Below are 72,089 nucleotides of genomic sequence, written 5' to 3'. Positions count from 1 at the left end.
ATGGGCAACCACCATCAATACAAACCAAGATAACACCTATAAAAGCATGATGAAGACCGCTTGTGTTGCAATCGAAACGTCGTGGGTTTTTTTATATTATTAAAAAAAAGTACGTGACTTTACCGAAAGAATCAAGAATATGAATTCCTGCAGTCACGAAAGTTTTATGTCAAACATTTTTTAGGAATTAATTAACCCAAAATCTGGATTAAAATAATAGATTAAGATCGCTTCCCAACCAAAAAGAGGGAGGGGATGGTGATGCATGTAGCAGAGGGGAGCAGATTGTCTAGTAGTCGTAGGTACTTCTACTAGAGGTGGGATGGTGGATCGTAACGTGGTACAGTCCCTAAACAGAGAATGCTCAGTAACCTAGTGCGCATCCACTCTGTACAACCCTCAGTGTGAAAAATAAGTGTATACATACAGTCCTCGACTTAGGAACACCATACTTACGGAGACCCGACTTACGGATACCCGACTTCCGAATCTGTTTCTATGAAATGTATTAATTTTTGGTTACCATTGACTTTAAAACGCGAACTTGCACTTCCAAACTGAACCACAGAACTATTTTGTTCAGTGCTGCGATCCTCCACGAGATGTCATGAGTCAGCCTCGTGCACGCGCACATGTGCGTATATGTGAAAGTGATTGTGTGGGGAGCGGTAGTGTTGCAGTTCACGCGCTGCGCTACAAACCCACCGACCCAAGTTCAATTCCAACTCACGGCCAACACCAGTGACGATTATCTGAACCATTCCTGGGCCTCCCGTAGGTCAACTCGGCCTCAAATGAGCACCTAGCGCGCTGTATAAACATCACCACTCGGGACACAAATGCAGCTGGGTGTGGTGCTGGCACACAACCCCTCGCATGCTGTGCTGGCTTTCATAGGCTATCGTTAACAGCACGTGCCCCAACAGCCTATTAAAGCTACACGGTGGATCTTTGTGCGGATCGGAAGTGTAGCGGTGAGCACGCTTGTGATTTGAAAGCGGTGAGTGAAAATAAAAAATATTTTTACTACATTTTATGTATTACTTACGATACACTATAATTTTAGTGTTAATGCAAATGTACATGATTTCTTATTTACGAGTTTAACAATGCTTGACTCTTTTGTTGAACCTTAACACATTTTATAACACTGACAATATGGGAATTTAAATATCGCACATTATTGTATTCCGACTTACGAACCGTTCCGACTTATGAATGTGCCTCAGGAACTAAATGCATTCGTAAGTCGAGGACTGCCATATTATTGATACATTTGTCTATTATACTATGTGTATTATTAGTTGTTTATCATGTAAAATTAGTTTACACTTGAAAAATATTCACCATAAATCCGGTATGTGGGGAAAAAATATTGATAGAGTATGTGTAGTGGCATAGCGCTGGCTGCTGGTAAAAAAGGGTAACTGCGGTGTATGGTAGTACCCACGTCAGCAGGCCACGATAGACACGAGAGGGGGACATCTAGGGGAAAGGTCACAGAGGGGGGGCCATCGGGAACCCGCTAGTAGGTTCCAGAGAGGGGGCGTGGCCGTGGCGGAGCGAGGCCACGCTGAGAGTATAAGAAGGGCCCCTGTGAGGGACCTTGTGGCTCTTGCTGGAAGTGGGATCCTCGTCGTGCTGTTCGTATATATAAGATAGTCGTCGTCACCATCTCGTCGTTGTCGTCTCGTCGCTGTCGTCTTGTCGCCATCGTCGCTGCCGTCTTCACTCGATATTACGCTGCTAGATAGGGGTTCGCTGTCTCCGTTCAGTGCTGTCAGTGTTAGATGGTTAGTGTTTTGTATAGGCAAGCAACGGTAATAGTGTGTACCCACGTAGGGTGTCTGTATTATCCCAATGGTGCTCGTTAAATAAAAGAAGCGCCTAAAAGTCTTACTGTCTCTGAGTTAGTCACTACACATGTACACATGAAAGTGACTACTGTAGTCAGAGATGCAAACGCTTGGGCGTCATCTGGTGCCTTACTGTCGCCATCCAGCGTAAACTATTTGGGTCTTTATAGTAAAGTTCGTAAATCTCAAGTACGCTATGGCAAGGTACCACAGTACATAACATGCGATTGGCTATCAATGACTTGAGTACATTAATAGTGAAAGTACGTACAACGGGAGGGCGTAAATAATGGTATTACTGTATATATGTGCGTTTGTGCCATGCCGGACTTCATAGGTGCTCGCTAACAGCACTTGCTCACCTTCGCCTCACTCTGCTGGTGCAGCACTTGCAGATCCTGGAGCTGACAGTGAATGCTCTGCAGGTTTTCTTGGCATGGCGCCAGCTCAGCGTGCAGCTCTGCCACCACACGCTGGTAACCCAAAATCCCCACCTGCAGGGATCCCAGGTGCTCATTCTTTTCGATGAGCTGCATTGGCCACGGACAAACGGCAGCAGAAGGACATGGCTAAGCATTTTAACGACTGCGTGCAGTTGTTAAAGAACATACAAATCCAACAAACACATACAGAACCAGTATCTTTATTTTAAATGAACGAATCTGATAAGCTATGAAACTCTTTTTCACAGATGTCCATACACCACACCACCTATGACCAAATGACCCGGAATGCACCCAATATTATAAGATCTTGGAAGAAAAGCAGGGTTGAACTTTGATGGTATTTGGATGGGTGACCACCATCCATACAACCCAAGATAACACCTATAAAAGCCCAGATATATGGATTAATTAACCCAAAAGCTACTTTAAAATGTCCGATTATAATTGCTTCCCAACCAAAAATAGGGAGGGGATGGAGATGCACGTAGCAGAGGGGAGCAGATGTTCTAGTAGTAGTAGGTACTTTTACTAGAGGTGGGATGGTGGATTGTAATGTGGTACAGTCCCTAAACAGAGGATGCTCAGTAACCCAGTGCGCATATACACATCTGTGTGAAAAATAACTGTATATATAGGCAGTCCTCAACTTACAAACACCTGCACTTACGAACCTGCTTCCATCAAATATATATTTTATAACATTGACTTTAAACGCGAACTCGCACTTGAAAATTGAACCGCGTCACTATTTTGTTCAGTGGAGCAATCCTCCGCGACATGTAATAATTCAGGATGGCGCTTGGAGCAAGTGTTTGCCTATAAGTGTGTGTGTGTGCACGCGCACGTGTCTATGTGTATGAAAGTGAATGTGTGGGGAGCGGTAGTGTAGCGATTAGCCTTCGAAAGCGGCGACCCGAGTTCGATTCCCGTTCATGGCCAACACCAGTGACGATTATGTGAACCGGTCCTGGGCGTCCCCTAGATCGACCCAGCCTCAAATGAGTACCTGGTGCGATGTGTAAACACCACCACTGGAGAGACAAAGGCAGCGAGGCATGGTGCTGGCCAATCACCCCCTTGTGTGCCATGCCGGCCTTCATAGGTGCTGCTCACTAACAGTACTTTCCCCAACAGTCTATTAAGGCTATACGGGGAGTCTTTGTCTGCGACGTGCGAATGCAGTGTACTCACCTCCGCCTCGCTCTGCTGGCGCAGCATGTCCAAATGCTGCAGCTGTGAGCGTCCGATCTGTGCGTTTTCGCGGTACTGCTCCAGCTCTGTGTGCAGCTCGGCCAGCATACGCTGATACCAAAGAATCCCCGCATGCAGGGATCCCAGCTCCTGGCTCCTCTCGAACAGCTGCTTGGGCCACAGGCAGAGGGACAGAGAAAAGCATTTTAACGACTGTGTGCGGTTATTGTAGAACATACAGATGCAACAACAGACACATTTAGAACCAGAATCTTTATTCATATTGGAGGAGTCTGATGAGCTGTGAAAATATTTTTCACAGATGTCCATACCCCATGTTTGACCAAATCACCCAGGATGCACCCAATCTTGTCAGACCATCATGCACACAACCCATGATTACGCCTATAAAAGCCCACATATATGGATTAAGTAACCCAAAATCTGCAGTAAAAGGTCAGATTAAAATCGCTTCCCAAACCAGGACAGGGAGGGCATGGACATGCACGTAGCAGAGGGGAGCAGATGGTCAGACCCTACACAGCCTGACGACTCAAGTGCTGTGTCACGGTCAGACCTGGGCTGTTCCGGGGCCAGGAGAGCTTGGGTTCTCAGCGGCCGTGGGAACGAGGCTGGGAGCATTACCTGACGCAGAGTGTCCTCATTCTCAGCTTGGGACGTGGTCAGCTGATCCTGCAGCGCCGACAGTCCCTGTTGGGGGGTGGAGAGCTCCGGCTGGGCACTGGCGCGCTCCGCCTCACTCGCTGCGAGCTCCTCCTTGCTCGCCTTGAGCTCCTCCTTCAGCCGAGTGATTGTGTCCTCGTCCTCCTGAGCCTTAATACAGGCAACGTTCGTTTTACCATCGTAATCATCACCATCATCATCATGAACAGCCATGATCCGTCCACCGCTGAATGTGTTTTTGTGATACTGCTGGATGAAAGTTTCCCTGAGCCATACCGGTCATGGGAATTAATTGATCATACTTCATCACACTGGTCAGCACGAAGTGGTACACCCAAGACTGGGTCAGATTTCACTGGCCACCAATGCTAGCCATGGTTGGTAATCAAACTCGGACAGCTTGGTTCAGAGTGCAGAAGGCTCATCACAGTAAATTAATACGTTGTATATCATCATAAATATTTCGCCGCACAAGGGTCTCCTCCTCTTGTGAACGCTGCCACAAATGTCTTAAAACTCAAACTTTCATTATCTTTATTTTACCAGCTAAGGCCTACTGAACTATATAGCTCTTTTTCAGAAGCGACCTGCCCACAAATGAAAGTTCAACGAAATGGCTTATCATGTGGAAATGTATTGCAGCTATAGAATCTAAACGCACGTTTCTAAATGTGGAGGAAGAACCGGAGGACCCGGAAAAAATCCACGTGACCACAGGGAGAACATGCAAACTCCAAATATACAGGTGTCGGGGTTGGGATCAAACCCACAACCTCCTGCATACAGGCGAGGTAGTTAACATCTCGCCACCGTGGCGCCCCTCTTCAGTGCCAATCGCGGCTTCACCACGCGTGCCCTTGCGAGCCGATACCTTCTTGGAGTTGCGCTCGAACTGCTTAAAAGCATCGGTGAGGGTGAGCCGGACCTCCTCCAGCCCTGTCGCCAGCTCGCAGGCCTCTTTCCGGTGCGCGTCCTGCTGCTGCGCCTTCTCCATCCCAAGTGCCTGGACGTGCCCCTCCGACTCCTTCAGCTACAGGCACGCACACGTTCCACAATGTTGGATTCATGTCTGGGGAAGTATACTGAATATGGTGTGCAGAATGTGGAAATATTTTCTGGGTTGGAAAAGACCCAGCTGTAATTAAGCCTGGCTTGCAAACAGATAAATAATTACCACTTAAGTCATTTAAACTCTGTGGTGTGCATATAGCTGTGTGTCTGCAAGCCTATATTGTTTCTCTAACAAATGCAAGCCAATCACATTTTAGAAAAAGTCCTGTAAACTGCAGCTGACTTTATAATTAAATTGTATTTATTCTAACTGAAAGTATTAAAATGTGAGAAAATACATTCGCAACTCTGAATTATGACAAATTATGAGAGGGAGTGAATTAGTTAAAGGCCTAGTCAGGGATTGCCTTGTCTAGTGTAATTACCTCATCCAACATTCACCTATCTGCAGACAAAATTAAGAGCCATGAGGGGAGGACCGATCCTGTGGTCACAATTATAACAACACAAGCGGCCTTCATCAGGTTGTTGTGGCCGAAACGTCGTGAGAATATTATTGTGTTATTTTATTTTATCAATTTATTATTGTATTCTCATTCTACGTGACTTTACCGAAAGAACCAAAGAAGATGAATCATTGCAGTCACGAAAGCTTTAAATCGAAATGAAACTTGAATTTGGAGCTTTCGTGACTGCAGGAATTATTCTTTGTTTTTTTATTATTAATTTTATTATTTCTTATTTCTACGTGACTTTACCTAAAAAAACATTCTCTAATATGCGATGGTGCACTGCTCAGGCGATGAAGACAGGCCTCATGCACACACATGGAGGTGGGGGGGCTGCCGCATAAGGCTCTGGTTACCTGGTGCTGCAGCCCGGCGATCTGGCCGTGCATGCACTCCATCTCAGCATCCGTGTGCTGAAGTGTGTGCTGCAGCTGCACCACCTCCTGTGCCCTCGCGGCCTCCTCTGCCCTGGAGACTCCCAGCTCGGCCTTGAGAAAGTCCGTCTGTTGCTCCAGAGAATTGCCTGTCGGAAGGGACACAAAACCATGGCGATGAAGACAGTACAGCCACCAGTGGCAGCAGACAGAGAAGGAGCAGTAGCTCAGGAGGAAGAGTACCAGCAGCGGGAGTAGTAGCAGACAGAATAGGTCTGAGGTCCCTCAGACCTATTCACCAGCTTGCATGCAAACACAGGGTCCAGAATAATAATATAAGCACAGGAAGGGCCTAGTGAGAGAGCAGTTAGTAAACCCAGTGCAGTCCTATGTTAGACAGCGGAAGTGGTCCACGTGGGAAATGAAGTAAAAACGAGGAATTACTCGTTTTAACTCGTAAAAAGAAGTTATTGGTGCACAGTGCTCGACAAAAATTAGTGTTCAATGGGTCCGTGGATTCAGAAAGATTTTGGAGCACAGGCCCCTACCCACCGGTCTCCTCGCAGCAAGCGTTAGCCTCCTGCAGTCGTTGCTGCAGCTCCAGTACTTCATGCCGCAGGTTGTCCACCTCGGTCTGCTGCACCTCTTGGTTGGTAAAGAGGTCGCGCATGTTCGCTCTCAGCTCCGCGGCCTCGGTGCCCAGCCGCTCGGTTTCAGTCCCGCGCTCTCGCGCCTCTTCCCGCGCCGCCACCAGGTCTGCCTCTGAGCGCCGCAGCAGCTCGTCACGCTCCTTCAGCGCCTGCGGGCGGAGACGGGCAGCATCTAAATTACACGTAATTACAACATGTAACTTGAATATATTAATAAATTGTTTAGCATTCATCCAAAATATTGAGAAAATAAGTGGGCTTGGGCAGGACACATTGCTGTTGCAAGAAGGGGGGTGGCTGTTGCGAGAGTGGAGGCCTCACCTTCTGGAGGACCGTGATGTGCACAACGTGAGCGTCGTACTCTGAATCGTCGTGCATATGTGATGCACGATATTCGGCCAGCTCTATGTATGCCAGATGCAGAGTCGCATCGTGCTCACGCCTCAGCTGCTCCTCGCGCTCGCCCCACCGCACTGCCTCCAACTCCACCTGCAGGCTGTTGATGGCCTGCGAGTGTGCCATTAGCTGCTCACGGGCAGAAGGGCACAGTGTCACAGGCACGTGCATGCATAGGTGGGCAGCCCTTCATCACAGACACATGCAGCGTGCAGATGAGGACAGGTACAGACATACAGACACACGGAGCATGTAGTTGTACAGAGAGATAAGAGACTATAGACATGGGCAGGAGGCACAAGAAAATAAATTACAGATGCAGAGACATACACACAAAGACACAAGCAAGTCATACAAATTTGGACACATTATGGAAAGACAGTGCATGTGGAGAGAGATGTACATAGCCAAAGGCAGAACATGCAGAGGGAGACAAGATAAGAATGCGGAGACACGGGCATTGAGTACAGAGACGCACATACAGGCGCCTCGCATGCAGACGGACGCACACGTGCAGTGGATGCTTTTCAAGATGAAAATAAGAAATTGAGATTCTATTGTAAACAAATCAAGAACTACAAAAATATGCAAGGTAAACACCTGTGGTCTTATTGAACATACCACAATCACGTTTAAAATATTTAGAATGATAATAGAAAGTCAAAAAATAGAACCATGATACATTGTATACATCAATAAACGATTGGTAAGCGTGCATACAACATGGCAACGTTCTTCATCATAAGATAATGAAGAAACTCGTTGCACCCAAATGTTCATCTTCAAATTGAGTCAATATTCAAAACAAATAACTCACAACGCCTCCTCACACCATGTCGGTCATGGGAATGTGTTTGACTATACTTCCCCATGCTGGTCAGCACCGTACAGATGTATTAATCAATAAAACATAATACATGCACATTATGTGGGGAGATGCTATGATACAAAAATTTAGTTTGATCTGCTTTTATCTTTCATTTTCAACATTATTGGGAATAAAACCATGGACCACTCGCTACAGTGAATTTAGCAAAATTTATTACGGAACAAAAATATAATTCGATGGGTTTTTTGTGCACTCATTTGCAACTAGGCTGAGACCACTATGCTTGAGAATCCGGTTTAATCACTGTGGTTGGGCAGCTGTAATCCACATTCAATCCTGGCATCTCAGCCATGCTGGCACAGCATGTCTGACCCCTGGGGCACCTAGCTACCTCCCAGAATGCACTCATTTAATGTGCCATTTCCTTGACGTTCAGATCGTAACTCTGAATAAAAACTCAACGCATGAATCAATAATGATGCACTTAATAGGGCAGAGCTTCTAAAAGGTGATGTTTCAGGCAATGGGCCTTCATCACATCAGAGAAGTCAAAGCAATATCCATTGCAGCGTTATTGACGAATATGTTGAGGTTTTGTTATCTCTGCTTGTGTGCCACGCAGCTTCACAACGTGAACACATTATTTGGGTCTTTCGGTAAGGCCATGTAGATACAAAAATAATAACAATATCACGACGTTTCGATCGCAACACAAGCAATCGTCATCAAGTGAAGGATATGGCAGGAGAGCTGCCGAGGCAGGAAAAAATATATGGCGGGAGCGCTGCTAAGGTAGGGAGTTAAAAAGGTTTGAGATGGGTGTAGCTCAAGGGTCAGTGGGCAGGGCTTGATGAAATTTGCATGTAAATGTAAGATCGGCGAAATCTTGACAAACGAAGTTTCACTTTAGCCGTGCTCCGTGTAACAAGGGGACAGGGGGGTTGGTGGTGGCCACAGTACCTCCTCAGCATGGTTTTTCTTGAGTTGGTGCAGCATCTCGTGGAGACTCTTCTCTGTCTGGCTCAGTGCGCCACGCAGGGTGGCGAACTGCGCTCTTGCCCTGCTCAGATTGTCCCGCAGGGTCGACACCTCCCGGGACAGGTGGTGCATTTCCTTTTCCGGCATTTCCAACTGCGACGGGAGCAAGGGCACATGGCACGGGCACGTTAGCTCCTCCCAGCGTAAATCCTGCCTTCAATCGCATCGTGACATGCCATTCGCCATCGGATGGTGGAGACAACACCATGGCACATGGCAAGTGAGGTGCCTAATACACAGGTAGACACACATAGGACAGATGGGCTGACACCCACACACCCAAGCAAAGGCAACACCACGATTCCCCGCACAGCCTAAACAGAGTGGTAGAATGCGCAGCAGTGCTGGCCCAGGAAACGCACCCACACCATCTTCATTTACATTCGCTCAGCCAATGAGAGTGACAAACGCTCCAAGACAACCAGCATTCATGGCCATGAGTACTTAAAAAAAATCAATAATTTCGTCAATGTTAATACAATATTTGAACCTTATGGGGTCCCATAAGCCCCCGGCTCTCGCATAAACTGCGTTGCGACGTCATTTTGTCTGTTGAAGGCGAATGAAACGGCAATCTATTCCTCTCGACGAGCTCTACACGATGCGCTAATCAAAGTTTCAAAGTTTGGTTTCTTCTGCGCATTCGTCCTCGCTGCGCTTGGACGGCATGACAACAGAATGATCCGCGCCAGGTAGGTCGCGTCGTTTATGTGCGCGGTGTGACGGAGTCACCAAAAATTTATTCATTACGATTTTGACTTACGTTTATTCGGGACCTCGGGGTCCCGCCATAAGGTTAATTTGTTGTTCAGTTTTATCACAGTACGCTCTGAGCCACACAGCGCTCGCCAATTTTTAAAAGACAAACTCGTCCGCCGATGTGTTTGCTCCTCCTTGGTCTCTCTGCCTTAGCCCCAAAATGTCTGGGAATGTCAACATGCCAGTGATAAGGCCGGTCGAGGTGAGTGAGCATATGGCGGTTACACTGGTGAGTACAGTACATAATACTTCCTGATGCTATTAAAAAAATAAATTCGTTTTGATGGAATGTTTACCATCTCTTTTATTACTCTTATAAAATAGCGCTGATACTCCAATGAAGCCCTCATTTATTGTTCATAAGAGATAATGCTGTCGAGAAGTCATCCCCATATATAATGGTATAACCCTTTTCGCGCTGATTTCCTGAATGCTCACTTCTCCACATAGGCATCTTGAGCGCTAAGCGAGACTGCCTGTATTCATTTCAGCCTAAGTCGACATAGGGGAGTCCCAACACTGGCTCAGATATCCCTCGCCACTGGTGTTAGCAGGTATTTGTGGTTCATGCGGACTTGCTGCCTTGTAAAAGGTGTCAATCTGGTGTTGGGGCAAAGCTTTTTTTTATCATTCCATACACGTTTGCATTTTAGCTGGTAAGTGGCAGAGTGGTGGCCTCCACTCCAGCCTAGATTTGTGTCTGTCCCCTACCTCTCTTACCGAGTACAACTCCTCTGACATCAAAACACAAGGGGCCGTCCATAAATGACGTCACGCGATTTTGGACCCATCCCCCTTTGTCACACGGTGTCACAAAAAGTCAGACCCCCCAAAAAAAACATGCTTCAAATCGCTTTAGTTCACAGTTCCATTTATTTGGTATAGCCCTGTGAGCCATTCAGCTCTTGAATCGGGTGCACCCGCAACAAACAAAAACATGAACAAGAAAACATTTTAAACTATTGTCATTGTAGTGCGTATTAATGTGGTGCTGCACTCTGATGTTGTAGAACATTTTTAAAAAAGTCTATTTAATTAAGTGGAACGTGTTGTCTATTTTTATTTAAAATTGCGCATTTTGATGTGACATCACATTTCTCAAACCCCCCCCCGTCACACATCGTCACAAATGTCTGCCTCCCCCCCCCAAGTGCGTGACGTCATTTATGGACGGCCCCCAAGAGGTGGCACTACGCACCTACACTGTTGACACATTCATTGTCTCATGTGTTGCTTTCTCAACTGTGGTCTGTTGAAGAATATCATGTATATTCTTGCCGACGCAGATAAAGAAACACAGGTGCTCAGATCGCTGGCTTTGCCCGAATTACAGGCCACCACGCAGCGATAAGGAGCCCGCAGCGCTGGCGTAATCAAATGCAGCGATGACGTCATCATATGCAGCGATTACGCCATCGACTACAGCGATGACGACATCGATTAGTGATGACGTCATCAATTACAGTGACGACGTCAATTTCAGTGAAGACGGCATCGAATACAGTGATGACGTCCGCAATGGCAGTGATTACGTCACTGGCTTTACCCAAAAAGGGCGGAGCCAATGGCTCGGGCCTTATTGCGTCACCAAACGTCACGTGACCCCCAGGCACAGCTGCTGGGAAATGGCAGTTGACACGAGATGCTATCACCTTGGCAACGCAAACAAGGACCAACTGCCCAGAGAAAGCTTTCTCCGACTAAAATCCTTGATGAAACTCTCAATCTGTGATCTTAAACTATGAACCTCGTTACCCACGCATCAAGCGCTCAATTTAAAGTAAAATTTAAATATTTTAAAAAATAATATTTTTTCTCGATGTGATCACAGTACTATATTTGTTACTTCGTATAACTCCAACGCAAGAGGTGGCGCCACTCACCTCCACTGTTGACGAATTTGGAGTCTCCAGCGTCGCTTGCATCTGCTGCCGTCTCTTGAAGAACTTCATGGCTCCTGTTGGGGGCGCAAGAGACAAACGCAGCCGCTCAGCTCGCTCGCCCTGCCGGAGTGACGTAACGCCATTGGGGTCGGAGGTGAGAGCGCAGGAAGTTACGCAATTGGCCCCGCCTACCATGGGCGGAGCCAGATCACGTGCCCCCAGGCACCCTATGGGGGCAGAGGAAGCTGCCTCCGTATCAGCCAGGGCTCAAAGTTCTCGACGCGGCTTTTGCGTCTGCGATTTGAAACTCGGAACCTCTTCACCCACGTGTCGAGAGTTCAATGTTTGAATGCAATTTAATCGAGGCCACTGTCTTGGTATGGTCCTTTGACTGTTGGTGTTTTGCCATCTTGCCCAAGCTTGGATTTGATGTTGACAAATCTACAATAAGGTATGAGCTTGCACAGTTTGATTTTACATGACATTTATTCGTGACTTGACTACATTTTCTCAATCCTTACTCGAGTATCTTTAATTGCATTTTGTTGTTGATGCAACTGGCTAACCCGACCCTTCTGGACGTGTGTGAAAGAGAACGTCAAAACTCATGTAAAATACAGATTCTGATTTATCTACACGCACACGCAGAAGGCAAACGCGGGTACCTGGCCTCTATGCAGCAGACACGAGTAATTTATTATCTTTCAGGATGTTATTTAGAACTTTATTGAATGTTATGTCACCAACCAAACATCGAGCATAGCAACAAATATCATGCAACTCTCCGGAGACGGACACCTCCCTTACCGACCTCACCTCATCCTCCTCACCCCTAACCCCTCACCTCGCCCTCCTCACCCCTCGTTCTCCTCACCCCTCGTTCTCCTCACCCCTCGTTCTCCTCACCCCTCGTTCTCCTCACCTCGTTCTCCTCACCCCTCGCCTCGTCCTCACCCCCGTTCTACTCACCTCGTCCTCACCGCTCGCCTCATCCTCACCGCTCGCCTCATCCTCACCCCTCGACTCATCCTCACCCCTCGACTCATCCTCACCCCTCGACTCATCCTCACCCCTCGACTCATCCTCACCCCTCGACTCATCCTCACCCCTCACCTCGTCCACCTCACCCGTCGTCCTCAACCCTCACCTCGTTCTCACCCCTCGCCTCTCGTTCTACTCACCCCGTCGTTACCCCTCACCTCGTTCTCACCTCATCCTCACACGGCTACCTGCACTCTATGTAGTAGACGTGAATAATTGACTATAATTCAGATTGTTATTAACTTTATTACATGTTTTGTCACGAATCAAACATCACCTCCTCCTCACCCTTCACCTCGTCCTCACCCCGTCCTCGCATCTCGCCTCGTCCTCCTCACCCCGTTCTCCTTCACCCCTCGTTCTCACCCCTCACCTCGTCCTCCTCACCCCTCACCTCGTTCTTCTCATCCCTCAGCTCGTATTCCTCACCCCTCACCTCGCCCTCACTTGGTCCTCACCCCTCACCTCGTCCTCGCCTCGTCCTCACCCCTTGCCTCGTCATCTTTACCCCTTAGCTCATCCTCCTCACCCTCACCTCGTCCTTCTCTAACCCCTCGCTCTCCTCACCTCGTCCTCCTCACCCATCGCCTCGTCCTCCTCACCCATCGCCTCGTCCTCCTAAACCCTCGTTCTCACCCCTCGCCTCCTCCTCACCCCTCGCCTCGTCCTCCTCACCCCTCGTCCTCCTCACCCCTCACCTCGTCCTTCTCATCCCTCAGCTCGTATTCCTCACCCCTCACCTCGCCCTCCTCACCCCTCACCTCGTCCTCGCCTCGTCATCTTTACCCCTTAGCTCATCCTCCTCACCCTCACCTCATCCTTCTCTAACCCCTCGCTCTCCTCACCTCATCCTCACCCATCACCTCGTCCTCCTCACCCATCGCCTCGTCCTCCTCACCCATCGCCTCGTCCTCCTCAACCCTCGTTCTCACCCCTCGCCTCCTCCTCACCCCTCGCCTCGTCCTCCTCACCCGTCGTTCTCCTCACCCCTCGCCTCGTACTCACCCCTCGCCTCGGCCTCCTCAACCCTCGTTCTCACCCCTCGTCTCCTCACCCCTCGCCTCGGCCTCCTCACCCCTCGTTCTCCTCACCCCTCGTTCTCCTCACCCCTCGTACTCACCCCTCGCCTCGTACTCACCCCTCACTTCGTCCTCCTCACCCCTCACCTCGTCCTCGCCTCGTCCTCACCCCTTGCCTCGTCATCTTTACCCCTCAGCTCATCCTCCTCACCCTCACCTCGTCCTCCTCACCCCTCACCTCGTCCTCCTCAGCTCGTTCTCTTCACCGCTCGTCCTCCTCACCTCGTCCTCCTCACCCCTCAGCTCGTCTTCCTCACCTCGTCCTCACCCCTCACGTCGTCCGCTTGACCTTTCACCTCGTCCACACCCCTCACCTCATCCTCACCCATCACCTCGTCTTCCTCACCCCTCACCTCATCCGCTTTACCCCTCAGCTCGTCCTCCTCACCCCGCGTCCTCCTCACCCCTCAGCTCGTCTTCCTCACCCCTCACCTCGTCCTCCTCACCCCTCGACTCGTCCTTCTCACCCCTCATCCTCCTCACCCCTCGTCCTCCTCACCCCTCGTCCTCCTCACCCCTCGCCTCATCTTTCTCACCCATCGTCCTCCTCACCCCTCGTCCGCCTCACCTTTTACCTCGTCCCCCTCACCCCTCGACTCGTCCTCTCACCTCAGCTCGTCCTCCTCACCCGTCGTCGTCCTCACCGCTCACCTCGTCCTTCTCACCCTTCACCTCTCCCTCGCCTCGTCCTCCTCATCCTTAGCTCGTCCTCACTCCTCGTCCTCCCCTCCCCTCGCTGTCCTCACCATTTGCCTCGTCCTCCTCACCCCACACCTTGTTCTTCTTATTCCTCATCTTGTCCTCCTCACCACTCCACTCATCCTACTCACCCCTCACCTCACCCTCCTCACCCCTCGTCCTCCTCACCCCTCGTCCTACTCACCCATTGTCCTCCTCACACATTGTCCTCCTCACACATTGTCCTCCTCACCGCTCGTTCTCCTCACCCCTCGTTCTCCTCACCCCTCAGCTCGTCTTCCTCACCCCTCACCTCACCTCGTCCACCCCACCCCGCGCCTCGTCATCCTCACGCCTCGCCCACCTCACCCCTCACCTCGTCCTTCTCACCCACACCGCGTTCTTCTTACCCCTCACCTCTTCCTCCTCACCCCTCGTCCTCCTTACCCCTCGCTCTCCTCACCCCTCGTCTTCCTCACCCCTCGCTCTCCTCACCCCTCGCTCTCTTCACCCCTCGCTCTCCTCAACCCTCGTCCTCACCTCGTTTTTCTTCTCACCCCCCGTCCTCACCCCTCGCTCGTCCACCACATCCTGCTCCTCACCTCCTCATCCCTCGTCCTCCTCACCCCTCGTCCTCCTCACCCCTCGCTCTCCTCAGCCCTCGCCTCGTCCTCCTCACCCCCACACCTCGTTCTTCTTACTTCTCACCCCCCGTCCTCCTCACTTCTCGTCCTCCTCACCCCTCACCCCTCGTCCTCCTCACCCCTCACGCCTCATCTTCCTCACCCATCGTCCTCCTCACCCCTCGTCCGCCTCACCTTTCACCTCGTCCTCCTCACCCCTCGACTCATCCTCACCTCTCACCTCAGCTCGTCCTTTTCACCCGTCGCCGTCCTCACCACTCACCTCGTCCTCCTCACCCCTCACCTCTCCCTCGCCTCGTCCTCCTCACCCTTAGCTCGTCCTCCTCGTCCTCCCCTCCCCTCGCTGTCCTCACCATTTGCCTCGTCCTCCTCACCCCACACCTCGTTCTTCTTACCCCTCATCTTGTCCTCCTCACCACTCGACTCGTCCTACTCACCCCTCACCTCACCCTCCTCACCCCTCGTCCTCTTCACCCATTGTCCTCCTCACCCATTGTCCTCCTCACCGCTCGTTCTCCTCACCCCTCGTTCTCCTCACCCCTCGCCTCATCTTCCTCACCCATCGTCCTCCTCACCTCTCGTCCGCCTCACCTTTCACCTCGTCCTCCTCACCCCTCGTCCTCCTCACCCCTCGCCTCATCTTCCTCACCCATCGTCCTCCTCACCCCTCGTCCGCCTCACCTTTCACCTCGTCCTCCTCACCCCTCCACTCGTCCTCACCTCTCACCTCAGCTCGTCCTCCTCACCCGTCGTCGTCCTCACCGCTCACCTCGTCCTCCTCACCCCTCACCTCTCCCTCGCCTCGTCCTCCTCATCCTTAGTTCGTCTTCACTCCTCGTCCTCCCCTCGCTGTCCTCACCATTTGCCTCGTCCTCCTCACCCCACACCTCGTTCTTCTTACCCCTCATCTTGTCCTCCTCACCACTCAACTCGTCCTACTCACCCCTCACCTCACCCTCCTCACCCCTCGTCCTCCTCACCCATTGTCCTCCTCACCCATTGTCCTCCTCACCGCTCGTTCTCCTCACCCCTCAGCTCGTCTTCCTCACCCCTCACCTCACCTCGTCCACCCCACCCCTCGCTGTCCTCACCATTTGCCTCGTCCTCCTCACCCCACACCGCGTTCTTCTTACCCCTCACCTCTTCCTCCTCACCGCTCGACTCGTCCTCCGCACCCCTCACCTCCTCACCCCTCGTCCTCCTCACCCCTCATCCTCCTCACCCCTCGCTCTTCTCACCCCTCGTCCTCCTCACCCCTCGCTCTCCTCACCCCTCGCTCTCCTCACCCCTCGTCCTCCTCACCCCTCGTCCTCACCCCCACACCTCGTTTTTCTTCTCACCCCCCCGTCCTCACCCCTCGCTCGTCCACCGCACCCTGCTCCTCACCTCTTGACCCCTCGTCCTCCTCACCCCTCACCTCCTCACCCCTCGTCCTCCTCACCCCTCGCTCTCCTCACCCCTCGTCCTCCTCACCCCTCGTCCTCCTCACCCCTCGCTCTCCTCACCCCCACACCTCGTTCTTCTTACTTCTCACCCCCCGTCCTCCTCCCTTCTCGTTCTCCTCACCCCTCGCTCGTCCACCGCACCCTGCTCCTCATCCTCCTCACCTCGTCCTCCTTAACCCTCACGTCGTCCGCTTGACTCCTCACGTCGTCCTCTTGACCCCTCACCTCGTTCTCACCCCTCACCTCGTCCACCTCACTTATCCTCAACCCTCACCTCGTTCTCACCCCTCACCTTGTCCTCCTCACCCCCACAGCTCGTTCTTCTTACTCCTCACCCCTCACTCTCCTCACCCCTCGTCCTCCTCACCCCTCGTCCTCCTCACCCCTCGTCCTCCTCACCCCTCGTCCTCCTCACCCCTCGTCCTCCTCACCCCTCGTCCTCCTCACCCCTCGCCTCATCTTCCTCACCCATCGTCCTCCTCACCCCTCGTCCGCCTCACCTTTCACCTTGTCCTCACCTCGCCTCGTCCTCCTCACCCCACACCTCGTTCTTCTTACCCCTCATCTTGTCCTCCTCACCACTCGACTCGTCCTACTCACCCCTGACCTCACCCTCCTCACCCCTCGCCTGGTACTCACTCCTCACTTCGTCCTCCTCACCCCTCGTTCTCCTCACCCCTCGTTCTCCTCACCCTTCGCCTCGTACTCACTTCGTCCTCCTCACCCCTCACCTCGTCCTCGCCTCGTCCTCCTCACCCCTTGCCTCGTCATCTTTACCCCTCAGCTCATCCTCCTCACCCTCACCTCGTCCTCCTCATCCCTCACCTCGTCCTCCTCACCCCTCAGCTCGTCTTCCTCACCTCGTCCTCACCCCTCACGTCGTCCGCTTGACCTTTCACCTCGTCCACACCCCTCACCTCATCGTCACCCATCACCTCGTCTTCCTCACCCCTCACCTCATCCGCTTTACCCTTCAGCTCATCCTCCTCACTCCTCAGCTCGTCCTCACCACTCACCTCGTCTTCCTCACCCCTCACCTCTCCCTCGCCTCGTCGTCCTCACCCTTAGCTCGTCCTCACTCCTCGTCCTCCTCTCCCCTCGCTGCCCTCACCATTTGCCTCACCCTCCTCACCCCACACCTCGTTCTTCTTACCCCTCATCTTGTCCTCCTCACCACTCGACTCGTCCTACTCACCCCTCACCTCACCTCACCCATTGTCCTCCTCACCCATTGTCCTCCTCACCCATTGTCCTCCTCACCCATTGTCCTCCTCACCGCTCGTTCTCCTCACCCCTCGTTCTCCTCACCCCTCAGCTCGTCTTCCTCACCCCTCACCTCGTCCACCGCACCCCGCGCCTCGTCATCCTCACGCCTCGCCCGCCTCACCCCTCACCTCGTCCTTCTCACCCACACCGCGTTCTTCTTACCCCTCACCTCTTCCTCCTCACCCCTCGACTCGTCCTCCGCACCCCTCACCTCCTCACCCCTCGTCCTCCTCACCCCTCGCTCTCCTCACCCCTCGTCCTCCTCACCCCTCGCTCTCCTCACCCCTCGCTCTCCTCACCCCTCGCCTCGTCCTCTTCACCCCTCGTCCTCACCCCCACACCTCGTTCTTCTTACTTCTCACCCCCCGTCCTTCTCACCCCTCGTCCTCCTCACCCCTCGTCCTCCTCACCCCTCGACTCGTCCTCACCTCTCACCTCAGCTCGTCCTCCTCACCCGTCGTCGTCCTCACCGCTCACCTCGTCCTCACCCCTCACCTCGTTCTTCTTACCCCTCATCTTGTCCTCCTCACCACTCGACTCATCCTACTCATCCCTCACCTCACCTCACCCTCCTCACCCCTCGTCCTCACCCATTGTCCTCCTCACCGCTCGTTCTCCTCACCCTTCGTTCTCCTCACCCCTCAGCTCGTCTTCCTCACACCTCGTCCACCGCACCCCGCGCCTCGTCATCCTCACGCCTCGCCCGCCTCACCCCTCACCTCGTCCTTCTCACCCACACCGCGTTCTTCTTACCCCTCACCTCTTCCTCCTCACCCCTCGACTCGTCCTCCTCACCCCTCGTCCTCCTCACCCCTCGATCTCCTCACCCCTCGTCCTCACCCCCACACCTCGTTCTTCTCACCCCCCCCCCCGTCCTCACCCCTCGCTCGTCCACCGCACCCTGCTCCTCACCTCCTCACCCCTCGTCCTCCTCACCCCTCGTCCTCCTCACCCCTCGCTCTCCTCACCCCTCGCTCTCCTCAGCCCTCGCCTCGTCCTCCTCACCCCTCGTCCTCCTCACCCCCACACCTCGTTCTTCTTACTTCTCACCCCCCGTCCTCCTCACTTCTCGTCCTGCTCACCCCTCGCTCGTCCACCGCACCCTGCTCCTCATCCTCCTCACCCCTCACCTCGTCCTCCTTACCCCTCACGTCGTCCGCTTGACCCCTCACCTCGTCCTCTCGACCCCTCACCCCTTTCTCACCCCTCACCTCGTCCACCTCACTTGTCCTCAACCCTCACCTCGTTCTCACCCCTCACCTCGTCCTCACCCCCACAGCTCGTTCTTCTTACTCCTCACCCCTCACTCTCCTCACCCCTCGTCCTCCTCACTCTCGTCCTCCTCACCCCTCGTCCTCCTCACCCCTCGTCCTCCTCACCCCTCGTCCTCCTCACCCCTCGCTCTCCTCACCCCTCGTCCTCCTCACCCCTCGCTCTCCTCACCCCTCGCCTCGTCCTCCTCACCCCTTGTCCTCCTCACCCCTCGTCCTCACCCCTCGCCTCATCTTTCTCACCCATTGTCCTCCTCACCCCTCGTCCGCCTCACCTTTCACCTCGTCCTCCTCACCCCTCGACTCGTCCTCACCTCTCACCTCAGCTCGTCCTCCTCACCCGTCGTCGTCCTCTCCTCACCCCTCGTCTTCCTCACCCCTCGCTCTCCTCACCCCTCGTCTTCTTCACCCCTCGCTCTCCTCAACCCTCGTCCTCACCTCGTTTTTCTTCTCACCCCCCGTCCTCACCCCTCGCTCGTCCACCGCACCCTGCTCCTCACCTCCTCGTCCTCCTCACCCCTCGTCCTCCTCACCCCTCGCCCTCCTCACCCCTCGTCCTCCTCACCCCCACACCTCGTTCTTCTTACTTCTCACCCCCCGTCCTCCTCACTTCTCGTCCTCCTCACCCCTCACCCCTCGTCCTCCTCACCCCTCACGCCTCATCTTCCTCACCCATCGTCCTCCTCACCCCTCGTCCGCGTCACCTTTCACCTCGTCCTCCTCACCCCTCGACTCGTCCTCACCTCTCACCTCAGCTCGTCCTCCTCACCCGTCGTCGTCCTCACCGCTCACCTCGTCCTCCTCACCCCTCACCTCTCCCTCACCTCGTCCTCCTAACCCTTAGCTCGTCCTCCTCGTCCTCCCCTTCCCTCGCTGTCCTCACCATTTGCCTCGTCCTCCTCACCCCACACCTCGTTCTTCTTACCCCTCATCTTGTCCTCCTCACCACTCGACTCGTTTTACTCACCCCTCACCTCACCCTCCTCACCCCTCGTCCTCCTCACCCCTCGTCCTCCTCACCCCTCGTCCTCCTCACCCATTGTCCTCCTCACCCATTGTCCTCCTCACCGCTCGTTCTCCTCACCCCTCGTTCTCCTCACCCCTCAGCTCGTCTTCCTCACCCCTCACCTCGTCCACCCCACCCCCGCGCCTCGTCATCCTCACGCCTCGCCCGCCTCACCCCTCACCTCGTCCTTCTCACCCACACCGCGTTCTTCTTACCCCTCACCTCTTCCTCCTCACCACTCGACTCGTCCTCCGCACCCCTCACCTCCTCACCCCTCGCTCTCCTCACCCCTCGTCCTCCTCACCCCTCGCTCTCCTCACCCCTCGCTCTCTTCACCCCTCGCTCTTCCTCAACCCTCGTCCTCACCCCCACACCTCGTTTTTCTTCTCACCCCCCGTCCTCACCCCTCGCTCGTCCACCACACCCTGCTCCTCACCTCCTCACCCCTCGTCCTCCTCACCCCTTGTCCTCCTCACCCCTCGTCCTCCTCACGCCTCGCTCTCCTCAGCCCTCGCCTCGTCCTCTTCACCCCTCGTCCTCCTCACCCCCACACCTCGTTCTTCTTACTTCTCACCCCCCCGTCCTCCTCACCTCTCGTTCTCCTCACCCATCGCTCGTCCACCGCACCCTGCTCCTCATCCTCCTCACCCCTCACCTCGTCCTCCTTACCCCTCACGTCGTCCGCTTGACCCCTCACCTCGTCCTCTTGATCCCTCACCTCGTTCTCACCCCTCACCTCGTCCACCTCACTTGTCCTCAACCCTCACCTCGTTCTCACCCCTCACCTCGTCCTCCTCACCCCCACAGCTCGTTCTTCTTACTCCTCACCCCTCACTCTCCTCACCCCTCGTCCTCCTCACTCTCGTCATCGTCACCCCTCGTCCTCCTCACCCCTCGTCCTCCTCACCCCTCGCCTCATCTTCCTCACCCATCGTCCTCCTCACCCCTCGTCCGCCTCACCTTTTACCTCGTCCTCCTCACCCCTAGACTCGTCCTCACCTCAGCTCGTCCTCCTCACCCATCGTCGTCCTCACCGCTCACCTCGTCCTCGCCTCGTCCTCCTCACCCTTAGCTCGTCCTCACTCCTCGTCCTCCCCTCCTCTCGCTGTCCTCACCATTCGCCTCGTCCTCCTCACCCTATACCTCGTTCTTCTTACCCCTGATCTTGTCCTCCTCACCACTCGACTCGTCCTACTCACCCCTCACCTCACCTCACCCTCCTCACCCATTATCCTCACCCATTGTCCTCCTCACCCATTGTCCTCTTCACCGCTCGTTCTCCTCACCCCTCGTTCTCCTCACCCGTCAGCTCGTCTTCCTCACCTCGTCCTCACCCCTCACGTCGTCCGCTTGACCTTTCACCTCGTCCACACCCCTCACCTCATCGTCACCCATCACCTCGTCTTCCTCACCCCTCACCTCATCCGCTTTACCCTTCAGCTCATCCTCCTCACTCCTCAGCTCGTCCTCACCACTCACCTCGTCTTCCTCACCCCTCACCTCTCCCTCGCCTCGTCGTCCTCACCCTTAGCTCGTCCTCACTCCTCGTCCTCCTCTCCCCTCGCTGCCCTCACCATTTGCCTCGTCCTCCTCACCCCACACCTCGTTCTTCTTACCCCTCATCTTGTCCTCCTCACCACTCGACTCGTCCTACTCACCCCTCACCTCACCTCACCCATTGTCCTCCTCACCCATTGTCCTCCTCACCCATTGTCCTCCTCACCCATTGTCCTCCTCACCGCTCGTTCTCCTCACCCCTCGTTCTCCTCACCCCTCAGCTCGTCTTCCTCACCCCTCACCTCGTCCACCGCACCCCGCGCCTCGTCATCCTCACGCCTCGCCCGCCTCACCCCTCACCTCGTCCTTCTCACCCACACCGCGTTCTTCTTACCCCTCACCTCTTCCTCCTCACCCCTCGACTCGTCCTCCGCACCCCTCACCTCCTCACCCCTCGTCCTCCTCACCCCTCGCTCTCCTCACCCCTCGTCCTCCTCACCCCTCGCTCTCCTCACCCCTCGCTCTCCTCACCCCTCGCTCTCCTCACCCCTCGCTCTCCTCAGCCCTCGCCTCGTCCTCTTCACCCCTCGTCCTCACCCCCACACCTCGTTCTTCTTACTTCTCACCCCCCGTCCTCCTCACCCCTCGTCCTCCTCACCCCTCGTCCTCCTCACCCCTCGACTCGTCCTCACCTCTCACCTCAGCTCGTCCTCCTCACCCGTCGTCGTCCTCACCGCTCACCTCGTCCTCACCCCTCACCTCGTTCTTCTTACCCCTCATCTTGTCCTCCTCACCACTCGACTCATCCTACTCACCCCTCACCTCACCTCACCCTCCTCACCCCTCGTCCTCACCCATTGTCCTCCTCACCGCTCGTTCTCCTCACCCTTCGTTCTCCTCACCCCTCAGCTCGTCTTCCTCACACCTCGTCCACCGCACCCCGCGCCTCGTCATCCTCACGCCTCGCCCGCCTCACCCCTCACCTCGTCCTTCTCACCCACACCGCGTTCTTCTTACCCCTCACCTCTTCCTCCTCACCCCTCGACTCGTCCTCCTCACCCCTCGTCCTCCTCACCCCTCGATCTCCTCACCCCTCGTCCTCACCCCCACACCTCGTTCTTCTCACCCCCCCCCCGTCCTCACCCCTCGCTCGTCCACCGCACCCTGCTCCTCACCTCCTCACCCCTCGTCCTCCTCACCCCTCGTCCTCCTCACCCCTCGCTCTCCTCACCCCTCGCTCTCCTCAGCCCTCGCCTCGTCCTCCTCACCCCTCGTCCTCCTCACCCCCACACCTCGTTCTTCTTACTTCTCACCCCCCGTCCTCCTCACTTCTCGTCCTGCTCACCCCTCGCTCGTCCACCGCACCCTGCTCCTCATCCTCCTCACCCCTCACCTCGTCCTCCTTACCCCTCACGTCGTCCGCTTGACCCCTCACCTCGTCCTCTCGACCCCTCACCCCTTTCTCACCCCTCACCTCGTCCACCTCACTTGTCCTCAACCCTCACCTCGTTCTCACCCCTCACCTCGTCCTCACCCCCACAGCTCGTTCTTCTTACTCCTCACCCCTCACTCTCCTCACCCCTCGTCCTCCTCACTCTCGTCCTCCTCACCCCTCGTCCTCCTCACCCCTCGTCCTCCTCACCCCTCGTCCTCCTCACCCCTCGCTCTCCTCACCCCTCGTCCTCCTCACCCCTCGCTCTCCTCACCCCTCGCCTCGTCCTCCTCACCCCTTGTCCTCCTCACCCCTCGTCCTCACCCCTCGCCTCATCTTTCTCACCCATTGTCCTCCTCACCCCTCATCCGCCTCACCTTTCACCTCGTCCTCCTCACCCCTCGACTCGTCCTCACCTCTCACCTCAGCTCGTCCTCCTCACCCGTCGTCGTCCTCTCCTCACCCCTCGTCTTCCTCACCCCTCGCTCTCCTCACCCCTCGTCTTCTTCACCCCTCGCTCTCCTCAACCCTCGTCCTCACCTCGTTTTTCTTCTCACCCCCCGTCCTCACCCCTCGCTCGTCCACCGCACCCTGCTCCTCACCTCCTCGTCCTCCTCACCCCTCGTCCTCCTCACCCCTCGTCCTCCTCACCCCTCGTCCTCCTCACCCCCACACCTCGTTCTTCTTACTTCTCACCCCCCGTCCTCCTCACTTCTCGTCCTCCTCACCCCTCACCCCTCGTCCTCCTCACCCCTCACGCCTCATCTTCCTCACCCATCGTCCTCCTCACCCCTCGTCCGCGTCACCTTTCACCTCGTCCTCCTCACCCCTCGACTCGTCCTCACCTCTCACCTCAGCTCGTCCTCCTCACCCGTCGTCGTCCTCACCGCTCACCTCGTCCTCCTCACCCCTCACCTCTCCCTCACCTCGTCCTCCTAACCCTTAGCTCGTCCTCCTCGTCCTCCCCTTCCCTCGCTGTCCTCACCATTTGCCTCGTCCTCCTCACCCCACACCTCGTTCTTCTTACCCCTCATCTTGTCCTCCTCACCACTCGACTCGTTTTACTCACCCCTCACCTCACCCTCCTCACCCCTCGTCCTCCTCACCCCTCGTCCTCCTCACCCATTGTCCTCCTCACCCATTGTCCTCCTCACCGCTCGTTCTCCTCACCCCTCGTTCTCCTCACCCCTCAGCTCGTCTTCCTCACCCCTCACCTCGTCCACCCCACCCCCGCGCCTCGTCATCCTCACGCCTCGCCCGCCTCACCCCTCACCTCGTCCTTCTCACCCACACCGCGTTCTTCTTACCCCTCACCTCTTCCTCCTCACCACTCGACTCGTCCTCCGCACCCCTCGCTCTCCTCACCCCTCGTCCTCCTCACCCCTCGCTCTCCTCACCCCTCGCTCTCTTCACCCCTCGCTCTTCCTCAACCCTCGTCCTCACCCCCACACCTCGTTTTTCTTCTCACCCCCCGTCCTCACCCCTCGCTCGTCCACCACACCCTGCTCCTCACCTCCTCACCCCTCGTCCTCCTCACCCCTTGTCCTCCTCACCCCTCGTCCTCCTCACGCCTCGCTCTCCTCAGCCCTCGCCTCGTCCTCTTCACCCCTCGTCCTCCTCACCCCCACACCTCGTTCTTCTTACTTCTCACCCCCCCGTCCTCCTCACCTCTCGTTCTCCTCACCCATCGCTCGTCCACCGCACCCTGCTCCTCATCCTCCTCACCCCTCACCTCGTCCTCCTTACCCCTCACGTCGTCCGCTTGACCCCTCACCTCGTCCTCTTGATCCCTCACCTCGTTCTCACCCCTCACCTCGTCCACCTCACTTGTCCTCAACCCTCACCTCGTTCTCACCCCTCACCTCGTCCTCCTCACCCCCACAGCTCGTTCTTCTTACTCCTCACCCCTCACTCTCCTCACCCCTCGTCCTCCTCACTCTCGTCATCGTCACTCCTCGTCCTCCTCACCCCTCGTCCTCCTCACCCCTCGCCTCATCTTCCTCACCCATCGTCCTCCTCACCCCTCGTCCGCCTCACCTTTTACCTCGTCCTCCTCACCCCTAGACTCGTCCTCACCTCAGCTCGTCCTCCTCACCCATCGTCGTCCTCACCGCTCACCTCGTCCTCGCCTCGTCCTCCTCACCCTTAGCTCGTCCTCACTCCTCGTCCTCCCCTCCTCTCGCTGTCCTCACCATTCGCCTCGTCCTCCTCACCCTATACCTCGTTCTTCTTACCCCTGATCTTGTCCTCCTCACCACTCGACTCGTCCTACTCACCCCTCACCTCACCTCACCCTCCTCACCCATTGTCCTCACCCATTGTCCTCCTCACCCATTGTCCTCTTCACCGCTCGTTCTCCTCACCCCTCGTTCTCCTCACCCGTCAGCTCGTCTTCCTCACCTCGTCCTCACCCCTCACTTCGTCCGCTTGACCTTTCACCTCGTCCACACCCCTCATCTCATCCTCACCCCTCACCTCATCCACTTTACCCCTCAGCTCGTCCTCCTCACCCCTCGTCCTCCTCACCCCTCAGCTCGTCTTCCTCACCCCTCACCTCGTCCTCCTCACCCCTCGTCCTCCTCACCCCTCACCCCTCGTCCTCCTCACCCCTCGCCTCATCTTCCTCACCCATCGCTCTCCTCACCCCTCGTCCGCCTCACCTTTTACCTCGTCCTCCTCACCCCTCGACTCGTCCTCTCACCTCAGCTCGTCCTCCTCACCCGTCGTCATCCTCCTCACCCGTCGTCGTCCTCACCGCTCAACTCGTCCTTCTCACCCCTCACCTCTCCCTCGCCTCGTCCTCCTCACCCTTAGCTCGTCCTCACTCCTCGTCCTCCCCTCCCCTTGCTGTTCTCACCATTTGCCTCGTCCTCCTCACCCCACACCTCGTTCTTCTTACCCCTCATCTTGTCCTCCTCACCACTCGACTCGTCCTACTCACCCCTCACCTCACCCTCCTCACCCCTCGTCCTCCGCACCCCTCGTCCTCCGCACCCCTCGTCCTCCTCACCCTCGTCCTCCTCACCCCTCGGTCTCCTCACCCCTCGGTCTTCCTCACCCCTCGCTCTCTTCACCCCTCGCTCTCTTCACCCCTCGCTCTCCTCAACCCTCGTCCTCACCTCGTTTTTCTTCTCACCCCCCGTCCTCACCCCTCGCTCTCCTCAGCCCTCGCCTCGTCCTCCTCACCCACACACCTCGTTCTTCTTACGTCTCACCCCCCGTCCTCCTCACTTCTCATCCTCCTCACCCCTCGCTCGTCCACCGCACCCTGCTCCTCATCCTCCTCACCCCTCACCTCGTCCTCCTTACCCCTCACGTCGTCCGCTTGACCCCTCACCTCGTCCTCTTGACCCCTCACCTCGTCCTCTTGACCCCTCACCTCGTTCTCACCCCTCACCTCGTCCACCTCACTTGTCCTCAATCCTCACCTCGTTCTCACCCCTCACCTCATTCTCACCCCCACAGCTCGTTCTTCTTACTCCTCACCCCTCACTCTCCTCACCCCTCGTCCTCTTCACTCTCGTCATCGTCACCTCTCGTCCTCCTCACCCCTCACCCATCGTCCTCCTCACCCCTCGTCCGCCTCACCTTTCACCTCGTCCTCCTCACCCCTCGACTCGTCCTCACCTCTCACCTCAGCTCGTCCTCCTCACCCGTCGTCGTCCTCACCCCTCACCTCTCCCTCGCCTCGTCCTCCTCACCCTTAGCTCGTCCTCACTCCTCGTCCTCCCCTCCCCTCGCTGTCCTCACCATTTGCCTCGTCCTCCTCACCCCACACCTCGTTTTTCTTACCCCTCATCTTGTCCTCCTCACCACTCGACTCGTCCTACTCACTCCTCACCTCATCCTACTCACCCCTCGTCCTCCTCACCCATTGTCCTCCTCACCCATTGTCCTCCTCACCGCTCGTTCTCCTCACCCCTCAGCTCGTCTTCCTCACCCCTCACCTCGTCCACCCCACCCCACGCCTCGTCATCCTCACGCCTCGCCCGCCTCACCCCTCACCTCGTCCTTCTCACCCACACCGCGTTCTTCTTACCCCTCACCTCTTCCTCCTCACCGCTCGACTCGTCCTCCGCACCCCTCACCTCCTCACCCCTCACCTCCTCACCCCTCGTCCTCCTCACCCCTCATTCTCCTCACCCCTCGCTCTCCTCACCCCTCGTCCTCCTCACCCCTCACTCTCCTCACCGCTCGCTCTCTTCACCCCTCGCTCTCCTCAAACCTCGTCCTCACCCCCACACCTCGTTTTTCTTCTCACCCCCCGTCCTCATCCCTCGCTCGTCCACCGCACCCTGCTCCTCACCTCCTCACCCCTCGTCCTCCTCACCCCTCGCTGTCCTCACCCCTCGCGCTCCTCACGCCTCGCTCTCCTCAGCCCTCGCCTCGTCCTCCTCACCCCTCGTCCTCCTCACCCCCACACCTCGTTCTTCTTACTTCTCACCCCCCGTCCTCCTCACTTCTCGTTCTCCTCACCCCTCGCTCGTCCACCGCACCCTGCTCCTCATCCTCACCTCGTCCTTCTCTAACCCCTCGCTCTCCTCACCTCGTCCTCACCCATCACCTCGTCCTCCTCACCCATCGCCTCGTCCTCCTCACCCATCGCCTCGTCCTCCTCAACCCTCAGCTCGTATTCCTCACCCCTCACCTCGCCCTCACTTCGTCCTCCTCACCCCTCACCTCGTCCTCGCCTCGTCATCTTTACCCCTCAGCTCATCCTCCTCACCCTCACCTCGTCCTTCTCTAACCCCTCGCTCTCCTCACCTCGTCCTCACCCATCACCTCGTCCTCCTCAACCCTCGTTCTCACCCCTCGCCTCCTCCTCACCCCTCGCCTCGTCCTCCTCACCCCTCGTCCTCCTCACCCCTCACCTCGTCCTTCTCATCTCTCAGCTCGTATTCCTCACCCCTCACCTCGCCCTCACTTCGTCCTCCTCACCCCTCACCTCGTCCTTCTCATCCCTCAGCTCGTATTCCTCACCCCTCACCTCGCCCTCACTTCGTCCTCCTCACCCCTCACCTCGTCCTCGCCTCGTCATATTTACCTCTTAGCTGATCCTCCTCACCCTCACCTCGTCCTTCTCTAACCCCTCGCTCTCCTCACCTCGTCCTCACCCATCACCTCGTCCTCCTCAACCCTCGTTCTCACCCCTCGCCTCCTCCTCACCCCTCGCCTTGTCCTCCTCACCCCTCGTCCTCCTCACCCCTCACCTCGTCCTTCTCATCCCTCAGCTCGTATTCCTCACCCCTCACCTCGCCCTCACTTCGTCCTCCTCACCCCTCACCTCGTCCTCGCCTCGTCATCTTTACCCCTTAGCTCATCCTCCTCACCCTCACCTCGTCCTTCTCTAACCCCTCGCTCTCCTCACCTCGTCCTCACCCATCACCTCGTCCTCCTCACCCATCGCCTCGTCCTCCTCACCCATCGCCTCGTCCTCCTCAACCCTCGTTCTCACCCCTCGCCTCCTCACCCCTCGCCTCGTCCTCCTCACCCCTCGTTCTCCTCACCCCTCGCCTCGTACTTACCCCTCACTTCGTCCTCCTCACCCCTCACCTCGTCCTCGCCTCGTCCTCACCCCTTGCCTCGTCATCTTTACCCCTCAGCTCATCCTCCTCACCTCGTCCTCCTCACCCCTCACCTCGTCCTCCTCAGCTCGTCCTCTTCACCCCTCGTCCTCCTCACCTCGTCCTCCTCACCCCTCAGCTCGTCTTCCTCACCTCGTCCTCACCCCTCACGTCGTCCGCTTGACCTTTCACCTCGTCCACACCCCTCACCTCATCCTCACCCATCACTTCGTCTTCCTCACCCCTCACCTCGTCCTCCTCACCCCTCGACTCGTCCTCCTCACCCCTCATCCTCCTCACCCCTCGGTCTCCTCACCCCTCGGTCTCCTCACCCCTCGCTCTCTTCACCCCTCGCTCTCTTCACCCCTCGCTCTCCTCAACCCTCGTCCTCACCTCGTTTTTCTTCTCACCCCCCATCCTCACCCCTCGCTCTCCTCAGCCCTCGCCTCGTCCTCCTCACCCACACACCTCGTTCTTCTTACGTCTCACCCCCCGTCCTCCTCACTTCTCATCCTCCTCACCCCTCGCTCGTCCACCGCACCCTGCTCCTCATCCTCCTCACCCCTCACCTCGTCCTCCTTACCCCTCACGTCGTCCGCTTGACCCCTCACCTCGTCCTCTTGACCCCTCACCTCGTCCTCTTGACCCCTCACCTCGTTCTCACCCCTCACCTCGTCCACCTCACTTGTCCTCAATCCTCACCTCGTTCTCACCCCTCACCTCGTTCTCACCCCCACAGCTCGTTCTTCTTACTCCTCACCCCTCACTCTCCTCACCCCTCGTCCTCTTCACTCTCGTCATCGTCACCTCTCGTCCTCCTCACCCCTCACCCATCGTCCTCCTCACCCCTCGTCCGCCTCACCTTTCACCTCGTCCTCCTCACCCCTCGACTCGTCCTCACCTCTCACCTCAGCTCGTCCTCCTCACCCGTCGTCGTCCTCACCCCTCACCTCTCCCTCGCCTCGTCCTCCTCACCCTTAGCTCGTCCTCACTCCTCGTCCTCCCCTCCCCTCGCTGTCCTCACCATTTGCCTCGTCCTCCTCACCCCACACCTCGTTCTTCTTACCCCTCATCTTGTCCTCCTCACCACTCGACTCGTCCTACTCACTCCTCACCTCATCCTACTCACCCCTCGTCCTCCTCACCCATTGTCCTCCTCACCCATTGTCCTCCTCACCGCTCGTTCTCCTCACCCCTCAGCTCGTCTTCCTCACCCCTCACCTCGTCCACCCCACCCCGCGCCTCGTCATCCTCACGCCTCGCCCGCCTCACACCTCACCTCGTCCTTCTCACCCACACCGCGTTCTTCTTACCCCTCACCTCTTCCTCCTCACCGCTCGACTCGTCCTCCGCACCCCTCACCTCCTCACCTCCTCACCCCTCGTCCTCCTCACCCCTCATTCTCCTCACCCCTCGCTTTCCTCACCCCTCGTCCTCCTCACCCCTCGCTCTCCTCACCGCTCGCTCTCTTCACCCCTCGCTCTCCTCAAACCTCGTCCTCACCCCCACACCTCGTTTTTCTTCTCACCCCCCGTCCTCATCCCTCGCTCGTCCACCGCACCCTGCTCCTCACCTCCTCACCCCTCGTCCTCCTCACCCCTCGCTGTCCTCACCCCTCGCGCTCCTCACGCCTCGCTCTCCTCAGCCCTCGCCTCGTCCTCCTCACCCCTCGTCCTCCTCACCCCCACACCTCGTTCTTCTTACTTCTCACCCCCCGTCCTCCTCACTTCTCGTTCTCCTCACCCCTCGCTCGTCCACCGCACCCTGCTCCTCATTCTCACCTCGTCCTTCTCTAACCCCTCGCTCTCCTCACCTCGTCCTCACCCATCACCTCGTCCTCCTCACCCATCGCCTCGTCCTCCTCACCCATCGCCTCGTCCTCCTCAACCCTCAGCTCGTATTCCTCACCCCTCACCTCGCCCTCACTTCGTCCTCCTCACCCCTCACCTCGTCCTCGCCTCGTCATCTTTACCCCTCAGCTCATCCTCCTCACCTTCACCTCGTCCTTCTCTAACCCCTCGCTCTCCTCACCTCGTCCTCACCCATCACCTCGTCCTCCTCAACCCTCGTTCTCACCCCTCGCCTCCTCCTCACCCCTCGCCTCGTCCTCCTCACCCCTCGTCCTCCTCACCCCTCACCTCGTCCTTCTCATCCCTCAGCTCGTATTCCTCACCCCTCACCTCGCCCTCACTTCGTCCTCCTCACCCCTCACCTCGTCCTTCTCATCCCTCAGCTCGTATTCCTCACCCCTCACCTCGCCCTCACTTCGTCCTCGTCACCCCTCACCTCGTCCTCGCCTCGTCATATTTACCTCTTAGCTGATCCTCCTCACCCTCACATCGTCCTTCTCTAACCCCTCGCTCTCCTCACCTCGTCCTCACCCATCACCTCGTCCTCCTCAACCCTCGTTCTCACCCCTCGCCTCCTCCTCACCCCTCGCCTTGTCCTCCTCACCCCTCGTCCTCCTCACCCCTCACCTCGTCCTTCTCATCCCTCAGCTCGTATTCCTCACCCCTCACCTCGCCCTCACTTCGTCCTCCTCACCCCTCACCTCGTCCTCGCCTCGTCATCTTTACCCCTTAGCTCATCCTCCTCACCCTCACCTCGTCCTTCTCTAACCCCTCGCTCTCCTCGTCCTCACCCATCACCTCGTCCTCACCCATCACCTCGTCCTCCTCACCCATCGCCTCGTCCTCCTCACCCATCGCCTCGTCCTCCTCAACCCTCGTTCTCCTCACCCCTCGTCCTCCTCACCCCTCGTTCTCCTCACCCCTCGCCTCGTACTCACCCCTCACTTCGTCCTCCTCACCCCTCACCTCGTCCTCGCCTCGTCCTCACCCCTTGCCTCGTCATCTTTACCCCTCAGCTCATCCTCCTCACCCTCACCTCGTCCTCCTCACCCCTCACCTCGTCCTCCTCAGCTCGTCCTCTTCACCCCTCGTCCTCCTCACCTCGTCCTCCTCACCCCTCAGCTCGTCTTCCTCACCTCGTCCTCACCCCTCACGTCGTCCGCTTGACCTTTCACCTCGTCCACACCCCTCACCTCATCCTCACCCATCACCTCGTCTTCCTCACCCCTCGACTCGTCCTTCTCACCCCTCATCCTCCTCACCCCTCGTTCTTCTCACCCCTCGCCTCATCTTTCTCACCCATCGTCCTCCTCACCCCTCGTCTGCCTCACCTTTTACCTCGTCCTCCTCACCCCTCGACTCGTCCTTCTCACCCCTCATCCTCCTCACCCCTCGTCCTCCTCACCCCTCGCCTCATCTTTCTCACCCATCGTCCTCCTCACCCCTCGTCTGCCTCACGTTTTACCTCGTCCTCCTCACCCCTCGACTCATCCTCACCCCTCACCTCGTCCACCTCACCCGTCGTCCTCAACCCTCACCTCGTTCTCACCCCTCGCCTCTCGTTCTACTCACCTCGTCGTTACCCCTCACCTCGTTCTCACCTCATCCTCACACGGCTACCTGCACTCTATGTAGTAAACGTGAATAATTGACTATAATTCAGATTGTTATTAACTTTATTACATGTTTTGTCACGAATCAAACATCACCTCCTCCTCACCCATCGCCTCGTCCTCCTCACCCATCGCCTCGTCCTCCTCAACCCTCTTTCTCACCCCTCGCCTCCTCACCCCTCGCCTCGTCCTCCTCACCCCTCGTTCTCCTCACCCCTCGCCTCGTACTCACCCCTCACTTCGTCCTCCTCACCCCTCACCTCGTCCTCGCCTCGTCCTCACCCCTTGCCTCGTCATCTTTACCCCTCAGCTCATCCTCCTCACCCTCACCTCGTCCTCCTCACCCCTCACCTCGTCCTCCTCAGCTCGTCCTCTTCACCCCTCGTCCTCCTCACCTCGTCCTCCTCACCCCTCAGCTCGTCTTCCTCACCTCGTCCTCACCCCTCACGTCGTCCGCTTGACCTTTCACCTCGTCCACACCCCTCACCTCATCCTCACCCATCACTTCGTCTTCCTCACCCCTCACCTCGTCCTCCTCACCCCTCGACTCGTCCTTCTCACCCCTCATCCTCCTCACCCCTCGGTCTCCTCACCCCTCGGTCTCCTCACCCCTCGCTCTCTTCACCCCTCGCTCTCTTCACCCCTCGCTCTCCTCAACCCTCGTCCTCACCTCGTTTTTCTTCTCACCCCCCGTCCTCACCCCTCGCTCTCCTCAGTCCTCGCCTCGTCCTCCTCACCCACACACCTCGTTCTTCTTACGTCTCACCCCCCGTCCTCCTCACTTCTCATCCTCCTCACCCCTCGCTCGTCCACCGCACCCTGCTCCTCATCCTCCTCACCCCTCACCTCGTCCTCCTTACCCCTCACGTCGTCCGCTTGACCCCTCACCTCGTCCTCTTGACCCCTCACCTCGTCCTCTTGACCCCTCACCTCGTTCTCACCCCTCACCTCGTCCACCTCACTTGTCCTCAATCCTCACCTCGTTCTCACCCCTCACCTCGTTCTCACCCCCACAGCTCGTTCTTCTTACTCCTCACCCCTCACTCTCCTCACCCCTCGTCCTCTTCACTCTCGTCATCGTCACCTCTCGTCCTCCTCACCCCTCACCCATCGTCCTCCTCACCCCTCGTCCGCCTCACCTTTCACCTCGTCCTCCTCACCCCTCGACTCGTCCTCACCTCTCACCTCAGCTCGTCCTCCTCACCCGTCGTCGTCCTCACCCCTCACCTCTCCCTCGCCTCGTCCTCCTCACCCTTAGCTCGTCCTCACTCCTCGTCCTCCCCTCCCCTCGCTGTCCTCACCATTTGCCTCGTCCTCCTCACCCCACACCTCGTTCTTCTTACCCCTCATCTTGTCCTCCTCACCACTCGACTCGTCCTACTCACTCCTCACCTCATCCTACTCACCCCTCGTCCTCCTCACCCATTGTCCTCCTCACCCATTGTCCTCCTCACCGCTCGTTCTCCTCACCCCTCAGCTCGTCTTCCTCACCCCTCACCTCGTCCACCCCACCCCGCGCCTCGTCATCCTCACGCCTCGCCCGCCTCACACCTCACCTCGTCCTTCTCACCCACACCGCGTTCTTCTTACCCCTCACCTCTTCCTCCTCACCGCTCGACTCGTCCTCCGCACCCCTCACCTCCTCACCTCCTCACCCCTCGTCCTCCTCACCCCTCATTCTCCTCACCCCTCGCTTTCCTCACCCCTCGTCCTCCTCACCCCTCGCTCTCCTCACCGCTCGCTCTCTTCACCCCTCGCTCTCCTCAAACCTCGTCCTCACCCCCACACCTCGTTTTTCTTCTCACCCCCCGTCCTCATCCCTCGCTCGTCCACCGCACCCTGCTCCTCACCTCCTCACCCCTCGTCCTCCTCACCCCTCGCTGTCCTCACCCCTCGCGCTCCTCACGCCTCGCTCTCCTCAGCCCTCGCCTCGTCCTCCTCACCCCTCGTCCTCCTCACCCCCACACCTCGTTCTTCTTACTTCTCACCCCCCGTCCTCCTCACTTCTCGTTCTCCTCACCCCTCGCTCGTCCACCGCACCCTGCTCCTCATTCTCACCTCGTCCTTCTCTAACCCCTCGCTCTCCTCACCTCGTCCTCACCCATCACCTCGTCCTCCTCACCCATCGCCTCGTCCTCCTCACCCATCGCCTCGTCCTCCTCAACCCTCAGCTCGTATTCCTCACCCCTCACCTCGCCCTCACTTCGTCCTCCTCACCCCTCACCTCGTCCTCGCCTCGTCATCTTTACCCCTCAGCTCATCCTCCTCACCTTCACCTCGTCCTTCTCTAACCCCTCGCTCTCCTCACCTCGTCCTCACCCATCACCTCGTCCTCCTCAACCCTCGTTCTCACCCCTCGCCTCCTCCTCACCCCTCGCCTCGTCCTCCTCACCCCTCGTCCTCCTCACCCCTCACCTCGTCCTTCTCATCCCTCAGCTCGTATTCCTCACCCCTCACCTCGCCCTCACTTCGTCCTCCTCACCCCTCACCTCGTCCTTCTCATCCCTCAGCTCGTATTCCTCACCCCTCACCTCGCCCTCACTTCGTCCTCGTCACCCCTCACCTCGTCCTCGCCTCGTCATATTTACCTCTTAGCTGATCCTCCTCACCCTCACATCGTCCTTCTCTAACCCCTCGCTCTCCTCACCTCGTCCTCACCCATCACCTCGTCCTCCTCAACCCTCGTTCTCACCCCTCGCCTCCTCCTCACCCCTCGCCTTGTCCTCCTCACCCCTCGTCCTCCTCACCCCTCACCTCGTCCTTCTCATCCCTCAGCTCGTATTCCTCACCCCTCACCTCGCCCTCACTTCGTCCTCCTCACCCCTCACCTCGTCCTCGCCTCGTCATCTTTACCCCTTAGCTCATCCTCCTCACCCTCACCTCGTCCTTCTCTAACCCCTCGCTCTCCTCGTCCTCACCCATCACCTCGTCCTCACCCATCACCTCGTCCTCCTCACCCATCGCCTCGTCCTCCTCACCCATCGCCTCGTCCTCCTCAACCCTCGTTCTCCTCACCCCTCGTCCTCCTCACCCCTCGTTCTCCTCACCCCTCGCCTCGTACTCACCCCTCACTTCGTCCTCCTCACCCCTCACCTCGTCCTCGCCTCATCCTCACCCCTTGCCTCGTCATCTTTACCCCTCAGCTCATCCTCCTCACCCTCACCTCGTCCTCCTCACCCCTCACCTCGTCCTCCTCAGCTCGTCCTCTTCACCCCTCGTCCTCCTCACCTCGTCCTCCTCACCCCTCAGCTCGTCTTCCTCACCTCGTCCTCACCCCTCACGTCGTCCGCTTGACCTTTCACCTCGTCCACACCCCTCACCTCATCCTCACCCATCACCTCGTCTTCCTCACCCCTCACCTCATCCGCTTTACCCCTCAGCTCGTCCTCCTCACCCCGCGTCCTCCTCACCCCTCAGCTCGTCTTCCTCACCCCTCACCTCGTCCTCCTCACCCCTCGACTCGTCCTTCTCACCCCTCATCCTCCTCACCCCTCGTTCTTCTCACCCCTCGCCTCATCTTTCTCACCCATCGTCCTCCTCACCCCTCGTCTGCCTCACCTTTTACCTCGTCCTCCTCACCCCTCGACTCGTCCTTCTCACCCCTCATCCTCCTCACCCCTCGTCCTCCTCACCCCTCGCCTCATCTTTCTCACCCATCGTCCTCCTCACCCCTCGTCTGCCTCACGTTTTACCTCGTCCTCCTCACCCCTCGACTCATCCTCACCCCTCACCTCGTCCACCTCACCCGTCGTCCTCAACCCTCACCTCGTTCTCACCCCTCGCCTCTCGTTCTACTCACCTCGTCGTTACCCCTCACCTCGTTCTCACCTCATCCTCACACGGCTACCTGCACTCTATGTAGTAAACGTGAATAATTGACTATAATTCAGATTGTTATTAACTTTATTACATGTTTTGTCACGAATCAAACATCACCTCCTCCTCACCCATCGCCTCGTCCTCCTCACCCATCGCCTCGTCCTCCTCAACCCTCTTTCTCACCCCTCGCCTCCTCACCCCTCGCCTCGTCCTCCTCACCCCTCGTTCTCCTCACCCCTCGCCTCGTACTCACCCCTCACTTCGTCCTCCTCACCCCTCACCTCGTCCTCGCCTCGTCCTCACCCCTTGCCTCGTCATCTTTACCCCTCAGCTCATCCTCCTCACCCTCACCTCGTCCTCCTCACCCCTCACCTCGTCCTCCTCAGCTCGTCCTCTTCACCCCTCGTCCTCCTCACCTCGTCCTCCTCACCCCTCAGCTCGTCTTCCTCACCTCGTCCTCACCCCTCACGTCGTCCGCTTGACCTTTCACCTCGTCCACACCCCTCACCTCATCCTCACCCATCACTTCGTCTTCCTCACCCCTCACCTCGTCCTCCTCACCCCTCGACTCGTCCTTCTCACCCCTCATCCTCCTCACCCCTCGGTCTCCTCACCCCTCGGTCTCCTCACCCCTCGCTCTCTTCACCCCTCGCTCTCTTCACCCCTCGCTCTCCTCAACCCTCGTCCTCACCTCGTTTTTCTTCTCACCCCCCGTCCTCACCCCTCGCTCTCCTCAGTCCTCGCCTCGTCCTCCTCACCCACACACCTCGTTCTTCTTACGTCTCACCCCCCGTCCTCCTCACTTCTCATCCTCCTCACCCCTCGCTCGTCCACCGCACCCTGCTCCTCATCCTCCTCACCCCTCACCTCGTCCTCCTTACCCCTCACGTCGTCCGCTTGACCCCTCACCTCGTCCTCTTGACCCCTCACCTCGTCCTCTTGACCCCTCACCTCGTTCTCACCCCTCACCTCGTCCACCTCACTTGTCCTCAATCCTCACCTCGTTCTCACCCCTCACCTCGTTCTCACCCCCACAGCTCGTTCTTCTTACTCCTCACCCCTCACTCTCCTCACCCCTCGTCCTCTTCACTCTCGTCATCGTCACCTCTCGTCCTCCTCACCCCTCACCCATCGTCCTCCTCACCCCTCGTCCGCCTCACCTTTCACCTCGTCCTCCTCACCCCTCGACTCGTCCTCACCTCTCACCTCAGCTCGTCCTCCTCACCCGTCGTCGTCCTCACCCCTCACCTCTCCCTCGCCTTGTCCTCCTCACCCTTAGCTCGTCCTCACTCCTCGTCCTCCCCTCCCCTCGCTGTCCTCACCATTTGCCTCGTCCTCCTCACCCCACACCTCGTTCTTCTTACCCCTCATCTTGTCCTCCTCACCACTCGACTCGTCCTACTCACTCCTCACCTCATCCTACTCACCCCTCGTCCTCCTCACCCATTGTCCTCCTCACCCATTGTCCTCCTCACCGCTCGTTCTCCTCACCCCTCAGCTCGTCTTCCTCACCCCTCACCTCGTCCACCCCACCCCGCGCCTCGTCATCCTCACGCCTCGCCCGCCTCACACCTCACCTCGTCCTTCTCACCCACACCGCGTTCTTCTTACCCCTCACCTCTTCCTCCTCACCGCTCGACTCGTCCTCCGCACCCCTCACCTCCTCACCTCCTCACCCCTCGTCCTCCTCACCCCTCATTCTCCTCACCCCTCGCTTTCCTCACCCCTCACCTCCTCACCCCTCACCTCCTCACCCCTCGTCCTCCTCACCCCTCATTCTCCTCACCCCTCGCTCTCCTCACCCCTCGTCCTCCTCACCCCTCGCTCTCCTCACCGCTCGCTCTCTTCACCCCTCGCTCTCCTCAAACCTCGTCCTCACCCCCACACCTCGTTTTTCTTCTCACCCCCCGTCCTCATCCCTCGCTCGTCCACCGCACCCTGCTCCTCACCTCCTCACCCCTCGTCCTCCTCACCACTCGCTGTCCTCACCCCTTGCGCTCCTCACGCCTCGCTCCCTCAGCCCTCGCCTCGTCCTCCTCACCCCTCGTCCTCCTCACCCCCACACCTCGTTCTTCTTACTTCTCACCCCCCGTCCTCCTCACTTCTCGTTCTCCTCACCCCTCGCTCGTCCACCGCACCCTGCTCCTCATCCTCACCTCGTCCTTCTCTAACCCCTCGCTCTCCTCACCTCGTCCTCACCCATCACCTCGTCCTCCTCACCCATCGCCTCGTCCTCCTCACACATCGCCTCGTCCTCCTCAACCCTCAGCTCGTATTCCTCACCCCTCACCTCGCCCTCACTTCGTCCTCCTCACCCCTCACCTCGTCCTCGCCTCGTCATCTTTACCCCTCAGCTCATCCTCCTCACCCTCACCTCGTCCTTCTCTAACCCCTCGCTCTCCTCACCTCGTCCTCACCCATCACCTCGTCCTCCTCAACCCTCGTTCTCACCCCTCGCCTCCTCCTCACCCCTCGCCTCGTCCTCCTCACCCCTCGTCCTCCTCACCCCTCGTCCTCCTCACCCCTCACCTCGTCCTTCTCATCCCTCAGCTCGTATTCCTCACCCCTCAGCTCGCCCTCACTTCGTCCTCCTCACCCCTCACCTCGTCCTTCTCATCCCTCAGCTCGTATTCCTCACCCCTCACCTCGCCCTCACTTCGTCCTCCTCACCCCTCACCTCGTCCTCGCCTCGTCATATTTACCTCTTAGCTCATCCTCCTCACCCTCACCTCGTCCTTCTCTAACCCCTCGCTCTCCTCACCTCGTCCTCACCCATCACCTCGTCCTCCTCAACCCTCGTTCTCACCCCTCGCCTCCTCCTCACCCCTCGCCTTGTCCTCCTCACCCCTCGTCCCCCTCACCCCTCACCTCGTCCTTCTCATCCCTCAGCTCGTATTCCTCACCCCTCACCTCGCCCTCACTTCGTCCTCCTCACCCCTCACCTCGTCCTCGCCTCGTCATCTTTACCCCTTAGCTCATCCTCCTCACCCTCACCTCGTCCTTCTCTAACCCCTCGCTCTCCTCACCTCGTCCTCACCCATCACCTCGTCCTCACCCATCACCTCGTCCTCCTCACCCATCGCCTCGTCCTCCTCACCCATCGCCTCATCCTCCTCAACCCTCGTTCTCACCCCTCGCCTCCTCACCCCTCGCCTCGTCCTCCTCACCCCTCGTTCTCCTCACCCCTCGTCCTCCTCACCCCTCGTTCTCCTCACCCCTCGCCTCGTACTCACCCCTCACTTCGTCCTCCTCACCCCTCACCTCGTCCTCGCCTCGTCCTCACCCCTTGCCTCGTCATCTTTACCCCTCAGCTCATCCTCCTCACCCTCACCTCGTCCTCCTCACCCCTCACCTCGTCCTCCTCAGCTCGTCCTCTTCACCCCTCGTCCTCCTCACCTCGTCCTCCTCACCCCTCAGCTCGTCTTCCTCACCTCGTCCTCACCCCTCACGTCGTCCGCTTGACCTTTCACCTCGTCCACACCCCTCACCTCATCCTCACCCATCACCTCGTCTTCCTCACCCCTCACCTCATCCGCTTTACCCCTCAGCTCGTCCTCCTCACCCCGCGTCCTCCTCACCCCTCAGCTCGTCTTCCTCACCCCTCACCTCGTCCTCCTCACCCCTCGACTCGTCCTTCTCACCCCTCATCCTCCTCACCCCTCGTCCTTCTCACCCCTCGTCCTCCTCACCCCTCGCCTCATCTTTCTCACCCATCGTCCTCCTCACCCCTCGTCTGCCTCACCTTTTACCTCGTCCTCCTCACCCCTCGACTCGTCCTTCTCACCCCTCATCCTCCTCACCCCTCGTCCTCCTCACCCCTCGCCTCATCTTTCTCACCCATCGTCCTCCTCACCCCTCGTCTGCCTCACGTTTTACCTCGTCCTCCTCACCCCTCGACTCATCCTCACCCCTCACCTCGTCCACCTCACCCGTCGTCCTCAACCCTCACCTCGTTCTCACCCCTCGCGTCTCGTTCTACTCACCTCGTCGTTACCCCTCACCTCGTTCTCACCTCATCCTCACACGGCTACCTGCACTCTATGTAGTAAACGTGAATAATTGACTATAATTCAGATTGTTATTAACTTTATTACATGTTTTGTCACGAATCAAACATCACCTCCTCCTCACCCATCGCCTCGTCCTCCTCACCCATCGCCTCGTCCTCCTCAACCCTCTTTCTCACCCCTCGCCTCCTCACCCCTCGCCTCGTCCTCCTCACCCCTCGTTCTCCTCACCCCTCGCCTCGTACTCACCCCTCACTTTGTCCTCCTCACCCCTCACCTCGTCCTCGCCTCGTCCTCACCCCTTGCCTCATCATCTTTACCCCTCAGCTCATCCTCCTCACCCTCACCTCGTCCTCCTCACCCCTCACCTCGTCCTCCTCAACTCGTCCTCTTCACCCCTCGTCCTCCTCACCTCGTCCTCCTCACCCCTCAGCTCGTCTTCCTCACCTCGTCCTCACCCCTCACGTCGTCCGCTTGACCTTTCACCTCGTCCACACCCCTCACCTCATCCTCACCCATCACTTCGTCTTCCTCACCCCTCACCTCGTCCTCCTCACCCCTCACCTCACCCTCCTCACCCCTCGTCGTCCTCACCCCTCGTCGTCCTCACCCCTCGTCCTCCTCACACATCGTCCTCCTCACACATCGTCCTCCTCACACATCGTTCTCCTCACCCCTCGTTCTCCTCACCCCTCACCTCACCTCGTCCACCGCACCCCGCGCCTCGTCATCCTCACGCCTCGCCCACCTCACCCCTCACCTCGTCCTTCTCACCCACACCGCGTTCTTCTTACCCCTCACCTCTTCCTACTCACCCCTCGACTCGTCCTTCGCACCCCTCACCTCCTTACCTCTCGTCCTCCTCACCCCTTGTCCTCCTCACCCTCGTCCTCTTCACCCCTCGGTCTCCTCACCCCTCGGTCTCCTCACCCCTCGTCTTCCTCACCCCTCGCTCTCTTCACCCCTCGCTCTCTTCACCCCTCGCTCTCCTCAACCCTCGTCCTCACCTCGTTTTTCTTCTCACCCCCCGTCCTCACCCCTCGCTCTCCTCAGCCCTCGCCTCGTCCTCCTCACCCACACACCTCATTCTTCTTACGTCTCACCCCCCGTCCTCCTCACTTCTCATCCTCCTCACCCCTCGCTCGTCCACCGCACCCTGCTCCTCATCCTCCTCACCCCTCACCTCGTCCTCCTTACCCCTCACGTCGTCCGCTTGACCCCTCACCTCGTCCTCTTGACCCCTCACCTCGTCCTCTTGACCCCTCACCTCGTTCTCACCCCTCACCTCGTCCACCTCACTTGTCCTCAATCCTCACCTCGTTCTCACCCCTCACCTCATTCTCACCCCCACAGCTCGTTCTTCTTACTCCTCACCCCTCACTCTCCTCACCCCTCGTCCTCTTCACTCTCGTCATCGTCACCTCTCGTCCTCCTCACCCCTCACCCATCGTCCTCCTCACCCCTCGTCCGCCTCACCTTTCACCTCGTCCTCCTCACCCCTCGACTCGTCCTCACCTCTCACCTCAGCTCGTCCTCACCCGTCGTCGTTCTCACCCCTCACCTCTCCCTCGCCTCGTCCTCCTCACCCTTAGCTCGTCCTCACTCCTCGTCCTCCCCTCCCCTCGCTGTCCTCACCATTTGCCTCGTCCTCCTCACCCCACACCTCGTTCTTCTTACCCCTCATCTTGTCCTCCTCACCACTCGACTCGTCCTACTCACTCCTCACCTCATCCTACTCACCCCTCGTCCTCCTCACCCATTGTCCTCCTCACCCATTGTCCTCCTCACCGCTCGTTCTCCTCACCCCTCAGCTCGTCTTCCTCACCCCTCACCTCGTCCACCCCACCCCGCGCCTCGTCATCCTCACGCCTCACCCGCCTCACCCCTCACCTCGTCCTTCTCACCCACACCGCGTTCTTCTTACCCCTCACCTCTTCCTCCTCACCGCTCGACTCGTCCTCCGCACCCCTCACCTCCTCACCCCTCACCTCCTCACCCCTGTCCTCCTCACCCCTCATTCTCCTCACCCCTCGCTCTCCTCACCCCTCGTCCTCCTCACCCCTCGCTCTCCTCACCGCTCGCTCTCTTCACCCCTCGCTCTCCTCAAACCTCGTCCTCACCCCCACACCTCGTTTTTCTTCTCACCCCCCGTCCTCATCCCTCGCTCGTCCACCGCACCCTGCTCCTCACCTCCTCACCCCTCGTCCTCCTCACCCCTCGCGCTCCTCACGCCTCGCTCTCCTCAGCCCTCGCCTCGTCCTCCTCACCCATCGTCCTCCTCACCCCCACACCTCGTTCTTCTTACTTCTCACCACCCGTCCTCCTCACTTCTCGTTCTCCTCACCCCTCGCTCGTCCACCGCACCCTGCTCCTCATCCTCACCTCGTCCTTCTCTAACCCCTCGCTCTCCTCACCTCGTCCTCACCCATCACCTCGTCCTCCTCACCCATCGCCTCGTCCTCCTCACCCATCGCCTCGTCCTCCTCAACCCTCAGCTCGTATTCCTCACCCCTCACCTCGCCCTCACTTCGTCCTCCTCACCCCTCACCTCGTCCTCGCCTCGTCATCTTTACCCCTCAGCTCATCCTCCTCACCCTCACCTCGTCCTTCTCTAACCCCTCGCTCTCCTCACCTCGTCCTCACCCATCACCTCGTCCTCCTCAACCCTCGTTCTCACCCCTCGCCTCCTCCTCACCCCTCGCCTCGTCCTCCTCACCCCACGTCCTCCTCACCCCTCACCTCGTCCTTCTCATCCCTCAGCTCGTATTCCTCACCCCTCACCTCGCCCTCACTTCGTCCTCCTCACCCCTCACCTCGTCCTTCTCATCCCTCAGCTCGTATTCCTCACCCCTCACCTCGCCCTCACTTCGTCCTCCTCACCCCTCACCTCGTCCTCGCCTCGTCATATTTACCTCTTAGCTGATCCTCCTCACCCTCACCTCGTCCTTCTCTAACCCCTCGCTCTCCTCACCTCGTCCTCACCCATCACCTCGTCCTCCTCAACCCTCGTTCTCACCCCTCGCCTCCTCCTCACCCCTCGCCTTGTCCTCCTCACCCCTCGTCCTCCTCATCCCTCACCTCGTCCTTCTCATCCCTCAGCTCGTATTCCTCACCCCTCACCTCGCCCTCACTTCGTCCTCCTCACCCCTCACCTCGTCCTCGCCTCGTCATCTTTACCCCTTAGCTCATCCTCCTCACCCTCACCTCGTCCTTCTCTAACCCCTCGCTCTCCTCACCTCGTCCTCACCCATCACCTCGTCCTCCTCACCCATCGCCTCGTCCTCCTCACCCATCGCCTCGTCCTCCTCAACCCTCGTTCTCACCCCTCGCCTCCTCACCCCTCGCCTCGTCCTCCTCACCCCTCGTTCTCCTCACCCCTCGCCTCGTACTCACCCCTCACTTCGTCCTCCTCACCCCTCACCTCGTCCTCGCCTCGTCCTCACCCCTTGCCTCGTCATCTTTACCCCTCAGCTCATCCTCCTCACCCTCACCTCGTCCTCCTCACCCCTCACCTCGTCCTCCTCAGCTCGTCCTCTTCACCCCTCGTCCTCCTCACCTCGTCCTCCTCACCCCTCAGCTCGTCTTCCTCACCTCGTCCTCACCCCTCACGTCGTCCGCTTGACCTTTCACCTCGTCCACACCCCTCACCTCATCCTCACCCATCACTTCGTCTTCCTCACCCCTCACCTCGTCCTCCTCACCCCTCGACTCGTCCTTCTCACCCCTCATCCTCCTCACCCCTCGGTCTCCTCACCCCTCGGTCTCCTCACCCCTCGCTCTCTTCACCCCTCGCTCTCTTCACCCCTCGCTCTCCTCAACCCTCGTCCTCACCTCGTTTTTCTTCTCACCCCCCGTCCTCACCCCTCGCTCTCCTCAGCCCTCGCCTCGTCCTCCTCACCCACACACCTCGTTCTTCTTACGTCTCACCCCCCGTCCTCCTCACTTCTCATCCTCCTCACCCCTCGCTCGTCCACCGCACCCTGCTCCTCATCCTCCTCACCCCTCACCTCGTCCTCCTTACCCCTCACGTCGTCCGCTTGACCCCTCACCTCGTCCTCTTGACCCCTCACCTCGTCCTCTTGACCCCTCACCTCGTTCTCACCCCTCACCTCGTCCACCTCACTTGTTCTCAATCCTCACCTCGTTCTCACCCCTCACCTCGTTCTCACCCCCACAGCTCGTTCTTCTTACTCCTCACCCCTCACTCTCCTCACCCCTCGTCCTCTTCACTCTCGTCATCGTCACCTCTCGTCCTCCTCACCCCTCACCCATCGTCCTCCTCACCCCTCGTCCGCCTCACCTTTCACCTCGTCCTCCTCACCCCTCGACTCGTCCTCACCTCTCACCTCAGCTCGTCCTCCTCACCCGTCGTCGTCCTCACCTTTCACCTCTCCCTCGCCTCGTCCTCCTCACCCTTAGCTCGTCCTCACTCCTCGTCCTCCCCTCCCCTCGCTGTCCTCACCATTTGCCTCGTCCTCCTCACCCCACACCTCGTTCTTCTTACCCCTCATCTTGTCCTCACCACTCGACTTGTCCTACTCACTCCTCACCTCATCCTACTCACCCCTCGTCCTCCTCACCCATTGTCCTCCTCACCCATTGTCCTCCTCACCGCTCGTTCTCCTCACCCCTCAGCTCGTCTTCCTCACCCCTCACCTCGTCCACCCCACCCCGCGCCTCGTCATCCTCACGCCTCGCGCGCCTCACACCTCACCTCGTCCTTCTCACCCACACCGTGTTCTTCTTACCCCTCACCTCTTCCTCCTCACCGCTCGACTCGTCCTCCGCACCCCTCACCTCCTCACCTCCTCACCCCTCGTCCTCCTCACCCCTCATTCTCCTCACCCCTCGCTTTCCTCACCCCTCACCTCCTCACCCCTCGTCCTCCTCACCCCTCATTCTCCTCACCCCTCGCTCTCCTCACCCCTCGTCCTCCTCACCCCTCGCTCTCCTCACCGCTCGCTCTCTTCACCCCTCGCTCTCCTCAAACCTCGTCCTCACCCCCACACCTCGTTTTTCTTCTCACCCCCCGTCCTCATCCCTCGCTCGTCCACCGCACCCTGCTCCTCACCTCCTCACCCCTCGTCCTCCTCACCCCTCGCTGTCCTCACCCCTCGCGCTCCTCACGCCTTGCTCTCCTCAGCCCTCGCCTCGTCCTCCTCACCCCTCGTCCTCCTCACCCCCACACCTCGTTCTTCTTACTTCTCACCCCCCGTCCTCCTCACTTCTCGTTCTCCTCACCCCTCGCTCGTCCACCGCACCCTGCTCCTCATCCTCACCTCGTCCTTCTCTAACCCCTCGCTCTCCTCACCTCGTCCTCACCCCTCACCTCGTCCTCGCCTCGTCCTCACCCCTTGCCTCGTCATCTTTACCCCTCAGCTCATCCTCCTCACCCTCACCTCGTCCTCCTCACCCCTCACCTCGTCCTCCTCAGCTCGTCCTCTTCACCCCTCGTCCTCCTCACCTCGTCCTCCTCACCCCTCAGCTCGTCTTCCTCACCTCGTCCTCACCCCTCACGTTGTCCGCTTGACCTTTCACCTCGTCCACACCCCTCACCTCATCCTCACCCATCACCTCGTCTTCCTCACCCCTCACCTCATCCGCTTTACCCCTCAGCTCGTCCTCCTCACCCCGCGTCCTCCTCACCCCTCAGCTCGTCTTCCTCACCCCTCACCTCGTCCTCCTCACCCCTCGACTCGTCCTTCTCACCCCTCATCCTCCTCACCCCTCGTCCTTCTCACCCCTCGTCCTCCTCACCCCTCGCCTCATCTTTCTCACCCATCGTCCTCCTCACCCCTCGTCTGCCTCACCTTTTACCTCGTCCTCTTCACCCCTCGACTCGTCCTTCTCACCCCTCATCCTCCTCACCCCTCGTCCTCCTCACCTCTCGCCTCATCTTTCTCACCCATCGTCCTCCTCACCCCTCGTCTGCCCCACGTTTTACCTCGTCCTCCTCACCCCTCGACTCATCCTCACCCCTCACCTCGTCCACCTCACCCGTCGTCCTCAACCCTCACCTCGTTCTCACCCCTCGCCTCTCGTTCTACTCACCTCGTCGTTACCCCTCACCTCGTTCTCACCTCATCCTCACACGGCTACCTGCACTCTATGTAGTAAACGTGAATAATTGACTATAATTCAGATTGTTATTAACTTTATTACATGTTTTGTCACGAATCAAACATCACCTCCTCCTCACCCATCGCCTCGTCCTCCTCACCCATCGCCTCGTCCTCCTCAACCCTCGTTCTCACCCCTCGCCTCCTCACCCCTCGCCTCGTCCTCCTCACCCCTCGTTCTCCTCACCCCTCGCCTCGTACTCACCCCTCACTTCGTCCTCCTCACCCCTCACCTCGTCCTCGCCTCGTCCTCACCCCTTGCCTCGTCATCTTTACCCCTCAGCTCATCCTCCTCACCCTCACCTCGTCCTCCTCACCCCTCACCTCGTCCTCCTCAGCTCGTCCTCTTCACCCCTCGTCCTCCTCACCTCGTCCTCCTCACCCCTCAGCTCGTCTTCCTCACCTCGTCCTCACCCCTCACGTCGTCCGCTTGACCTTTCACCTCGTCCACACCCCTCACCTCATCCTCACCCATCACTTCGTCTTCCTCACCCCTCACCTCGTCCTTCTCATCCCTCAGCTCGTATTCCTCACCCCTCACCTCGCCCTCACTTCGTCCTCCTCACCCCTCACCTCGTCCTTCTCATCCCTCAGCTCGTATTCCTCACCCCTCACCTCGCCCTCACTTCGTCCTCCTCACCCCTCACCTCGTCCTCGCCTCGTCATATTTACCTCTTAGCTGATCCTCCTCACCCTCACCTCGTCCTTCTCTAACCCCTCGCTCTCCTCACCTCGTCCTCACCCATCACCTCGTCCTCCTCACCCATCGCCTCGTCCTCCTCACCCATCGCCTCGTCCTCCTCAACCCTCGTTCTCACCCCTCGCCTCCTCACCCCTCGCCTCGTCCTCCTCACCCCTCGTTCTCCTCACCCCTCGCCTCGTACTCACCCCTCACTTCGTCCTCCTCACCCCTCACCTCGTCCTCGCCTCGTCCTCACCCCTTGCCTCGTCATCTTTACCCCTCAGCTCATCCTCCTCACCCTCACCTCGTCCTCCTCACCCCTCACCTCGTCCTCCTCAGCTCGTCCTCTTCACCCCTCGTCCTCCTCACCTCGTCCTCCTCACCCCTCAGCTCGTCTTCCTCACCTCGTCCTCACCCCTCACGTCGTCCGCTTGACCTTTCACCTCGTACACACCCCTCACCTCATCCTCACCCATCACTTCGTCTTCCTCACCCCTCACCTCGTCCTCCTCACCCCTCGACTCGTCCTCCTCACCCCTCATCCTCCTCACCCCTCGGTCTCCTCACCCCTCGGTCTCCTCACCCCTCGCTCTCTTCACCCCTCGCTCTCTTCACCCCTCGCTCTCCTCAACCCTCGTCCTCACCTCGTTTTTCTTCTCACCCCCCGTCCTCACCCCTCGCTCTCCTCAGCCCTCGCCTCGTCCTCCTCACCCACACACCTCGTTCTTCTTACGTCTCACCCCCCGTCCTCCTCACTTCTCATCCTCCTCACCCCTCGCTCGTCCACCGCACCCTGCTCCTCATCCTCCTCACCCCTCACCTCGTCCTCCTTACCCCTCACGTCGTCCGCTTGACCCCTCACCTCGTCCTCTTGACCCCTCACCTCGTCCTCTTGACCCCTCACCTCGTTCTCACCCCTCACCTCGTCCACCTCACTTGTCCTCAATCCTCACCTCGTTCTCACCCCTCACCTCGTTCTCACCCCCACAGCTCGTTCTTCTTACTCCTCACCCCTCACTCTCCTCACCCCTCGTCCTCTTCACTCTCGTCATCGTCACCTCTCGTCCTCCTCACCCCTCACCCATCGTCCTCCTCACCCCTCGTCCGCCTCACCTTTCACCTCGTCCTCCTCACCCCTCGACTCGTCCTCACCTCTCACCTCAGCTCGTCCTCCTCACCCGTCGTCGTCCTCACCCCTCACCTCTCCCTCGCCTCGTCCTCCTCACCCTTAGCTCGTCCTCACTCCTTGTCCTCCCCTCCCCTCGCTGTCCTCACCATTTGCCTCGTCCTCCTCACCCCACACCTCGTTCTTCTTACCCCTCATCTTGTCCTCCTCACCACTCGACTCGTCCTACTCACTCCTCACCTCATCCTACTCACCCCTCGTCCTCCTCACCCATTGTCCTCCTCACCCATTGTCCTCCTCACCGCTCGTTCTCCTCACCCCTCAGCTCGTCTTCCTCACCCCTCACCTCGTCCACCCCACCCCGCGCCTCGTCATCCTCACGCCTCGCCCGCCTCACACCTCACCTCGTCCTTCTCACCCACACCGCGTTCTTCTTACCCCTCACCTCTTCCTCCTCACCGCTCGACTCGTCCTCCGCACCCCTCACCTCCTCACCTCCTCACCCCTCGTCCTCCTCACCCCTCATTCTCCTCACCCCTCGCTTTCCTCACCCCTCGTCCTCCTCACCCCTCGCTCTCCTCACCGCTCGCTCTCTTCACCCCTCGCTCTCCTCAAACCTCGTCCTCACCCCCACACCTCGTTTTTCTTCTCACCCCCCGTCCTCATCCCTCGCTCGTCCACCGCACCCTGCTCCTCACCTCCTCACCCCTCGTCCTCCTCACCCCTCGCTGTCCTCACCCCTCGCGCTCCTCACGCCTCGCTCTCCTCAGCCCTCACCTCGTCCTCCTCACCCCTCGTCCTCCTCACCCCCACACCTCGTTCTTCTTACTTCTCACCCCCCGTCCTCCTCACTTCTCGTTCTCCTCACCCCTCGCTCGTCCACCGCACCCTGCTCCTCATCCTCACCTCGTCCTTCTCTAACCCCTCGCTCTCCTCACCTCGTCCTCACCCATCACCTCGTCCTCCTCACCCATCGCCTCGTCCTCCTCACCCATCGCCTCGTCCTCCTCAACCCTCAGCTCGTATTCCTCACCCCTCACCTCGCCCTCACTTCGTCCTCCTCACCCCTCACCTCGTCCTCGCCTCGTCATCTTTACCTCTTAGCTGATCCTCCTCACCCTCACCTCGTCCTTCTCTAACCCCTCGCTCTCCTCACCTCGTCCTCACCCATCACCTCGTCCTCCTCAACCCTCGTTCTCACCCCTCGCCTCCTCCTCACCCCTCGCCTCGTCCTCCTCACCCCTCGTGGGTAGGTGGTGAGTGTGGGAGGTTGAGTCGGTGAGTTTATGCGCGAGTGGTTGCTGAGTGGGTTGGCGGGTAGGTGAGTGGGTTGGCGGGTAGGTGAGTGGGTTGGCGGGTAGGTGAGTGGGTTGGCGAGTAGGTGAGTGGGTTGGCGAGTAGGTGAGTGGGTTTGTGGGTGGGTCAGGAGTGACTAGGTGGGTGGGGGAGTAGTGGAGTGGTAGCCTGGGTAATGGGTGAGTGGGTGGGTTGTTCACTGGGTGACTACGTGCGTGGGTTCGTTAGTGACAGGCGACTTAGTGGATGCGATAGTGAAGATGCGATAGTGAGTCAGAGTGGATGGGTTGTTGATTGAGTGGGGTGAATGAGTGAGTGGGTGAGTTAGTGAGTGGATTGGTGAGTGGGTGGGTGAGTGCACGAGTGAGTGGATGGGTTAGAGATTGAGTGAGTGGTTGAGTGGATTGGTGATTCAGTGGGTGAGTTAGTGGGTGTTTGAGTTAATTTGTGTGTTAGTCTGTGGGTGATGGAGTCGGTGACTGGGTGAGTCTGTGCTGGTGGCTCGGTGGATGGTTGAGTTCATGGATGGGTTTTTGAGTGAGTGGATGGGTTGTTGAGTGAGTTGATGGGTGAAACGGTGCGTGGGTAGGTGAGTGAGTGAGTGAGTGGATGGGTGGGTGATTGATTGGGTGAGTGTGTTGGCAAGTGAGAGGGTGAGTGGGTGAGTGAGTGGGTGGTTAATCGGTTGGTGGGTGCGTGAAGGAGTGGTTGGGATGAGTGAGTTAGTGAGTGGATACGTCAGTGAGTGAATGGGTGGGTGAGTGGGTGAGAGGTTGCGTTGGTAGTAGGCGAGTGGGTGGTGAGTGGGTTGGTTCTTGAGTGAGTAGGTGGTTTGTTAAGTGAATGAGTGGGTGGTTGGGTTGGTTAGTGAGTTTGTGGGTGAGTTGGTGGGTGGGTGAGTTAGTGGTTGAGTTAGTGAATGAATGCCTGTGTTAATAAGTGGGTGAGTGGGTGTGGGGTTGGTGGATGAGTGGGTTGGTGAGTGAGTTAGTGAGTGGATGGGTGGGTGAGTGAGTGGGTGATTGAGTGGATGGGTGGATGACTGGGTAAATGATTGGGTAAGTTATGAGGGTGAGTAAGTGAGTTACAGGGTGAGTGGGTCGGTGGGTGATTGGGTGGGTGGGTGAGTGGGTGTGATCATCGCCATGCTCTCCATGGAGCTCTCTGTAGTGAGGGGCAGCTCACAGGGACAGCTGTTGCAGGGATTCACAACAGCTGCTTCTCCTCCTCCAGTTCTGAACCAGCTGACCAGGGTTGCCAGACGAGGCCAAGCAGCTCCTCGAGTTGTTCCACAGCTTCCTTCATGCCTGCTGTGCCACGTGCAGCTTCTGCATGAGGCTACTGTGCCACGTGCGGCTTGTGCATTAGGCTGCTGCGCCGCGTGTGAGGCTGCTGTGTGAGGCTGCTGTGCCGAGTGAGGCTGCTGTGTGAGGCTGCTGCGTGAGGTTGCTGTGCCGCGTGAGGCTGCTGTGCCACGTGAGGTTTCTGCGTGAGGCTGCTGTGCCGCGTGAGATTGCTGTGCCGCGTGGGTCGACGTGACATCACCGTCAGTCTAGGGGGATCTTTGTATGAGTGATGGGGCAGTCGTAGATAAAGTGGAGAAGTTTCCGTACTTATGCAGTCAGCAGAGGTCTCACGCCGAATCAGCTGAGTAGCATTATTTGTTCGTCGTGTGAACCAAAATTGAGGTGAATAATTTTGAGTAAAAAAATGACATTACACTGGCTATGAATATGACTATATAAAAGGTTAGGATCTTGTGTCGGATGCATATTTGCTGGACTTTATACAGTGGCTTGGGCCAAGAAACTGGCATTCAGAGGCAAACTTGTCATGGTGGGGATTTGTTTCCAGAAACACACTCAGCCACCTTTGTCTCTCCAGTGGTGATGTTTACCAACCACACCTGATACTAATTTAAGGTTAAGTCGACTTAGGGGAGGCATAGGGTCTATTAGAATATAATTCATCACTGATTTTGGCCACAACCGGGAATTATATCTCGTAAGACTGCGATCAAGAATACTTGAAATGGTGTCGGGGCCAGAGCTCATCCCCATCACACCCCACAGTAAACATGAGGAAATGGCTCTGACACCCGGCCATGCAGCGTTACGTGGGCCTGCCCACCATCATGGTCTTTAATGGTCGTGAACAGAGTCAGGACCCTAAATAACACGAAGAATAATCCAAGACCATAGCCTCTTAATGGTAATGCAGGCCTCCAGCAGGTGAAGAGAGCTTCCTGATGCGTTTGTGCGTTTTTCACCGTTGCGGTGCCCCGCCGTGGCATTTTGGTGATGCTTTTGTTTTCCATTTGTGGAGGCAATTGCTCGTGCCATGGCCAGGTTGGATCCGGTGTACGGTGGCCCCCCACTGCTTGCGGTGGTGGGGGGCCAGCGAGCTTCTTGATGGTTTGATCCACGATGAGGCACTTCTTGGGGATGTTTGAGTTCTCCCAATTGTTTATCCACTCATTCGTACCGGTTGTGTGGACAGAAGCCGGAGGGATTTAAGAAAAGTCCACATTGATTAAAATGGCCACGATAAATCGAACCGGCGACTTCTATATTGTGTACCAACCATTACATCATGGCAACATCCTGTGATGTCACGTTTATAAGGGTGGGGGGAAATAACAACCAGGGTACTAGGTGTTAGTGTGTTTGAGGACGCAAGTTTCAAATACAATTATTTTTTATCTTGTCCTCTTCCCCCCCGACTGGGGTTAAAACAATCAACAATTGAGGAAAGGGTTGGTGGGACGTGTGCAGAGATCGCCAGTAATCCCAGGTGGACTCCTGCTCGCTGCACAAACGCCTCCTGTGGAATCCATCCAGCAGTTTGTCGACGGAAACGATGATGGTAGGCGACCATGGTTTTTGGAGATCGTAGCCGGGGCCGTAGCGGCAACAGTGATGAAGGAAGGGGGGGGAGCGAGTGGCGGGGGCAGAACGGAAGGGGAGATGAGCGGTATCATTGGTGACGCGCGAACGCGCCCCAAACCGTTTGCGATGAGTCATGTCCATGGGTGGGACGGTGCTCGCGTCCACTTCCATGAAGGTGTCCTGCAGACACCTGAGAGTGGGCGCACACATGCACAAGAGAGAAGCCAATGTAACAATCCAGTTTGTCAACCAGGTATCTAGGCCCAGCCTGGATGCCCACGGCAGCCTCAGTGGGCGACGCCTGCCCCAAGTGGGCCACGCAGGCCCCTTAAACTGTGCCACTTGGCCCACTTTCCTATGGGAGCTGCTCGCTTTGATGTTGGCCGACCTTGGAAACGGTCGTGATGTCACGGAGTCAATGCAAAAGAGAGGCAATCGTCAAGTTAGTGCTGATTAAGGTGAAGTTTATGGCAATAAATGTAAAAAAACAGATTCCAGCTGGGTATATGTGTAAGTCATCTCAACCACGTTAATAATAATTGAAAAATAAATATTGTCGCTTTCATCTGGCTGTGGGCAAAAGGGAGGGTGGGAAGTGGTCGGAGTAATGAAAGGATTTGTGGCCATAGAGCCACAAGGCCCTCAATGTTTGAAGAATAATTGTTGCTCGTTATTGCAACGAAGCATAAAAGCGTATTGCGGAAAGTGTCGCGCATGTGTCTGTAGCGCGGTGCCCCCACATGTTCTCATTCACCTCAGCGACCATATCACAGTTCATGTTATTTGAGTGGTTCGTTTTTTTCTATTGCATAACCTTGCTGGTATCCATGAATGAACAAGACGAATCTATGAACGCATATTTGTGCGTTTAGGAATAATAATGGTTTGAGTGTCTTTCCATATGAACAGCGTTGCATAATAATCAATCGTCCTACTGTTAACAATGTGACAAGAATCTGCATTAAGGGTCGCATATGATCAATGACCAAATGCCGTGTTGTGTAACAATTTAAATACGAATTACATATTATAAGGTTAAGGTTTTGATAGAATAGTTTGCATGTTTTAATCTCTCTCTCTCAACAACCGATCAATTGCGTTACGCGTCGGGAATTAACCACAGGTGCCGTTATCGAAGTGAAACAACGCAATCGTGATGTGTACCATGTTAATGCTGTGTTGAAATTCCGAAGTTGAGAGTTCTCATATTATCCAAAAATTTAAGTTTAGCTAGATAATAAAATTGATTGAAGCAGAAGAGTTGTGTGTGATTCTTTCCGTGATTCTGCATAGAATTGTTCTGCGAATGAGATCTGAATCTCGGTTACCTATCATGAGCACACTAATCACTAATCCAGCACATAATCAATAAGCGTTAAATCGAAGATAATTGTATCCTTATTTTAAATAACAAGTCGAGTCGACTCTCTCATTCACGCTCACAATACCTGCACAACTGCATACGATTAATTGCGTTGTTCCAATTAATAACCAACCTTCGTCACCGAGGCTGGACCTAATTATCATAACGACCTGCATCATCATAACCACGCCCACTCGCATAAATTAATACGATTATCTCTCGAATTAGCATAGTTTATGCACATAATTACACCAATTAATTCAGATAAATTATTAAAATTTCAAATTTAATCAAATTTTCATTATTTTCATCAAATTTTCATAACCTACATATACAACAACCTTCGAGCACCCATATCTCACAGAGCGGGCCCTAACCTATAACAGCTGGCAGTTCACCAGCATTGCTTCAAGTGAGCTGGAGCATGCTGATGAATATAAAAACCGGACCAGAGCTTGGTTTATGTACAACCAATACTGCTGAAATGATGCACTCCCAGCAGGAAAGCCGTGTGGCTAATGGGATGTGTACAAATACTTGTATTTTTTAAGTGGAAAGACAGATATGTGAAGGAGGGGAATCATCCTTTGCGTGTTAATTTTGTTACTCATCCACGATGTAAGCCAATTATTATATTGAAACTTCGCAGAGCTTTCATGAGTAAGAAAGTTGTACCAACAATAATTATTATCGGTTCTATTGCGATCGAGGGCTGCACGTTTCAACGGGCACACATGTGTCATGCTGCGATGGTGACGGTGCTCCCGGTTTTTTAAGACCGGGAGGAAGTGAGGGCTTCACCTTTCTGGCAAATTGCCCGATGATGCTGGATGTAATTACAGCGAAACGTCGTACTCAAAAATTGTAAATGTTGTGGATTTACTCTTCAACACACCGGTGGGCTGAAGGAGTGATCTATTTCTCTTTTGTCAATGTGACACTTTTTTACTGATTGGCCGTGTCGGGTAGTGGAGGGTTACACATTTATGAGTAATGCGATCTAACCCAAAAACGTTTATTATGAATAATATTGGTCGTGAAAGCCTACGGCCTTTCTGGCCTTGATTTTTTATTTCAGCAGCATTGGTTCAACACGAGCAAACGTCAGAATGGTTTTCAGCTCTGCAAAGCTCATGATGACTTTTTGTGAAGTATTCCACAGTTTTGCATAGAACTAGGACCTGTAACTAACAGAGAGCATCCTTGCCTGCAAATATCTGGCAGTTCACCAGCGTCGGTTTGAGACACTGAATGCTCAAACGAACGCAAATGTGGTAATGATTACTTTGTGTTATCTCCATATAAATAAAAGTTGTAAATATGTGTCTGTTCAAAATGTTTAGCGTACTTCCCGACATGCAACAAACTTGAAATTTACCATGTAGGTACTTTCCAGACTCTACACAATGCAAAAGTTATGAAAATACACTTTTTTGTGTGTGGGGGGGGGAGCTCAATAATGCATTTATTTTTTGTACGGCAAGTGAGCTGTGACGTCAAATCTGTCACGTGACCCGCACATGTGGAAGCGTAACGCATTGTGTAGTGGTTAGCGCGCTGCGCTACGAATCCGGAAACCCGAGTTCGATTCCCGCTCACGGCCACTACCAGTGACGATTATTTTAACCGGTCCTGGGCCTCCCCTACGTCGACTCAGCCTCAAAACGAGTAACTGCTGTGGTGTGTAAACATCGCCACTGGGGAGACAAAGGCGGCCGGGCGTGGTGGATCCAAGTCCCAGGAGAAGCTGGGTAGTACAGCTAGTGTATTATATTCGCGAGTACTAAAGCTGGAACGATTCGATTAACAAGTCGATTATAACCGATTCCTTGTGTATGGTCAATTACTCAGACCCCTTTAAAAATGACAGCCATCCCCACATCTTACTTCCTGTGACGCGGCTGATGTGATCAAGTCCCTCCCATCAGGTGGGACAACCACAGCAAGAAAAAACTGCTGAAGTAGGCGAGAGATCTGCCGTGGCACGAGGTTATATAGGCCTCGGCAGTAGGGGGGAGAGAGAAGGGGGGGGGGAAGGAGGCGGGGCAGAAAGTGGACCCCGCAGCAGCACCCGGGTCACTGGAGTAAAGTGGGCCACCACTCATTGATCCGTACATTTAACTCGATGAGTCGATTCGATTCCGTGCCCCGTTGGGTCCTCCCCCCTTTTGTGCATTTGGGTGTGCTGGGTTTCAACATAATTCCCGATCCATTGTGAATCTTCCCTTCCCCCATTTCAGCACTCCGATCTACATCCGACAGGAGATGATAAACCGCAGGGAGGGGGAGTAAAACCTAATCGCCAGGTAATTGGAAAAGTCGCCCATTGTCTCGCGGATTTGCATGATTGTACGATGGATGGGGCAGAGGAACGTGCTACAGGGACACGCCCTGAGGAATGCAGGCATCGGCCTTTGGATGAAAAACAATTTTTCAGTAATTCAGTGGGCAGTGCTCTCACTGGCAGCTCATTCTCAATTAATGTGGGTGATTCACCACGTGTTTGTGCCACATTTTGTATCTGAGTTGAGTCCATTTTTGTTTCCTGTTTCTCTACTCCCTCCTGGTATAGCCGGGTGGGGGTATCGAAGGGGGAATGGGCAGATTGTGTTTAACCTTGAGTTTGTCGTGGCATGGGGTGCTGGTATGATTCCGCTCTTGGCTTCCACACCCTGAAATTCCAATAATTAACTGTCTTTGTGCGCTGTGGTTGCCTTGGATTGGTGTGCCACTCTCTCGCTGGATTGTTACCTTGCCATCTCTGCGTGTAATATGTTGGTAGTTCGTGGGTGCTTGCTGACCTCAGGTCTTCGCTCATTTACCAGCTTCACATTCGCTATTGCCGTACAAAAACTGGAGGAAAGGCCTTTGATATTGATGCCCCCAGGGTCTGGAATGCTATTGCCAATAAACTACAACTTGAATCACTACCTATGAGATCTTCACTCAAAACTGCTCTAGAGGAGTTGTACAACCCTAGCTCCCACTGCTATTCAGTGGCCTAAAATATGGCTCTAGATTTTGGTGTTATAATTTATTTATGTAGTTTATTGTTAAAAATTCGGTCACAGTCCCTATGATCACTGTTACATTGGATTTATGGCTTTTATTTTGGTGATTTCGAAAAGTTTTTTTTGTTTTGGCCATGTTTTTGTTTATTGTAGTACGGAGTTAGACTGATGGCTTTAATCTTAGTTGTCTTGTGGTTGTTGTTGTTGTTGTTTTTTGACTTGCATCCCACTGGGATTTTTGCGCACAGCGTTGGTGTACGGTGCTATTTCAGGAATATTTTGATATTTTTTTCCTGTATTTTCTGTTTGCACAGTCACATAATCACTTTAAGATGTTTTCTTGTTCATGTTTTTTGTTTGTTGCGGTTGCACTCGATTCAAGAGCCGAATGGCTCACAGGGCTATACCAAATAAATGAACTAACTAACTAACTAACTCTGTATTGTGGGGCTTGGTGTGAGGTGCTGTAGCTGCTCACGTGATTTTTACTTCCCTCTAGATGGCGGGGTGCATTATCTCTCTCCCTGTGTTTTGTCCGAATTATGGCTCCTAATTCTATATAGCCATGCCGTGTGAACCCTATTCTGTATGTGGTGTAAGGAGGCCGTCTCTGGGTCCAAAACCATACCCACAATTTCTGTAATCTCTGGACTCAAGGATTAAAAAAACAATGTTGAACATTTTGTCACCTTCGTGGTATTGATCAACATCACCTGCGTAATACACTCCTCGTTTACGCACTGGGTCATAAATTTGGCAGCATTAAACCCCTCAGTGTTGAATATTCTCCAAACTTCGTAATCACTGTTAGGCTGAGTTGTTTGAAATAATTCCTAACCTTGTAACGTAGCGACTTTACCCATGGTATAGAATATTCATGTAACCTTCTTTACAGCACTTGTTTTCTCGTCCAACTTCCTCAGACCTCTGATCATTGCCTCCACTTCGACTGTTGTGATATGAGTGTATGTCTCTGTTCCTATTGTGTGGATCAAAATAGGGGATTCTGACGAGAGCTTTCTCCGTCAATTTAAGAGTCTTACTACTGAATGAGTATTCGGAAAGTTGGTCGTTGTGAGAGGAGTCAGTGTCAGATGAGCTATCACTCAAACTTTGCCGCTGCTTAACATAACTTCTGTAATGTATTTTGCGCCTGTGTTGTGGGTATGAACGTAGAGCGAGACTTCTCTTGGAGGCAATGCGTTTATTACAATAAACGATAACAACACCAATAGCCGTAACACGACTGGTGTCTGTTAAAAACACTGCTGCAGTCAATCACAGTTGGTTTTGAGTGATTACATTGGGGTGGGGGGGGAGGGATGGCAAGTGATGGGTGATGGGAGGAGACAAGGGACGCAACGTGACCGTCCATGTACGAGGATAAGAGTTGCCATCTGTGACGTACACAACCTGGGGACACATCATGGGAAGAAGGATCTCTCAAAACCCGAAGAGGGGAGAACTACATGGAAACGCATTGTCTTGAGCAATGAATTAGCACAAGGGGACGAACAGGGGTTGGAGTCATGTTCTTCGAATGGTCGACGTTTATGTAGAGCAACAACTATATTGTATTGAGGTGGTTGAGCCAGATCATTGTGTAAGAAGTAGAGTTGGTGCATCGCTGTGATGATGCCTCCGAATTTGTGAATTGGACATTGAGTTTTCATATATTCCATAGTCTATTCAGGCTTGGAGTTAGGGATAGGGTACAGATTTGCTGCAGAAATATTTTTCAGAGCGTCAGTGTTTGGCACTACATGTAGGGCAGTTCCACATATTAGGCAAACATCACAATTTCAGCATCATCTTAATTTTATATATTTTTACGGGATATATTATAGAAGGTAATTATTGCTTTAGAAATGACATTATTCACACAGATGATTTCTATCTGAATCTCTTGGTTGAAATACTTTGCCCAAGGTAAGATAACTGTGCGATTATGGTAATGAGTATCCACGTCCGTCTGAGACCGTGGAACTGCCCTCCAGCACTGCCGCTCACATCAGGGGACGTAGGAACGACTATGGTTGCTGGCTTCACCGTGGCCAACTAGTTTATTGATGGGCATCTCCTCCTTGCCATCCTCCTAAATTTCCACCACCATCACCACCTCCACAACCTTGTGCTTGTCGCCCCCAACTCAAGCTCAGTGCAAACCCCTTGGAGGGCTGGCATAACCCAAGGGACACAGAACTCTGCCTCACATTTGGTTTCTAGAAGCTCCGCAACAGCCACACTGTGGATGTAGACAGCCCTTAGCGTTATAAATGTGAGCCACTCGCATGTCCCAAACACTCAAAAGAATTGAGACGAGGCGATAGTATTAGATACAAATATTTATTATTAAAACGCGACGCCTTGTAAGGAAGGGGAGGTGCTGGTGGGGGTGGGTGGTGCTGGAAGTGTGGGGGGCTGTGAGATGCTCAGAGGGTGTTCGAGGCCTGGGGGGGCAGGTCTTGGGAGGCTTCTTGAATGCCGGGCTCCAGTGAGCAGCCAGAGATGTCCTCTTCCTCCTCAACCGTGACAAGCTGTGGACATACTGACCCATTAGACACTACACACAACTCAGTACTTCTACCAGCTCAACTGGGATTACACACAACAATCAGCACCCCCTACTGGCAGACAAATGCCAATTGCACACCAGGTGCTGAGTCACCTTGTGCCCATAGGGACATCTGTCATTGGGGGTGCCCTTTCACACGTGTTGAGATGAGATGTGATGTAAAGCGCTCTGAGATGCCCCGGTGTACAGAAAGTTGCTAAATCATTCTCATCGTTATCACTGTGTCCAGCAATAATGAAATTGTCTATAGATAGATAATCTGTATTTGTAAACGGGGACCATGACGGCTTAACGTGATGGTTAGACCAGCTCATCATTATCATAATACACTGAATCGTGTGTGCATGAATCTATTATTTACGTTAAACGCAAATTATATACGTGTGTGTGTGTGCGATGCGCGAGTGCTGTACACTCACCTCCACCTCGCTCTGCAGACGCTGCTGCTCCGAGTGTCCACTCTGCTCGTTGTCGCGGTAGGGCGCCAGCTCAGCGTGCAGCTCCGCCACTACACGTTGATACCACTGAATCTCTGCCTGCAGAGATTCCAGTTGCCAGTTCCTGTCAATGAGCTGCGTGGGCCACGGGCAAATGGCGGCAGAGGGACACAGGAAAGCATTTTAACGACTGCGTGAGGTTATTGCAGAACATACAGGTATAATAACACACACACAACCAGGATCTTCATTTATAATTGAGTAATGTAATGAGCTACGAAGCTCTTTTACACAGATGTCCATACACCACCTTTGACCAAATAAACCGAAATGCATCCAATCATCTCAGATCTTGGAAGAAAAGCATGGTTGAACCTCAAGTGCTTGGATGGGCAACCACCATCAATACAAACCAAGATAACACCTATAAAAGCATGATGAAGACCGCTTGTGTTGCAATCGAAACGTCGTGGGTTTTTTTTATATTATTAAAAAAAAGTACGTGACTTTACCGAAAGAATCAAGAATATGAATTCCTGCAGTCACGAAAGTTTTATGTTAAACATTTTTTAGGAATTAATTAACCCAAAATCTGGATTAAAATAATAGATTAAGATCGCTTCCCAACCAAAAAAAGGGAGGGGATGGAGATGCATGTAGCAAAGGGGAGCAGATGGTCTAGTAGTCGTAGGTACTTCTACTAGAGGTGGGATGGTGGATCGTAACGTGGTACAGTCCCTAAACAGAGAATGCTCAGTAACCTAGTGCGCATCCATTCTGTACAACCATCAGTGTGAAAAATAAGTGTATACATACAGTCCTCGACTTAGGAACACCATACTTACGGAGACCTGACTTACGGATACCCGACTTCCGAATCTGTTTCTATGAAATGTATTAATTTTTGGTTACCATTGACTTTAAAACGCGAACTTGCACTTCCAAACTGAACCACAGAACTATTTTGTTCAGTGCTGCGATCCTCCACGAGATGTCATGAGTCAGCCTCGTGCACGCGCACATGTGCGTATATGTGAAAGTGATTGTGTGGGGAGCGGTAGTGTTGCAGTTCACGCGCTGCGCTACAAACCCACCGACCCAAGTTCAATTCCAACTCACGGCCAACACCAGTGACGATTATCTGAACCATTCCTGGGCCTCCCGTTGGTCAACTCGGCCTCAAATGAGCACCTAGCGCGCTGTATAAACATCACCACTCGGGACACAAATGCAGCTGGGTGTGGTGCTGGCACACAACCCCTCGCATGCCGTGCTGGCTTTCATAGGCTATCGCTAACAGCACGTGCCCCAACAGCCTATTAAAGCTACACGGTGGATCTTTGTGCGGATCGGAAGTGTAGCGGTGAGCACGCTTGTGATTTGAAAGCGGTGAGTGAAAATAAAAAATATTTTTACTACATTTTACGTATTACTTACGATACACTATAATTTTAGTGTTAATGCAAATGTACATGATTTCTTATTTACGAGTTTAACAATGCTTGACTCTTTTGTTGAACCTTAACACATTTTATAACACTGACAATATGGGAATTTAAATATCGCACATTATTGTATTCCGACTTACGAACCGTTCCGACTTATGAATGGGCCTCAGGAACTAAATGCATTCGTAAGTCGAGGACTGCCATATTATTGATATATTTGTCTATTATACTGTGTATTATTAGTTGTTTATCATGTAAAATTAGTTTACACTTGAAAAATATTCACCATAAATCCGGTATGTGGGGAAAAAATATTGATAGAGTATGTGTAGTGGCATAGCACTGGCTGCTGGTAAAAAAGGGTAACTGCGGTGTATGGTAGTACCCACGTCAGCAGGCCACGATAGACACGAGAGGGGGACATCTAGGGGAAAGGTCACAGAGGGGGGCCATCGGGAACCCGCTAGTAGGTTCCAGAGAGGGGGCGTGGCCGTGGCGGAGCGAGGCCACGCTGAGAGTATAAGAAGGGCCCCTGTGAGGGACCTTGTGGCTGTTGCTCGAAGTGGGATCCTCGTCGTGCTGTTCGTATATATAAGATAGTCGTCGTCACCATCTCGTCATCGTCGTTGTCGTCTCGTCGCTGTCGTCTTGTCGCCATCGTCGCTGCCGTCTTCACTCGATATTACGCTGCTAGATAGGTGTTCGCTGTCTCCGTTCAGTGCTGTCAGTGTTAGATGGTTAGTGTTTTGTATAGGCAAGCAACGGTAATAGTGTGTACCCACGTAGGGTGTCTGTATTATCCCAATGGTGCTCGTTAAATAAAAGAAGCGCCTAAAAGTCTTACTGTCTCTGAGTTAGTCACTACACATGTACACATGAAAGTGACTACTGTAGTCAGAGATGCAAACGCTTGGGCGTCATCTGGTGCCTTACTGTCGCCATCCAGCGTAAACTATTTGGGTCTTTATAGTAAAGTTCGTAAATCTCAAGTACGCTATGGCAAGGTACCACAGTACATAACATGTGATTGGCTATCAATGACTTGAGTACGTTAATAGTGAAAGTACGTACAACGGGAGGGCGTAAATAATGGTATTACTGTATATATGTGCGTTTGTGCCATGCCGGACTTCATAGGTGCTCGCTAACAGCACTTGCTCACCTTCGCCTCACTCTGCTGGTGCAGCACTTGCAGATCCTGGAGCTGACAGTGAATGCTCTGCAGGTTTTCTTGGCATGGCGCCAGCTCAGCGTGCAGCTCTGCCACCACACGCTGGTAACCCAAAATCCCCACCTGCAGGGATCCCAGATGCTCATTCTTTTCGATGAGCTGCATGGGCCACGGACAAACGGCAGCAGAAGGACATGGCTAAGCATTTTAACGACTGCGTGCAGTTGTTAAAGAACATACAAATGCAACAAACACATACAGAACCAGTATCTTTATTTTAAATGAAGGAATCTGATAAGCTATGAAACTCTTTTTCACAGATGTCCATACACCACACCACCTATGACCAAATGACCCGGAATGCACCCAATATTATAAGATCTTGGAAGAAAAGCAGGGTTGAACTTTGATGGTACTTGGATGGGTGACCACCATCCATACAACCCAAGATAACACCTATAAAAGCCCAGATATATGGATTAATTAACCCAAAAGCTACTTTAAAATGTCCGATTATAATTGCTTCCCAACCAAAAATAGGAAGGGGATGGAGATGCACGTAGCAGAGGGGAACAGATGTTCTAGTAGTAGTAGGTACTTTTACTAGAGGTGGGATGGTGGATTGTAATGTGGTACAGTCCCTAAACAGAGGATGCTCAGTAACCCAGTGCGCATATACACATCTGTGTGAAAAATACGTGTATATATAGGCAGTCCTCAACTTACAAACACCTGCACTTACGAACCTGCTTCCATCAAATATATATTTTATAACATTGGCTTTAAACGCGAACTCGCACTTGAAAATTGAACCGCGTCACTATTTTGTTCAGTGGAGCAATCCTCCGCGACATGTAATAATTCAGGATGGCGCTTGGAGCAAGTGTTTGCCTATAAGTGTGTGTGTGTGCACGCGCACGTGTCTATGTGTATGAAAGTGAATGTGTGGGGAGCGGTAGTGTAGCGATTAGCCTTCGAAAGCAGCGACCCGAGTTCGATTCCTGTTCATGGCCAACACCAGTGACGATTATGTGAACCGGTCCTGGGCGTCCCCTAGATCGACCCAGCCTCAAATGAGTACCTGGTGCGATGTGTAAACACCACCACTGGAGAGACAAAGGCAGCGAGGCATGGTGCTGGCCAATCACCCCCTTGTGTGCCATGCCGGCCTTCATAGGTGCTGCTCACTAACAGTACTTTCCCCAACAGTCTATTAAGGCTATACGGGGAGTCTTTGTCTGCGACGTGCGAATGCAGTGTACTCACCTCCGCCTCGCTCTGCTGGCGCAGCATGTCCAAATGCTGCAGCTGTGAGCGTCCGATCTGTGCGTTTTCGCGGTACTGCTCCAGCTCTGTGTGCAGCTCGGCCAGCATACGCTGATACCAAAGAATCCCCGCATGCAGGGATCCCAGCTCCTGGCTCCTCTCGAACAGCTGCTTGGGCCACAGGCAGAGGGACAGAGAAAAGCATTTTAACGACTGTGTGCGGTTATTGTGTCTGTTGTTGCATACAGATGCAACAACAGACACATTTAGAACCAGAATCTTTATTCATATTGGAGGAGTCTGATGAGCTGTGAAAATATTTTTCACAGATGTCCATACCCCATGTTTGACCAAATCACCCAGGATGCACCCAATCTTGTCAGACCATCATGCACACAACCCATGATTACGCCTATAAAAGCCCACATATATGGATTAAGTAACCCAAAATCTGCAGTAAAAGGTCAGATTAAAATCGCTTCCCAAACCAGGACAGGGAGGGCATGGACATGCACGTAGCAGAGGGGAGCAGATGGTCAGACCCTACACAGCCTGACGACTCAAGTGCTGTGTCACGGTCAGACCTGGGCCGTTCCGGGGCCAGGAGAGCTTGGGTTCTCAGCGGCCGTGGGAACGAGGCTGGGAGCATTACCTGACGCAGAGTGTCCTCATTCTCAGCTTGGGACGTGGTCAGCTGATCCTGCAGCGCCGACAGTCCCTGTTGGGGGGTGGAGAGCTCCGGCTGGGCACTGGCGCGCTCCGCCTCACTCGCTGCGAGCTCCTCCTTGCTCGCCTTGAGCTCCTCCCTCAGCCGAGTGATTGTGTCCTCGTCCTCCTGAGCCTTAATACAGGCAACGTTCGTTTTACCATCGTAATCATCACCATCATCATCATGAACAGCCATGATCCGTCCACCGCTGAATGTGTTTTTGTGATACTGCTGGATGAAAGTTTCCCTGAGCCATACCGGTCATGGGAATTAATTGATCATACTTCATCACACTGGTCAGCATGAAGTGGTACACCCAAGACTGGGTCAGATTTCACTGGCCACCAATGCTAGCCATGGTTGGTAATCAAACTCGGACAGCTTGGTTCAGAGTGCAGAAGGCTCATCACAGTAAATTAATACGTTGTATATCATCATAAATATTTCGCCGCACAAGGGTCTCCTCCTCTTGTGAACGCTGCCACAAATGTCTTAAAACTCAAACTTGAATTATCTTTATTTTACCAGCTAAGGCCTACTGAACTATATAGCTCTTTTTCAGAAGCGACCTGCCCACAAATGAAAGTTCAACGAAGTGGCTTATCATGTGGAAATGTATTGCAGCTATAGAATCTAAATGCACGTTTCTAAATGTGGAGGAAGAACCGGAGGACCCGGAAAAAATCCACGTGACCACAGGGAGAACATGCAAACTCCAAATATACAGGTGTCGGGGTTGGGATCAAACCCACAACCTCCTGCATACAGGCGAGGTAGTTAACATCTCGCCACCGTGGCGCCCCTCTTCAGTGCCAATCGCGGCTTCACCACGCGTGCCCTTGCGAGCCGATACCTTCTTGGAGTTGCGCTCGAACTGCTTAAAAGCATCGGCGAGGGTGAGCCGGACCTCCTCCAGCCCTGTCGCCAGCTCGCAGGCCTCTTTCCGATGCGCGTCCTGCTGCTGCGCCTTCTCCATCCCAAGTGCCTGGACGTGCCCCTCCGACTCCTTCAGCTACAGGCACGCACACGTTCCACAATGTTGGATTCATGTCTGGGGAAGTATACTGAATATGGTGTGCAGAATGTGGAAATATTTTCTGGGTTGGAAAAGACCCAGCTGTAATTAAGCCCAGCTTGCAAACAGATAAATAATTACCACTTAAGTCATTTAAACTCTGTGGTGTGCATATAGCTGTGTGTCTGCAAGCCTATATTGTTTCTCTAACAAATGCAAGCCAATCACATTTTAGAAAAAGTCCTGTAAACTGCAGCTGACTTTATAATTAAATTGTATTTATTCTAACTGAAAGTATTAAAATGTGAGAAAATACATTCGCAACTCTGAATCATGACAAATTATGAGAGGGAGTGAATTAGTTAAAGGCCTAGTCAGGGATTGCCTTGTCTAGTGTAATTACCTCATCCAACATTCACCTATCTGCAGACAAAATTAAGAGCCATGAGGGGAGGACCGATCCTGTGGTCACAATTATACCTTTTGCCATATAGAAATGCATTATCATACTACATTCGAAAAAAAAAAACATTCTGGCTGTCTGCCTTCCTGGCTGCATCCATATTACTTATATAACCACTTCAGGTTTCAGCCACCTGTGATTAAGCCAGGTTCACATGTGCAGTGAGTTAATGATCTCAGCCTGATCATCAATGACTTCACAGAAAAGCCCATGAAAACAATGTCGGCTTTACACTAAATCGAGCTAAGTTCCAGCTCTGAAAACCAAAGATCAGACTGTTTTGTGATGAACATTACTCATTACTCTCCATAGCAGGGCAGATATCAAAGTATTTCCTCCTATTGTGTGGGTACCAGAGGGCACTTAAATATTTCTCAGAAGTAGTTATGTGATTTATGCTTCTGCAAACCATTCTCTAACATGAAACTTGAACTATCTTCTTTGGTTCTTTCGGTAAAGTCACGTAGAATGAGAATAAAATAATAAATTGATAAAATAAAATAACTCAATAATATTCTCACGACGTTTCGGCCACAACACAAGCGGCCTTCATCAGGTTGTTGTGGCCGAAACGTCGTGAGAATATTATTGTGTTATTTTATTTTATCAATTTATTATTTTATTCTCATTCTACGTGACTTTACCGAAAGAACCAAAGAAGATGAATCATTGCAGTCACGAAAGCTTTAAATCGAAATGAAACTTGAATTTGGAGCTTTCGTGACTGCAGGAATTATTCTTTGGTTTTTTATTATTAATTTTATTATTTCTTATTTCTACATGACTTTACCTAAAAAAACATTCTCTAACATGCGATGGTGCACTGCTCAGGCGATGAGGACAGGCCTCATGCACACACATGGAGGTGGGGGGGCTGCCGCATAAGGCTCTGGTTACCTGGTGCTGCAGCCCGGCGATCTGGCCGTGCATGCACTCCATCTCAGCATCCGTGTGCTGAAGTGTGTGCTGCAGCTGCACCACCTCCTGTGCCCTCGCGGCCTCCTCTGCCCTGGAGACTCCCAGCTCGGCCTTGAGAAAGTCCGTCTGTTGCTCCAGAGAATTGCCTGTCGGAAGGGACACAAAACCATGGCGATGAAGACAGTACAGCCACCAGTGGCAGCAGACAGAGAAGGAGCAGCAGCTCAGGAGGAAGAGTACCAGCAGCGGGAGTAGTAGCAGACAGAATAGGTCTGAGGTCCCTCAGACCTATTCACCAGCTTGCATGCAAACACAGGGTCCAGAATAATAATATATGCACAGGAAGGGCCTAGTGAGAGAGCAGTTAGTAAACCCAGTGCAGTCCTATGTTAGACAGCGGAAGTGGTCCACGTGGGAAATGAAGTAAAAACGAGGAATTACTCGTTTTAACTCGTAAAAAGAAGTTATTGGTGCACAGTGCTCGACAAAAATTAGTGTTCAATGGGTCCGTGGATTCAGAAAGATTTTGGAGCACAGGCCCCTACCCACCGGTCTCCTCGCAGCAAGCGTTAGCCTCCTGCAGTCGTTGCTGCAGCTCCAGTACTTCATGCCGCAGGTTGTCCACCTCGGTCTGCTGCACCTCTTGGTTGGTAAAGAGGTCGCGCATGTTCGCTCTCAGCTCCGCGGCCTCGGTGCCCAGCCGCTCGGTTTCAGTCCCGCGCTCTCGCGCCTCTTCCCGCGCCGCCACCAGGTCTGCCTCTGAGCGCCGCAGCAGCTCGTCACGCTCCTTCAGCGCCTGCGGGCGGAGACGGGCAGCATCTAAATTACACGTAATTACAACATGTAATTTGAATATATTAATAAATTGTTTAGCATTCATCCAAAATATTGAGAAAATAAGTGGGCTTGGGCAGGACACATTGCTGTTGCAAGAAGGGGGGTGGCTGTTGCGAGAGTGGAGGCCTCACCTTCTGGAGGACCGTGATGTGCACAACGTGAGCGTCGTACTCTGAATTGTCGTGCATATGTGATGCACGATATTCGGCCAGCTCTATGTATGCCAGATGCAGAGTCGCATCGTGCTCACGCCTCAGCTGCTCCTCGCGCTCGCCCCACCGCACTGCCTCCAACTCCACCTGCAGGCTGTTGATGGCCTGCGAGTGTGCCATTAGCTGCTCACGGGCAGAAGGGCACAGTGTCACAGGCACGTGCATGCATAGGTGGGCAGCCCTTCATCACAGACACATGCAGCGTGCAGATGAGGACAGGTACAGACATACAGACACACGGAGCATGTAGTTGTACAGAGAGATAAGAGACTATAGACATGGGCAGGAGGCACAAGAAAATAAATTACAGATGCAGAGACATACACACAAAGACACAAGCAAGTCATACAAATTTGGACACATTATGGAAAGACAGTGCATGTGGAGAGAGATGTACATAGCCAAAGGCAGAACATGCAGAGGGAGACAAGATAAGAATGCGGAGACACGGGCATTGAGTACAGAGACGCACATACAGGCGCCTCGCATGCAGACGGACGCACACGTGCAGTGGATGCTTTTCAAGATGAAAATAAGAAATTGAGATTCTATTGTAAACAAATCAAGAACTACAAAAATATGCAAGGTAAACACCTGTGGTCTTATTGAACATACCACAATCACGTTTAAAATATTTAGAATGATAATAGAAAGTCAAAAAATAGAACCATGATACATTGTATACATCAATCAACGATTGGTAAGCGTGCATACAACATGGCAACGTTCTTCATCATAAGATAATGAAGAAACTCGTTGCACCCAAATGTTCATCTTCAAATTGAGTCAATATTCAAAACAAATAACTCACAACGCCTCCTCACACCATGTCGGTCATGGGAATGTGTTTGACTATACTTCCCCATGCTGGTCAGCACCGTACAGATGTATTAATCAATAAAACATAATACATGCACATTATGTGGGGAGATGCTATGATACAAAAATTTAGTTTGATCTGCTTTTATCTTTCATTTTCAACATTATTGGGAATAAAACCATGGACCACTCGCTACAGTGAATTTAGCAAAATTTATTACGGAACCAAAATATAATTCGATGGGTTTTTTGTGCACTCATTAGCAACTAGGCTGAGACCACTATGCTTGAGAATCCGGTTTAATCACTGTGGTTGGGCAGCTGTAATCCACATTCAATCCTGGCATCTCAGCCATGCTGGCACAGCATGTCTGACCCCTGGGGCACCTAGCTACCTCCCAGAATGCACTCATTTAATGTGCCATTTCCTTGACGTTCAGATCGTAACTCTGAATAAAAACTCAACGCATGAATCAATAATGATGCACTTAATAGGGCAGAGCTTCTAAAAGGTGATGTTTCAGGCAATGGGCCTTCATCACATCAGAGAAGTCAAAGCAATATCCATTGCAGCGTTATTGACGAATATGTTGAGGTTTTGTTATCTCTGCTTGTGTGCCACGCAGCTTCACAACGTGAACACATTATTTGGGTCTTTCGGTAAGGCCATGTAGATACAAAAATAATAATAACAATATCACGACGTTTCGATCGCAACACAAGCAATCGTCATCAAGTGAAGGATATGGCAGGAGAGCTGCCGAGGCAGGAAAAAAATATATGGCGGGAGCGCTGCTAAGGTAGGGAGTTAAAAAGGTTTGAGATGGGTGTAGCTCAAGGGTCAGTGGGCAGGGCTTGATGAAATTTGCATGTAAATGTAAGATCGGCGAAATCTTGACAAACGAAGTTTCACTTTAGCCGTGCTCCGTGTAACAAGGGGACAGGGGGGTTGGTGGTGGCCACAGTACCTCCTCAGCATGGTTTTTCTTGAGTTGGTGCAGCATCTCATGGAGACTCTTCTCTGTCTGGCTCAGTGCGCCACGCAGGGTAGCGAACTGCGCTCTTGCCCTGCTCAGATTGTCCCGCAGGGTCGACACCTCCCGGGACAGGTGGTGCATTTCCTTTTCCGGCATTTCCAACTGCGACGGGAGCAAGGGCACATGGCACGGGCACGTTAGCTCCTCCCAGCGTAAATCCTGCCTTCAATCGCATCGTGACATGACATTCGCCATCGGATGGTGGAGACAACACCATGGCACATGGCAAGTGAGGTGCCTAATACACAGGTAGACACACATAGGACAGATGGGCTGACACCCACACACCCAAGCAAAGGCAACACCACGATTCCCCGCACAGCCTAAACAGAGTGGTAGAATGCGCAGCAGCGCTGGCCTAGGAAACGCACCCACACCATCTTCATTTACATTCGCTCAGCCAATGAGAGTGACAAACGCTCCAAGACAACCAGCATTCATGGCCATGAGTACTTAAAAAAAATCAATAATTTCGTCAATGTTAATACAATATTTGAACCTTATGGGGTCCCATAAGCCCCCGGCTCTCGCATAAACTGCGTTGCGACGTCATTGTCTGTTGAAGGCGAATGAAACGGCAATCTATTCCTCTCGACGAGCTCTACACGATGCGCTAATCAAAGTTTCAAAGTTTGGTTTCTTCTGCGCATTCGTCCTCGCTGCGCTTGGACGGCATGACAACAGAATGATCCGCGCCAGGTAGGTCGCGCCGTTTATGTGCGCGGTGTGACGGAGTCACCAAAAATTTATTCATTACGATTTTGACTTACGTTTATTCGGGACCTCGGGGTCCCGCCATAAGGTTAATTTGATATTCAGTTTTATCACAGTACGCTCTGAGCCACACAGCGCTCGCCATTTTTTAAAAGACAAACTCGTCCGCCGACGTGTTTGCTCCTCCTTGGTCTCTCTGCCTTAGCCCCAAAATGTCTGGGAATGTCAACATGCCAGTGATAAGGCCGGTCGAGGTGAGTGAGCATATGGCGGTTACACTGGTGAGTACAGTACATAATACTTCCTGATGCTATTATTTAAAAAAAAATTCGTTTTGATGGAATGTTTACCATCTGTTTTATTACTCTCATAAAATAGCGCTGATACTCCAATGAAGCCCTCATTTATTGTTCATAAGAGATAACGCTGTCGAGAAGTCATCCCCATATATAATGGTATAACCCTTTTCGCGCTGATTTCCTGAATGCTCACTTCTCCACATAGGCATCTTGAGCGCTAAGCGAGACTGCCTGTATTCATTTCAGCCTAAGTCGACATAGGGGAGTCCCAACACTGGCTCAGATATCCCTCGCCACTGGTGTTAGCAGGTATTTGTGGTTCATGCGGACTTGCTGCCTTGTAAAAGGTGTCAATCTGGTGTTGGGGCAAAGCTTTTTTTTATCATTCCATACACGTTTGCATTTTAGCTGGTAAGTGGCAGAGTGGTGGCCTCCACTCCAGCCTAGATTTGTGTCTGTCCCCTACCTCTCTTACCGAGTACAACTCCTCTGACATCAAAACACAAGGGGCCGTCCATAAATGACGTCACGCGATTTTGGACCCCTCCCCCTTTGTCACACGGTGTCACAAAAAGTCAGACCCCCCCCCCCCCCAAATCGGGTGCAACCGCAACAAACAAAAACATGAACAAGAAAACATCTTAAACTATTGCCTTGTAGTGCGTATTAATGTGGTGCTGCACTCTGATGTTGTAGAACATTTATTAAAAAGTCTATTTAATTAAGCAGAACGTGTTGTCTATTTTTATTTAAAATTGCGCATTTTGATGTGACATCACATTTCTCAACCCCCCCCCCCCGTCACACATCGTCACAAATGTCTGCCCCCCCCCCCCCCCAAGTGCGTGACGTCATTTATGGACGGCCCCCAAGAGGTGGCACTACGCACCTACTCTGTTGACACATTCATTGTCTCATGTGTTGCTTTCTCAACTGTGGTCTGTTGAAGAATATCATGTATATTCTTGCCGACGCAGATAAAGAAACACAGGTGCTCAGATCGCTGGCTTTGCCCGAATTACAGGCCACCACGCAGCGATAACGAGCCCGCAGCGCTGACGTAATCAAATGCAGCGATGACGTCATCAGATGCAGCGATTATGCCATCGACTACAGCGATGACATCGATTAGTGATGGCGTCATCAATTACAGTGACGACTTCAATTTCAGTGAAGAAGGCATCGAATACAGTGATGACGTCATCAATGGCAGTGATTACGTCACTGGCTTTACCCAAAAAGGGCGGAGCCAATGGCTCGGGCCTTATTGCGTCACCAAACGTCACGTGACCCCCAGGCACAGCTGCTGGGAAATGGCAGTTGACACGAGATGCTATCACCTTGGCAACGCAAACAAGGACCAACTGCCCAGAGAAAGCTTTCTCCGACTAAAATCCTTGATGAAACTCTCAATCTGTGATCTTAAACTATGAACCTCGTTACCCACGCATCAAGCGCTCAATTTAAAGTAAAATTTAAATATTTTAAAAAATAATATTTTTTCTCGATATGATCACAGTACTATATTTGTTACTTCGTATAACTCCAACGCAAGAGGTGGCGCCACTCACCTCCGCTGTTGACGAATTTGGAGTCTCCAGCGTCGCTTGCATCTGCTGCCGTCTCTTGAAGAACTTCATGGCTCCTGTTGGGGGCGCAAGAGACAAACGCAGCCGCTCAGCTCGCTCGCCCTGCCGGAGTGACGTAACGCCATTGGGGTCGGAGGTGAGAGCGCAGGAAGTGACGCAATTGGCCCCGCCTACCATGGGCGGAACCACATCACGTGCCCCCAGGCACCCTATGGGGGCAGAGGAAGCTGCCTCCGTATCAGCCAGGGCTCAAAGTT

The sequence above is a fragment of the Petromyzon marinus genome, chromosome 6 (genome assembly GCF_048934315.1).
Source record: "Petromyzon marinus isolate PM22_M1 ecotype Great Lakes invasive population chromosome 6, UKy_Petmar_22M1.pri1.0, whole genome shotgun sequence".
Classification (NCBI taxonomy): domain Eukaryota; kingdom Metazoa; phylum Chordata; class Hyperoartia; order Petromyzontiformes; family Petromyzontidae; genus Petromyzon; species Petromyzon marinus.
The sequence above is the reverse complement of the archived record's forward strand: the minus strand, read 5'-3'. Positions refer to the sequence as shown.